Source organism: Micromesistius poutassou (assembly GCF_964030765.1).
Source record: "Micromesistius poutassou genome assembly, chromosome: 16".
Classification (NCBI taxonomy): domain Eukaryota; kingdom Metazoa; phylum Chordata; class Actinopteri; order Gadiformes; family Gadidae; genus Micromesistius; species Micromesistius poutassou.
Window position 1 is genome coordinate 3248594 of NC_140286.1, and position 64088 is coordinate 3312681.

The following is a 64088-nucleotide window of genomic DNA, read 5'->3' on the forward strand; positions in this document are numbered from 1 at the left end:
AGGTATTGAAACTAAACTGCTCGAAATAACCTGCCCGTTGTGAGGTGGAACTAGGTCCTACTGTGGTATTTATGGTCGCCACAGGGTGGCAGTGCAGTCGAGACAGTAATAGTTGACGGGTTATTACCTTACATCCATAAATGGCAGTTTGCGTCAATAATCTATTTTTTGATAAAAGTAAATTCTGTATGTAAAATTGACTGTTAAATGTGTGTGAGTGTGTCTTTACACATTTGATGTGTTAAAATATGTGTGTGTTTGGCATACAAGTGTGCGACTTAACTGTGAAAGGAAAACTTATCTTCAAAACACCTGTGTGACCGCAGGTGTTATGGACCAGAGTGTAAGAAAAACAACACCTCTCACTCTTAGCTCCTAGTTTCTGCAAATTCAAATGGAAACTAAACACATAATGTACCCCCGGGGGCCGTTCTGGGGCCTCAAAATGACGGAATGGATATAGGATATGAAAATAATCTATCTATACATCTCTCTATCTCTATATCTATAAGTGTGTGTGTTCGTGTGCGTGTGTGCGTGCGTGTGTGTGTGTGTGTGTTTTGTGTAGCAGTCGTGTTGTAAACAGTCTGATTTCTGTAACAGGAAGTGGGTTACTGTGTGGTTTTGTCTCCTCCAGGTCTGAGCACACCGCGCCACGCCACAGCTCAGCAGACATGCCACCAGCCACAACAAGTTAACCCTGTGTTGTCTTAGGTAGCCTTTGACCCTAGACCACAGTCTGGACCGTAGAGCTGTGGAGGTAGACTTCCACCCTAGACCACAGTCTGGGCCGTAGACCTCGGCCATAGACCACAGTCTGGACCGTATTCCTCCCCCCTAGACCCCAGTCTGGACCATAGTCCTCCCCCCTAGACCAGTCTGGACCGCAGAGCTCCAGCCCTGCCTTAAGGTCAATTCCACCTTGGGATAAGGATGAATTGTGTTTGTTTTTAAACAAGGCAGTACCATTGAAGAATATGGAATCGTGTCACCTTTTAAAAAAATATTTTAATTTCATATCATCAAACAATTTTTGATGCAACAAAGCTTTGGTTTTGTTTGGCTTGGTGGTGTACAAGCGGCAAGATTCACATATTATGGGATACGTCTTGACACATCCTACATTCATGCGTACATTTACATATTGGAATTTAGCAGACACTTTTATATAATACAGTATATAGACCATTTTATGTTTTCATGTCATATGCATTATTTACACAATGAGCCTAATTCACTCGAGACTCCGAGAACCACAATGAGGTCACAACTAAACCAAGCATGACCAGAGGTTCCTCTATTCATCTGTCCCCAGTTGACCATGTCCAAAGTCACACAAACAACAGTGTCACTGTTAACCTTTACCAGAGAAGCCAGCCCTGTCACTGAATAGAGTCTGTTGGCCTGGAGGTCAAGAGAGAAGGGGGCTGTGCTGGACGGGATTACAGCGACAGAGTGTGGGTGTTGTCCGGGTCCGATAGCATGGATGCCCGCGATAGAGGGGCTTTATTGCTGAGGTTACTGAGTGGACGCGTGGACGGCCAACATCGGTATGCCTGGAGAACCCTCACCATGTCCTTCTGGAACCGCACCCCCACGAAGGCGTAGAGGAAGGGATTGATGCACGCATGCGCGTAGGCCAGGCTCTTCAGCACCTGCCCCGTGATGTCAAGGCGCTTGATCTGGTCGCAGTTGGCCATGGTCACGTTGTTGGCCAGCGTGGCCTCCAGCATCAGGCTGCAGTTGTACGGCAGCTTGGAGAAGATAAACACCGCTACCACCACCAGGATGACACGCATGGCCTTGTGCTTGCCAAAGTTGCGGGCCTTCAGCAGAGTGTAGACGATCATGGAGTAACAGAACACCATGATGAGGAAGGGCAGGCAGAAACCCATAATGATCTGGAGAGCCAGCACCAGGATCTTGGTTCTGTTCCCATTACCTCCAGGGAACACCATCCTGCAGTACTCTGTGTCCTCATCTTTCTTGATGCTTGAGAAGATAAACTCTGGGAGGGCCAGGAGCAGAGCCAGCAGCCACACGGCACCGCAAACCAGCTTGCTGTAGCAGAGCCGCTGGCTCTTGGAGTTCTGGGCACTGGTCGTCTTTACGATCACCACATAGCGGTCTGCGCTGATGCAGGTGAGCAGCATCGTGCTGCTGAACAGGTTGATCTTGTACAGGGCCGAGTTTACCCTGCAGAGGCCCAAACCGAAGGTCCAACCCTGGGCAGCCTCTGTGGCCCAGAGCGGCAGCGTGCCCAGGAAGAGCAGGTCAGCCACTGCCAGGTTCAGCAGGTACACATCTGTCATGGTCTTCAGGCGCTGGCGGAGGTGCAGGAAGGTCCACACGACCATCAGGTTGCCCAGCCCCCCCACCACGGCGATGGTCCAGTAGAGGGGGGGTTCGTACTGGGTTCTAAAGGCTCTGGCGGCGGAGCGGTCACAGTACAACTCTGAGTAATCATAGTCTCCGTCTGTTGGAGTAACCATGGACTCATAGTCCATGGTTGATGTCACCGTGGATGCATAGTCCAGAGTAGAGGGATCCTGAGGAAACAGGAATAACACAGACTGTTGTTTAAAATAATCCGGACAAAGAGATAATATGATGGTAAAGAGTGGAGTACTGGGACAGGTTAGTGTAGTGGCTAGTAACTCCTTGAAGAAAAAAAATACTACTAAGTGCTGGGTTAGATTCCCAAGGCTTGCAATCTATCAATAGTCATCTAGAGCCTAACCCCTCCATTTGAATTTAAAAAGTGACCCCTCTTTGCAAGCATTTACTCAATACTAAGGGGTATCAATAAGAAGTCATATGGTTTCCTACCTGGATCGCCCAATCAGTGCTCATTTCAGCAGTTGATGTCATCTTTGAAGAAAGACGTGAACAAGCTCGGAGTGAGGGGTGATATCCAAAGATATTTTGATTTTTCTGCTTTACAAAACAAATTCAATTAACAGTCACAAAGTGCATCCTCTTAACAATGTCCTTGATTAGGCTTTCATGCAGAGTATGAGTGAATAAGCACATGCATAATGACAGTAAAGTTGGACCAAAACATTAGTATTGCATTATATTGATCTTTATAGCCTATATATATATATATATATATATATATAAAGGGCACACTTACGTTTTAGCTGAGCTGGCATGTGTGATACTCCTGTCGCTGACTTAGAGAAGTCTGAGAGCAGACGGGGGCGGGAACTGAGATGATAAACTCTAGTGACGTCATGGGTGGAAGTCAAAGTAGAAATATCTCACGCTAACTGCCACCCTCCAGACTGTGCAGTTTCACAACTGTGATTTAGGCCCCTAGGGGACTCACAGGGTCTGTAAGCAGCACGGAGGGGGCTAGGCATCTTGCTCAAGGATGCCTGTTAGGTAGAAGGGGTGATTTGGGTTTGAACCCAGACCTTTTCTAGACCATTTTCCATTATCTTCTTATGCTATTCTCCTATTTCTTTTTTCATATTCTCGTCAACATCTTAAAAACATATAATTTATCTTCGACATATTCTATATTCTATCTTGCTCATGCTGATGTCATCTTCAATGATCTATGATCGTTATTCACTTCTGTGTTATTTGATCTATCTTCAACATAGGCCTATTCTGTATCTTCAACATATTCTATTATGTATCTTCAACACATTATATTATGTATCTTCAGCATATTATCTTATCTATCTTGAACATATTCTATTATCTATCTCTAGCATATTATATTATGTATCTCCAGCATATTGTTATATTATGTATCTTCAACATTGACAGTGGACACCGACCAAGCCCAGCTCCACAGGTGCTCTGGGTGAAACTATGTAATTTGGAGGCGGCAGCGTGACCTGGGGTGGATATAAACTTGTAGATGGTGATATTTTAATAACTTCGTGTCTGTGTAGGTATAATCTAGACGTCGCCTTGCCTGGACGGTTGTTATGGTGATAAGGGTGGCGGTTGACTAGTGTGTTTCTATGACGCTCCATCACACCGACACCAAAAAAGGGAAGACTTTGGTCTGCGAGCAGGTCAATGTGGTGTTCCTCAGGGGCAGTGTGTGGCCCTAGGAACACGGTTTGCGCGTCTGTTCGCAAACAATGTCCCTTTTCAACCACTTCCTGTAGGGACCACACGTTCAGCGCGAGTGCATTCGGCCCACGCGCAGTAACCATGAGAAGCGTGTTCCCAGTCAGCTGATTGGCTGGCATTGGGCTGCCCATCATCTGACAGCATCGTTCGGGCCTTAGTGATTTAAATAGTGTGCTAGTATTTTCTGTTTTCTGCTTCTTCTGTTATTTACAACACCCCCTCAATAACGCTATCCTTATGAGGAAGCATTTGGTACGATCATCTTGTAAATATAATATCATGTTTTTCTTTGAGTCTTAGAAAAGCGCTATATAAGTCAATTTTATTATTATTATTATTATTATTATTATTATTAATAATAATAATAAATAAAGGTGAATTTTTTAACTATGAAAAATATCACAATCAACCACATAGTTGTTTATCATTCTTCAACTTCCGCTTTCAACTGTTGTTAGGCGTAGAGTTCACGGATAGCGTGACTAGCCGACTAATGTGGTGGGGAAATAGACACGTCTGTTTCACAGAGACAGCCGTCACGCAACACCTCGTGACTGCATGCAAAGAGTTAGGGAAATTCATCAGATGTTTTCAAACGTTTCACACGTTTTCACTTTTTCTTTTTTCTCTTTCTTATGACCCGCTACTGGATGAGTGCGTCAACCCTTTGTAGACACTTGGGTGCGTGCTACTGTGCTCACACGCACACACGCGCGCGCACACACGCACACGCACACACACACACACACACACACACACACACACACACACACACACACACACACACACACACACACACACACACACGCAATCTGAGTTGATACTTATTATACATACATGCATACATGTGTGTGTGTGTGTGTGTGTGTACACATCTGTGTCTCCATGTGGTGGTGGTGGAGGTACAGAGGGCTGGTATGAAAGAGGCTCTTGGTTCTTCTGCGTCATGGAGCCTTCCTGACAGAGCCTCAGTGCTGAGGCAGCTCTCCCACAACACAAAGGCCCCTGCAGCCGCTAGAAGGCCCAGCACGTCCACCCAGCTCATCAACACCCCCTGCAGAACAAAGAGCAGCCGCTTTCCAGAAGGCCTGGGGACCATAAAGGGCCCGGGGCCACAGCTCTCTGGCTGTTTACAACAAAGGTCGTTGCAGCTTCTTCACCACAACCTCCAGCCTCACCACACCATGCCTCTTCCTCGACGACGATCCTCCTTCCTGGGGCAGCCCTCCTCCCCCGGCGCCCCGACCGGCACTGCCACCACCACCGCCGCCGCTGCCGGCAGGATGGGCTTCGCGGCCGGCGGAACCACGGCCCCCCGGGGGGTGTTTGTCGGCAGCGTGCCCTACATGGGCGTGGCCTCCTCCGGCCTGGGGACCCGAGTCTCGCGCCGCGCCCTGGGCATCAGCAGTGTGTTCCTGCAGGGCATGCGGAGCAGCGCCGTGGCCGTTGTGCCTCGAGCTAGCGAGCGTGCCCACGCCGGGGCCTCGCAGGGCCTCAACGGCTGCCTGATGGAGTACCGGGACAAGGTGCGGGCCCTGGAGCAGCTGAACCAGCAGCTGGAGGAGCAGATCCGACTGGGCCTGGACCGCAAGGCCTCCAGCGCAGGGTCCTGGGGAGCCCTCAGGAGGGACTGGGAGGACGTCTACAGACAGGTAGGAGAGAGAGACGGGTAGGTGAATGAAGGGACAGCGGGCAGAGAGACAGGTAGGAGAGAGACACAGGTAGATAGATGAAGAGACAGGGAGCAGAGAGACAGGTAGGTGAATGAACAGACATGGAGAAGAGTGCAAACAGGGAGCAGAGAGACAGATAGTGGTGAGAGACAGGTAGATAGATGAACAGACCAGGGGCGGAGAGACTCAGGTAGGTAAATGTGCAAACAGGGAGCAGAGAGACAGGTAGGAGAGAGAGACAGGTAGATCGATTTACAGACAGGGAGCAGAGAAACAGGCAGGAGGGAGAGACAAGACAAGAGAGGGAGACATGCTGGAAACAGGTTGATGTTTACAAAAAGGTAAGAGAGACAGACAGGTATACGGAGAAAGGAAGGAAAGAGAAAGCGAGAGACAGGTAGAAAGGACTTTGTGTGTATAAAACATTCCCTTAAAGCTGTCTCTGCAGTGACCTCCGGACTGGAGAGACAGGTGCTGAGCAGGCTCTCTGTCTCCTCAGGTGAGTGAGGCCTTTCTGGACAACGCCAGGCTGATGCTGCAGACGGAGAACGTCCAGGCCAGCGCTGAGGACTTCAAAGACAGGTGAGATGAGCGTCTCATGGAACGGTTCCCCTGTGGACTCGTTACAGAACTTGAACCCACTATTCCACCTCCAACAGTTTTAAGCTATGGGTCCCTCCCAGCACTTCTAACAGACCTCCAGTCTGGTCTTCCTCTGAAACAGAATTGAGGTGTCTCAATCACATCGGTCAGCTGTAACGTCAGTGATGTTGTTATTATTATGGTTGTCCTTTTCCGAGCAAGCAAGATGTTGTACAAGAGGAAATTAAGTCTCCAACTCGATTGGGTAATGTCTGAAAAAGGAAGCGGTTCAAAGTAGATTTAATCAGAAACACAAACAACTCCACTGGTGTCTTTTTCTTTAGACAAAACCTTATTTTCATTTTCACTTATCTTTGTTATGTCTGTCTGTACACACGTGCATGTGTGTGCATGCACATATACCCATGTGCATTTGTGTGTACGTGCCGGGGACGTGCATTCATGTGTGCACATGTGTGCACATGCATGTGTGCACGTGTTTGCGCATGCATGTGTGCCCTTGTGCATGTGTGTGCATGCATGTGTGCCTGTGTGTACCAATACGTGCCCATGTGTATGCATGTGTGTGTGTATGTGTGTGCACTTGCATGTGTGCCCGTGTGTGCATGCATGTGTCCAGGTATGACAACGAGCAGCCCTTCAGGAAGGCTGTGGAGGAGGAGATCAGCTCTCTCTACAAGGTGATGGAGGACGCCCGCGAGACCCAGGCTGACCTGGAGAAGCAGATGGAGAACATGAGAGCCGAGATCCAGGACCTTGAGCAGAACCACGAGGAGGTGCGTCCACAACCCCCCGGGGAAGCGGGACGGTTGACGACATCGACCCAGGGTTGTATGCTGCGAGTTAAGTCATTTGTTTAAGGATTTTTCCTTGGACGACGAGTTGATGTCGCAGTACTAGAAGATTCTTTCCCAACACGCGTTTGAAGCGCCACTCTCTTATAGTAACCGACACCTAGTTAGTTGATTAACTACAGTAGGTGTTGGTTGGAAGCAACTGACAAATGATTGTCAGTTCAATGTAACTGCAAGAATTACAACCACTATATCATATATATGCATATAATATGTATAGCATAGCCATACAAACAGGATCTTAGAGGAGAAGGGTAGTCTAGTGGTTAGGGGGTTTGAATCCCAGCTAAAAGGTTCTTGGTTCGAGTACTGCTGTATGCAGACTACCTGTAGACATCCTCGACTACAGGTGGTCAAGGAGGCGCCTTCGTGCCATGTGTCAGTCTGGATGACCCCACGTGCTCCCTGATCCAGTCCTCTGATCCCGTGTCTGCAGGACGTCAGGGTTCTGTACCACCAGATGGCCGGCCTCGATGTGGACGAGTCAGAGGCACCGATCCAGACCAACCTGGACCAGATCCTGGCCTACATCAGGTCCCACTGGGAGAAGGTCATCGAGAGGAACCGTGCTGAGACCGACAACTACCTGGAATACAAGGTACAGACTACTTCCTAGAATACAGGATACAGACTATTACCTGGAATACAAGGTACAGACTACTTCATAGAATACAGGATACAGACTATTACCTGGAATACGAGGTACAGACTACTTCCTAGAATACAGGATACAGACTATTACCTGGAATACGAGGTACAGACTACTACCTAGAATACAGGATACAGACTATTACCTGGAATACGAGGTACAGACTACTACCTAGAATACAGGATACAGACTATTACCTGGAATACGAGGTACAGACTACTCCCTAGAAAAAAGGATACATTACAGACTAATACCTAGAATACAGGATACAGACTACTACCTAGAATACATACAGACCACAACATAGAATACAGACTAGTAATTTACAAGGTACAGATTACTAGCTAGTATATAGGGTACAGACTACTAATACAGGATACAGACGAGTCACTATTATGCTATAACAGAAGAGTAGTTAGACCTACCATAATATAATATTTTTTTCAGCAGGAAGACGGTCTGGGCGGTAAGATGAGTCGCGGACAGGAAGAGATGGAGGGCCTGAAGACCCAGTGTTCAGAGTCGGGCTGCAAGATCCAGTCTCTCCAGGCCGAGACTGAGTCCATCAGAGCCCTGGTGAGTACAGCACACCCGGACACACTCCCGAGAACTTACATTCACTGTACAAACAATAAACAAGGGCTACCCATGCCATGACCCACCTGTGGAGGTGATGCTGGCCCAGGATACACCAAATGTTTTTGGTTTACGATGTAAAAAATAGATTATCAACATTTATATGAATTATTAACGTGGAAATGATGGGTTCTTGGCTCTGCCTGATGGAGCTGTCCCTGAGGAGAGACTCAATTTATTAGTTCATGCATTGAGGAATTGAACTGACAAAACACATAACACAGTGTTTGTCTCTCTAGCCAACAAGTGCAATGTATTTGGTTTAAATTAGATGTATATAATTAAAAAGAAAACACAAAACAATGAATCAACATATAACCTACATTTAGGCCAAGGCATCGTTCAGCAAAATGCTCTTCATACCTTATTGCAAGTCTATTTGGATAAAAGCGACAGCTAAATGAATGCAATGTAATGACATTAGTTTGGAGCTCTTGAAGTCTGAATCTGTGTTTTCTACAGAAACGAGGACTGGAGAACTCGCTGAGCGACGCCAGGCACTGGCACGACATCGAGCTGCAGAACCTGGGCTCCGTGGTCACCAAGCTGGAGGCGGAGCTGAATGAGGTGCGCGGCGACATCGACCAGCAGCGCCGCGACTACGATACGCTGATGAGCAACAAGACTCGCCTGGAGCAGGAGATCGGCGCCTACCACGGCATCCTGGACTGGGAGGAGAGACGCTACCAGCCCTGCCACGCCACGTGAGACATGCAGTTAGCTAGAACGGTGGTTAGCTTGACCGACGGTAAGCTGGCCCTACAGAACTTAGCCAGAGTGGCGGTTCTGTAAAATAAAGTTTGTACATTTTATTTCTTACATCTGTTTTTCTGTAATATTGTAACGTAGCCTAAAACCACAGATGGGGCCGAGGTTTTGGTCTGTTTGTGACAAAACTGGATTTTATATTTTGAAAAAAATAAAATAAATGTGTGAATGAGGTTAGGTTCCCTGTACCTGGGTACAGGGAATCTGTAATGAATAACAAAAACCTCCCGACAGGACCTCAGCCACTCCCTGTGAGACCCAAGACGCAACAAAAACAACCCACATCTCCAAGGCCAGCCCAGCACAGTAGAGACCCCCCCAGACATCAAGACGAGAACCACCACCTGGTATACAAGTTCTGCTGTGAAATCCAGAAACCAACAGCCCCAGCATCTTGATTAAATAGTGGACCGTTATCCGACAGAATATCCCAGCAGTTCTGGTTGGGACCTTGTGTTAAGTGGACCTCGTGTTAAGTGGCATGTACCAACATCTAAAATGTACTTGCTATATTTAAAAAAAAATGTACAGGTTTACCGTTTCATTTTTACCTTATGACCTTTGAACTCTGAAATACATGGTTTATATTTTTTCCTTTGATGGAATAATAACCGAATGCACTGTTCCTTTCCTTATAATTAGGTTAAGAATGAAAATTGTAAATGCAATGAAAAATAAATAGAAAGTTCAAAATACCAAATTGTACTGTAATTGCACTTTGGGTCGTCTGAAATGACTGAGATGAAACTATTATGGGATGTCAGAACAAATGCTGAAATAAAAATTATAACTTTTTTAACTACCATTTAGCCGTTACAAAATGCTTCTTTCGAAAGTGAGTGAATTATTTTCAGATATATCAACTGATCGCTGAAGCAGGGTGTAAACAGTTTAAATATTGTAACTTTTATGCGCGGTTTAAGAGGCACATGACAGGAAGGAGCTCAGCACAGGCCCGCTGTCCTATTGGACATCCACAGTGCAGTGGGCGTTTCTAAAAACACAGCTCAACAGAGGTGAGATCGATCCCTTGGTTCTGTGTTGACAAGTGTGGAGAGATTAAATAAATAGATTCAGAGGCAGGTTTCCAATAAGGACGTGACTGTTTAAAAACGGATTCAAAGCAGTTCACCCTATTCAAGTCTCCTTTCATTTCCCAAAAAACAGTCTCTTACTATTCCGGTCAATACAGTCAAAATGTAAAATCAATAATTACAGTCAAACATATGCAGAACACCAACTAGTCCCACAAAAGGCCACTAAAGATCTTAACAAGAATCCCACAGTTCTACCCAACTGCTTCCTAACCAGGAAGGTCTCTGAAGGGCTGGCGTTGTGCCCTCAGCGAGGGCATCGACCGGCCAGCGAGTACCTACTCAGATCGCCATGGAGACATTACATGTTTGTGGATCGACAGTTTGTACACGTCTCCGCCGGCTCTCCGTGTGCCAGTGGCTGAGATGATGAGTGAGTGGGGGGGGGGGGGGGGGGGGAGATGGGAGGTCTAGTCGTCGTCGGAGACGGAGGAGAAAGGGAGGGGAAGGGCGGAGCTAGGCAGGGTGAAGTGGCACGCATCCCACGCCGACTCCGCCCTCGTGCCACGCCATGGGCGCCAGGAAGGCCCAGTGGTTGGTGTCTGCGTTGAACGTCTCCACCGAGTTCAGGTTGGACTGACCGTCGTAGCCGCCCACGGCGTACAGGCGGCCGCATGTGGCCACCAGCGACACCCGGCTGCGCCGCGTGTTCATGGCCACCAGGTGGCTCCACTGGCCGGCGGCAGCGCTGTACACCTCCGCCCCGCTGAGGAAGCCCGAGCCGTCGTAACCGCCGGCGACGTACATGTGGCTGCCCAGGGCGGCGGCGCCGTGGCGACAGCGCTTGTTGATCATGGCCGATACCGGGTGCCAGCAGTCCGTGTGGTGGTTGTAGAACTCCACCTGCAGACGGGCAGAAGGAACCGCAGCTCATTGAAACTGGAGGGGACACCGGGAGACAAAACAGCGACAGGCTTCCATTCATTTTGAATGGAGCCGGGAAAGAGGAGCTAAGCTATGGGTGCGGCTGCACTGGGAAGAGGACAATGCAAATGAACAGCGATGCAAATGACCTGCCGGGCATCAAACCTGAACGACACTGCCCTGGTCTGTGATCTCAAATTGGAGAACTGTGCATCTTAACAAATAGCAGCTTTTTGGACGTAATAATAACACACAGTTGGTTGTGTTAACATAATGCTGGTGCTATGGTGTTAGCACTGCAGTATTGTAGCAGCACTGTCTGTCTGTATCAAAACATTCACATCATCCAAACAGACCGTGTTGAAGATCTGCAGTCCGTCATGGCCGCCTGAGACGAATATCCGCCCGTCGAACACGGTGACGCCCGCAGCGCTCCGACAAGCGCTCATCTCCGTGACGACCGTCCACCTGACAGACAACAACAACAAAACATCTCCAATGACATGGTTGTCATGGTTACAGTGTAAAAGGTCACAGTTCAGGTGAATGAAGAGATCTCTAGAACGTGAAGGCTGCGTGTGACGGTTTTCTACAGCGGTGTCATGTTCATTGCGTTCTCATTTATGTACTTAAATACTCTCACGTGTTTGTTCAAGGGACATTGCCTGGGCTTCTTCTTCATCGCTTTCGAAACGGTTCCCTGGTATTTCCCCGTTTGGTGACTTATCTCGGACTACCCGTGCTGAGTCAAAAGGTTTGTCCTGGGAGAGTGTCGCCGGTAAGTGGTACTTACCGGTCTGTTTCTGGAGAGTAGCACTCCACTGAGTTCAGGGAAGACTTGCCGTCGTAGCCCCCGCACACGTAAATGTGTCCGTCAATCACCACGGTTCCCATGGCACTGGAGAGAGAAAGAGAGAGTGAGTGGGGGGAAACCACAAGTACCTCTTGCTTTACAACGCATGGTCTGTATGAGGCATGTTTTTTGTCCTCGTGTTCACGCTCAACTGTACTCTTTCTTGGAATGAACAGACATTGTGACCTTTTGAGTCAATTCAAACTCAACTGCTAGTTAGAAACTAGCAGTTAAAGTCGAGTTGACTCAAACGGAATGACTGCTTGACTTCAACTGCTAGTAACCAAGATAACAAATAGAAGTTGACTCAAAAGGTCTTCAGATACATCTTGATATATCAAATTCAAATCAGAAAACAAGGCCTATCTATATTTTTCACCAGATGGACAACACGAGTGTGCAGGAAAAAAGGAACAGCCCAACTCTTGCCCATTTCTTTGAACCCGTCGACAGTATCTAGCACCCTGACTGAAGTTCTCCCTGAGGCGTGTTTCTACCGACCTGCGCTGGCTGTTCATACTGGACACCCGCGCCCATGTGTCCGTCTCCGGGTTATAGACCTCCACCGTGCTGAGCCGTGATTGGCCATCGAATCCCCCAATGGCGTACAGCAGCCCGTTGACAACAGCCACGCCCACTCGGCTCCGCGACGTTTTCATTGGCTGGCATCGCTCCCAGAAGTTTCCAATAGGGTCAAAGACCTCAGCGATGTTTAACGAGTCCCCTGAACGAAGAGGAGCCACAGAACTCATCATGTCTTCAGCTTAAGTGATTTATTGATTTGAAATAGTTGAGGCAATTCACTCATTATTGGCTGATATGTTAAATGTGTAGTTTAAACTCCCAATTTAGTTCAATTAAAGATTAACTGTTTAACTGATAAACAAAATTACATTTAATAGAAAACACTGGTTTCTTAATCCCATAAGGGAAATGCATGTGTTTAAGAGCAAGAACTACAGACAATCTGTTGGTCATGTACATAGAATATCTATGTACATGACCAACAGATAGTCTGTCATCCATCAATATACCATGTGAGGATAAAACAGCCATGTTCTATAACAGTTTGTCCATGATCCATCAATATACTGCATTGAAAGCTTTACACTAGATCAAACAGCTGTGTTTTATAACAGATGGTTTACTGATGGATCAAAGACACACCACTACATGTGAGGCTTCACGGACGACAGGGCAGTGCTGCGGCCAGCAAAGGCCGGGTCGTACCAGAGCTGTTGAGGCCTCCCACGGCGTAGATGAGGCCCGTGATGGAGGTGCAGCAGCGCGGGCGCGTCTTGAAGGCCGGCAGATGGGGCCGGCGATTGGGCATGAGATGAAAGTCTTTGGCTTCGTCCACCAGGTCTCTGGAGGAAACAGGAAGCACAGCGCCGGACGAACACCGTCAGTCCCACGTTAACACACGTCAGACGGGTTCTTATCAAAACCTAAGATCTCAAAAGCCGATAACAGTTAGACATTTTTTACCAAATCGCAGAAAATCTAGACGCCATTTGACCTACTATTCTGTAATGACGCTTTTTCCAAAACTATCGATGTTTGCCGTCTTGCTCGAGGATTCCTACAGGTAGTCAGGGGGGGATAGGGTAGGGTATATGGACCTATAGGGACATGTGAATCGAACCCAATCACTTTGGTCTGGGAGCTGAAACACCCTGGCCACGACACCATCCTTTCACCAGGAAATTACCTGCATTTAGAACTTATATGCAGATGATCACATGAACTCTAATCCTATTTGGTACGGGGAAGTGAATCCTCACACGGCGACGTCACTCACCGACATTTATGACAGCATCGCACCAGCTCCTCCTGCTGGACGCGGTCTGCTAGGAACTGCGGTCGGCACAGTGGAAGACGGATCTTCGACAGGAGCTCTGGCAGCAGCACCTCCCGTTCCTTTGGGTCATGCCGGACCCAGGCCAGGACCGCCTCAAACACCTGGGGGGGGCAGGGCGGGTACACACACACACACACACACACACACACACACACACACACACACACACACACACACACACACACACACACACACACACACACACACACACACACACACACACACACACACACACACACACACACACACACACACGTTAAGTTCGGACCCAAATGAGAGCTAAAGATATTTCATATATTTTTCTGACCTTTGACCCCTGACCCCACCTGCTCCTCCGCCTTGATGTTAAGCTCATCGCAGCCCACCAGCTCCACCAGCTCTTCCCCCCGCAGGCTCAGGAACTCCTCCGACAGGGACACCTCCACAAAGTGCTGGTGGACGAAGCAGTTGGCCGAGTCGTACAGCGTTGTGCACATCATGGTCTCGGCAAACTGCCGCACCCCCAGGCAGTTCTTGGGGTGGAGCCTTCGGAAGCAAAGGAGGAGAAGGTGAAGGTGGATCACAGCTGAGGACTGAAGGCTTCTCTGTTAAAGCTGATAAAAAACATTGGTCGGGCAGTATGGAATGATAGTATTGTAATTTTAGTATTGTGTAACAGTGACCATACGGACAATGTAGAGAATACCATCAACGTATCTGTCCTAATGAGAGTCCTTTACATCAGAAAATTTAATACATGGTATGTTAGAATTTTTGCAGCGGTAGTGTCATAGCCACAGCTGTTATGCTGTGTTCTCCTCCAGTGTCAGCCACACCCCTGTCTGTCTCCGGGCTTTGCCTGCCACTCAACTGCTCACACCGGGCCTGCATCAACTCCCCTTCAAATACACCTGGTTTCCCTGCAGTCGTCGCCAGATCGTACTTCAATATACCGTGGTAGATATTCGTACCTGGCTCTAGTATCCACACTTCCTAGCCTATATTTCTCCTGCTGATCTTGTGCCTCACCTTTGTTCTCTTTTGCTTGTAGTTTTTGGATCAACACCACCCGCCTGCCTGCTGCACTCACTCCAGCCTGATGCGCACCACTGTCCAACCTGCCTCACTCCTGATTACAACAAATAAACCTGTTCACCTTCACTCCAACTCCTGTCCTGCCTCTGTGTTCTGCTCTTGGGTCCAGCAGCTATCGCTCCCCCCATAACAGGTAGCTCTTAATCTGAGTACGTTTTTCCTCATACAAGGAGACAAGTGGAATTTGACTCAGCAAAGGTGCAGACATTAAAACACCCCAAAGTTGCTGTTCAGATATTGTGTACTATCCCGTGAATCCTAAACTAAAGCGGAATTTCCTTCAACAAAACTGTTCAAAAGACACTTGGAAACTCATGTTGTATGGTATGCATGAAAACGGAGGGCATTTGAAAACAATGACAGATGATTGTGATGTGAAACCGGATGTCGAACGCAGGCTAAAGTAGCCTGCTTTACCTGCTCACCTCTCCTGGAGGAAGGAGCAGCAGGCGTCCTTCACGTTCTGGAGCTGCAGGAAGCTGGCACCTATCAGCAGGCACTGGACGTTCTGCTGGTCGATGGCCACGTGGCCGTTGTATGCAAAGTTTATAAGAGACTCTAGTGCACTGGGGAGAGAATAGCAACGTTTATAATTCAACCAGTACGTTTTCTACTGGTGGACATTGGGAGCTGGCCAGTAAAACCACAGACTTATTCTAACGGTGGACCGAGGGAGCTGGCCAGTACAACCACAGTCTTCTACTAATGTAAAATGGGAGATGCCTAGTACAACAACAGTCTTCTCCTGCGGGACACTGGGAGCTACCCAGTACAATCACAGGCTTCTACTGGTGGACACTGGGAGCTACCCAGTACAATCACAGGCTTTTACTGGTGGACACTGGCAAGCTGCCAAGTCCAACCACAGTCTTCTACAGGTGGACAATGGGAGCTGCCCAGTACAACCAGTCTTCTTCTGGTGGGCACTGGGAGCTGCCTACAGTACATGAGCATACAGTGAGTGTATAGTGTGCCTGGGCTCACCTGGGGTCCATGCCCTGCATGACGATCTCGTCCTGTTTGCACTCCACCATGTCGTTGGTGAACATGGCGTGGAAGTAGGGTATGGACGCCGCCAGGACGATCCGGTGGGCACTGAACTTGTGATCCCCAACCTGCCGGAGGACAGACTGACGTCAGTTCCATGCCGTCTGCCTAGTGCGGATGGCATGGAAATGGCCGACCGCCGGTACAAAGCATGGACTACTCAATGTAGTTAATGCAGAACCGGATGTACTAATGCCCATGCAAGGGCTGCAATGGAAAAAATGACAACCAATGTAGTTGTCTGCCGATATTTGTTGTATTGCATCATTAGATCTCATCAAAATTGAATGGAGAAATTGACACTTTTCATGAGTCAATAACATAATTCCCTCCCATGCTGTATTTATATGAGGAAAAGAATATCAGTGGACACCTAACTTTATGGATAAAACCACACATCCATATTGGTTGGTTGACATTGATTATGTGACACACGGTAGAGCTGCTTGATGTTAAATCCCCCCCTCCCCCCAGATAAACCATTGATTTAATCTAGCATAATCCTGATTATAATAATATGTAGGTCAGCAGTAGAGCTTTCCATTCCAGGCAGGTAACACCCAACTATCAGAGAGGTATTCCACCTGTGTTTCCTCATGACGTCTTCTTTTGACGAATGATAATATACTGTGTCAACAATGTCAATTAATAAAGCGAATTGTGTGCTCAATAATTTGCCAATGTGTGTACGAACGTACTGCTGTTGACCAATAATGGTCCAGTGAAAGTGAACCCAGTGCATCCTGTTCGGGTCATCTTTAGGGAAGTTAACGTTACTAGGTTAGAGTTTGGTCACCACTGCCCATCTTTAGTGAAGTAACCAGGGAAGAGTGGGTGTCGTCTTGCTCAACACGAGCTCCACAATAAGTGTTGAAAGGGTACTTTGTCCACTCAGCTGACAGGAAATTTAGACTCATTCATTTATACAAATTACATTCCAGTCGTTTCCGTTTCCTGGTTATTATGAATAGCCCGGTTCCTGTAAAATGACAATTTAATAATAAATTACCGTGCGTAATGACAGTGAATAATTAACGCATAGGTGGAACTGAGGGATGTGCTGGCTACCCACTACAATGTGACCAGTTTGACACTTATCCCCTTCAGGTTGATCTCATACTTTATCTTCCACATGACAAGCCCCCTGGTTACCGTGGTAACCCCGTAACACCTTAGCGTTAATTCAATGAAAAGCCTGCACGACTGGTGATTATGTACGAGCTGGTGAGTCCGCGTCATTAGCTTGTGTGTTAGACAGGGTGTAAACTGGTGGCTAGCTAACTAGCCTTCAGGTTCTACTAGTTCTTCTATCTGTGGTTACCTTGAGCGTCACGTCACACAGCTTCCCCTGCCGTCGGATCTCCTCCATGACGGCATATCCGCGACCGGGCAAATCGTGGACCGAGAAGTGTACTAGATCCTCCAATTCTTCACATATAACGTCTCCCATCGTCATGAGGGTAACAGGTTCAGCGGATCTCGTACGCGCATAGCAAGGGGCAGAGTGGCCGCGACGCTACACCGTAGGAAGACAGGAAGCGCCGCGGCCAGCTGACAGGGGTTTTCAAAGTAAAGGCACAGACGACACTATAACAAAACTCGTTTCCCAGTCGTTCATAGTTCTAACCATGGCTTTTCACTTATTGATATATTGTCGATACACAAATCATTGAGCCTTATATGTATTACTGTATTATACTATTGATGTGAGGATAATCACTTTTATTTTTAATGATCTAGATTACTGAGCACGTGAGCAAGATTACTGAACAACCGGATCAAATCCAAAGAATGTAACCTGTCCATTCAGCTTTACTCTGAGTTACGGCCTCCAAATATAATCGTAACGCTGCTTGACAAGCCCAGTGACATTCCATAACAACCTTTCAAACTCCTAATACACACGTGTGCGTTTGGAGAACGAACCTCTCAGCATGATTGGAATGCGTTTTACTCCAATCGAAGCCCGTTCTCATTAGTGGTGGGCGTTGTTTCGAGGGCTGACCCAATCAACGCTTCCAACAGCCGCCAGGTGCCGGCTCAGGTCCGAATGAGTCAGCAGAGATAGCGAAGGTTGGGAGTTGTAATCTTTTAAGACCTAAAGATTTCCATCAATCTGTTTAATCGTTTTGTCAAAACCTTTGGGTTGGGTATTGTACCTCTCTAGTGTTTCTTACAATACCAGCAACGCACATTGATGACTTTGCCTGGAAAAAAAGACATAGAAACATCACAGGGTGCATCGATGTCTATGTAAACCTCACATATATAGTGAGTATTAGTGCCATTTAGAATAAGAGTTGTTAGGCAAATGTCAGTGTTTTCAGCAGTTTATTGCAAGAACAGACGCGGCTGTCATATGAGTGTTTTTATGGCGGTACCAGAGCAACCCAGGTAGGAAACATTTAAAGGTTACTGCAAGCCCCAGCTTTCACATGAACCACACACCACCCATGAGCTTGATCAATCTTTTTTGTGGCGATTCCTCCATTTACCTTAGACCACATACAACACAAAGACAACCATGTAACCGCCAGGAGACTGGTTTACATTATTTTTGCATTTACGACACTTTTTTAAATATGAATTTGATGACATATTGGTTTGACGTTAGACAGCCAATAATTCAACAAGTTGGTACACTTGAAAAATTGACTTCAAGATACAACCAGCCTTCCCTAGATTTCATTGGTCAAGAGTTAACATCCATGTCCTCGAGAATCTTCTTAAAAGCCTCCTCCTCCACCAGAGAAGAGGAGGAGGAGAAGTATTTCATGTGTCAGAGCATCATTCTCACTAATTCATAGTATTCATGGTATCATCTGAAACAGTAACTCTGGTACAAACCCTAGCTGAGCCCAGGTGGTGGAGGTGGTGTTTGGGGGGGGGGGGGGGGCTTGACTCTCTCTCTCCCCCAGTCGCTCTCTCTCTGGGCAGCAGGCGAGAGCACTCGGCCAGTCCTTCCTGGAGCTCCCAGTCCGTGCGGCCCCGGCCTCATGAAAAAGGTGTCCCGTGATGTCAGCGCCCTCCTGATTGGTGGAGGAGCGTAAGGAGGAGGCTCCTTAAAAGGGCATGTCCTTGGAGATCTGCCGCGTCACCTGCTCCTCCTGGCTCTCCGCCGGCTCCTCCTTCCTCTCCCTGTTCCAGTCCTTCAGGCCCTCCGGGAGGGAGGTGTCCTCCTCTGAGCCCCCCGTCCCCTCCACAAAGTCCTCGTAGGTGGACTTCTCTGCGAAGGGCCGCGGGCCCAGCAGCTCCACCATGTCCTCCTTGTTCAGCACCTCCTTCTCCAGCAGCCGCAGCGCCACCTGGTGGAGGGGAGGCACAACTACGTCAGCGTGCACAGCGGGAGGGGGAACAGAACTTGGCTGGCTGGGTGGGTGGGTGGAGGGCTGAAGGTGGGCCTAATTTGGGCGTTCCTCTTTTGGAAAGATTTGAATAGAGGTCAGCTGGCCAGGCATCGTTTCATTGTTTGGTTTAGATAGAGAGGGGCTCAACAAGCGCCGATGGTTGAAGGGGCTCAGATTCACTTTTAAATAGAGGTTGATTGTAAGATGATGAGTTAGTTTGTACAGGCTAGGCTAACTGAGTGCTGAATGCCCCTTTACCTGCTAGCACCCTGCTACATAAGCTAACCTGCATGACCTTTGCTTGGTTCAGTTATTTTTACCCTGATCCTTGTCCATGTCCAATACGACTAAAATAAATACAATTTAAGCCTACCAGCCTCAATCCAGTTTAAGTTGCTTGGCCTGTTAAACAACTTAATCATAATACATTTATACAAATTTATTGCATTTATATAGCACTTCTTTAGGGTACTGCGTGCAGGGTATGAGGAACACCTCATCCACAAACAGTGCAACCAGAAGAAGATGCCCTCACCTTCTCCACATCCGGCTTCTTGTCCATCAGCAGCGCCTGCGTGCGCAGGTAGGCGTCGTTGATGAGGCCGCGCACCTCTGAGTCGATCAGCCGGGCGGTGGCCTCGCTGTAGGGCTTCTCCAGCACCATCTCCCCCTGCCGCGGCAGTTCAAACGACACCTGGCCCACCTTGGAGTTCATCCCGAACTGGACGATCTGGAGAAAGACCACACACACACACACACACACACACACACACACACACACACACACACACACACACACACACACACACACACACACACACACACACACACACACACACACACACACACACACACACACACACACACACACACAATTAGTTACCTGCAGTATTCCTCTGACAGTAGTTATGAAGCCAGGGCATCAAACCTGCACCGTAACCGTTTCAACATGCACATCGGCACCAGGCACCGTAACGCCCTTAACGCCCACTCCTTTACTATATCCCAAGCATAAGTATGTACACCGAACAAAAAAAGATCTCCTCTACACCTTGACTGCATCTACACCCCCACATGTCCATAGTGCATCAGCATGGGACTCTTCATAACATCACAGACAGAGCAGATCCTGAAGAATGCCAACCCTACATATGATATATATTATAATGTACTCATTCTAATGACCTTGGAGTAGGCACTCTTGGGGACCATATAATATACGATTAGAAACGTATAATAGCACTACTGACCTGGGCGTATGCGCTCTGGGTAACCATATAGTATCAGATAATACACAGTATAATGGTAAAGTATATATTAGTACTAGATACCTGGGCGTAGGCACTCTGCGTGACCTTGCGGAGGTCATCCTGCGCCCCGGTGGTGATTCGTCCGAAGAAGATCTCCTCGGCCACGCGGCCCCCCAGCGTCATGCACATCCTGTCCAGCAGCTGCTCCGCCGTGTACAGGTACTGCTCCTTGGGCAGGTACTGGGCATAGCCCAGACCCTTCCCCCGCGGGATGATGGACACCTGCACGCACACGCACACACACACACACACACACACACACACACACACACACACACACACACACACACACACACACACACACACACGGTCAGAACAGTTCATCCGTCAGCCAGAGAGTCCGTCGGAAACACAGTCAGTGTTTCCCGCCGCAAGCGATATCTACTGACCTTACTCATGCTCATGGTGTGTGGCGTGTTGAGGCGTGTTGTTGCTCAAGGTTTGTGTAATTTATGTGTGTAGAAGAATTGTGCACAGTAGTGATTTGCAATAATGTGTGGCGCGATACAGCAATGTGTAGAAGGGTAATGTAGCATCAAGTGTGTTGATGAAGTGTGGTAGAGTTGTGCAGTGGTATCGCTCTGTATGTTAGAGCATTGTGAGTGCGGGAGTGAGTGTGGGAGTGAGTGAGTGTGGGAGTGTGTGAGTGAGTAGTTAAGTGTGTACTTTGAGCAGCGGGTCGGCGTGCTCCAGGTACCAGCCTGCCACGGCGTGTCCCGCCTCGTGATAGGCCACCGTCTTCTTCTCCTCGGGCTGCAGGACCTGGGTCTTCTTCTCCAGACCTGCACAACCAGGACCGAGAGGAACCATCAGGAACCAGTACCCACCAGAACCATCAGGAACCAGTACAACCCAAAACCATCAGGAAACAGTACAAACCAGAACCATCAGGAACCAGTACAAACCAAAACCATCAGGAACCCGTACCAACCAGAACCATCAGGAACCCGTACAAACCACAACCATCAGAAACCATTACACAACCAGAACCAGTACAAACCACAACCATCAGGAATGTGTGTGTGTGTGTGTGTGTGTGTGTGTGTGTGTGTGTGTGTGTGTGTGTGTGTGTGTGTGTGTGTGTGTGTGTGTGTGTGTGTCTCTCCATGTGTGCGTCACCTCCGATCACTCTCTCGATGGCCTGCTCAAAGTGCTTCTGGTCGATGGAGTCCGCCAGATGGCGTGCAGCGATCAGCGCCGCCTCATTGCACACGTTGGCGATGTCAGCGCCTGCACACACACACACACACACACACACACACACACACACACACACACACACACACACACACACACACACACACACACACACACACACACACACACACACACACACACACACACAAGCAAATTTAAAAAGATTCTAGATCAAAGACCTCCCAAGACGAAGCACCAACTCCACCTCTCATCAACGGTGATTACCTGAGAACCCAGGTGTGAGGGCGGCCATCTTCCTGGCCAGAGCGTCCTTGTCCATTTTCAGGTCCAGCTTCAGAGGCCGGAGGTGGACCTTAAAGATGGACGAGCGGCCCTTGATGTCAGGATGGCCTGAAGAACAGAGGAGACAGATCAGAGTCCAGCCACAGAGTTTGTTATGGGTCTTCTTGTTTTGTCCTTACTGCTGACCACAAACAATTAAGAGTTTGCACGTATTGGCAACGACGCAGGGGCCTCTGGCCTTTCTCTACCTCCTTTCATGTAGGGATAAGTGCACTGTGGGGAGGGGGCGAACCTGTACTCACATTCTGTGAGACTGTACTCTGAGATCTGCTCAAGAGGAGACTGGTGTATGCATACATTAAATAAGTTCATTTCTGCAACTATTTTGTGCTCTTTTGCATTTACAACCCTCATCTGTCCTAGATGCAATGTCTCATCTATGTATCTATGTCTAGACGCCCCCTTGTTTCTCACCGATGTAGATCTGCCGGTCAAAGCGTCCGGGCCGCATCAGCGCAGGGTCCAGGATGTCGGGTCGGTTGGTCCCGGCCAGGACCACCACGTTGGTGGCCGTGTTGAAGCCTGAGCAGAACACGAGGAGAATACGAGTCTCTTTAGCTCTGCCTTTATCGTTGTATCCATGCATAAAATGGTTCGTTCTTTATCACACACACACACACACACACACACACACACACACACACACACACACACACACACACACACACACACACACACACACACACACAGTGGGGGTCCGTCCTACCGTCCATCTCCACCAGCAGCTGGTTCAGAGTGTTCTCCTGCTCGCTCTGGCCCCCGAAGTTCCCTCTCCCCCTCTTCCGGCCCACCGCGTCGATCTCGTCGATGAAGAGGATGCACGGCGCGTTCTTCCTCGCCAGGACAAACAGATCTCTGACCTGACGGAAGGAAATGGTGAAGAGAGAAGCATATTGATTGGGTATGTGGTACTTATAATACAGTGTGTTTGTGTGTGTGGTGGTTTGTTATAATACAGTGTGTATGTATGTGGTGGTGTGTTATAATACAGTGTGTGTGTTGAATAATAATAGTGTGTGTGTTGTATAATAATACAGTGTGTGTGTGTGTGTATGTGGTGGTGTGTTATAATACTGTGTGTGTGTGTGTTATATAATAATACAGTGTGTGTGTGTGTATTGTATAATAATACAGTGTGTGTTTATGTGGTGGTGAGTTATAATGCAGTGTATATGTATGTGGTGGTGTGTTATAATACAGTGTGTGTGTTGAATAATAATAGTGTGTGTGTTGTATAATAATACAGTGTGTGTGTGTGTGTATGTGGTGGTGTGTTATAATACTGTGTGTGTGTGTGTGTGTGTGTTATATAATAATACAGTGTGTGTGTGTGTATTATATTATAATACAGTGTGTGTGTGGTCTCCTCACTCGGGCGGGGCCGACGCCCACAAACATCTCCAGGAACTCTGAGCCGTTGACGGTGATGAACGGGACGTCTGCCTCCCCCGCCGTGGCCTTGGCCAGGAGGGTCTTCCCCGTGCCGGGGGGCCCCGTCAGAATGGCCCCCTGAAGAAAGAAAGAAAGAAAGAAAGAAAGAAAGAAAGAGCTTGTCAGTCGAGAGTAACAAGGGTTAAGTCCAAAGAACACAGTGACTTTTAATTGACATGGGCTCACTCTGTCTGAGCGCTCATCACACATGACTGAGGTCTTCCACAAGGCGAGGCAGACCTGTTGCTAAAGCTAGTGCTCTGTCTGGTCCGTGTTTTGGGGGGAAAGGATTTGGAAGGATGCTGGATATGAGGTGCTGGATTTTTTTTGGATTGGAAAAATTACACTTACTCTCCAGCTGGTCTCTTCATATGCCTACCCTGGCTTTAACCCCCCCCCCCACCCCCAACATGCTCTAAACAAGGGTGAGGTGGGTGGGGCCCGGACTGACCTTGGGGATCTTGGCCCCCAGGTCCTGGTACTGCTTGGGGTTCTTCAGGAAGTTGACAAACTCCATGATCTCCAGCTTGGCCTCCTCGCAGCCCGCCACGTCCTTGAACTTCACCTCGATCTCCTCCCGCAGCACCTTGGCCGTGGTTTCGCTCACGCTGAACAGCCCACCCATCCCCCCCCGGCCCGGACGCCCGGCCCCGCCCGGCCCCCGCCGCACCATGAAGAGCAGGAAGCCGATGATCAGCACTGTGGGCAGCATGCTCAGTAGGAATGTTCTGGAGAGGGACGGAGAGACGGAGAGCGTGGAGCGCACACTGCTGTTAGATCATTGAGTCCAGTTTGATCAGTCGGACCAGTACAAATGACAGGAAAAAGGTTTACAGAAATGGATGGTACTGTATGTGCGGCAGGACAGCGTGGTGGCTAGGGTAGGTTCAATCTCTCGGCCATAAGGTACTGGAATCAAACCCCAATGTCTACCTGCTTTATGACGGAGATGAGGATGAATCCAAATTTACTGTAAGTGAGTTTTGGACAAACATGTCTCATACCTTTTAAGATTAAATGATAGTGGGTGTACGGGGGCAGGGTGGTGTAGTGGCAGATTGGTTCTGGGTTCGATCCCCCATGTCTACACTTGAGCGATACACCCTAACCCCTACCGGCTCCTGAATGAGGTGTATGTGTCTATCTGTGAGTGGCTTTGGATAAAAGCGACTGCTGAACAGGTAGAAGGTAGTGAGCAGTAAGTGCCGTGTGTATGGTACGGGCCTCCTCACCCGTCACTCTCCGTGGAGTAGACCACGGGCAAGCGCTTCTCCCCCTCGATGCCCAGCTCGTACTGGGCCGTCTCCAGGTTCCTCTCGAACGTGTCCACGCTGCCGATGTTGAACCACACATACTGGACCCACAACACACCAACACAGGAAAGGTCTATCAGAGGGACATGCACCCTGGCTCTGGGACCCTCCCACACACACACATCTCCATCAATGACTGACTACTTAAAAAAATAAATCTCTAGTAAAAGCCAATTTGTACAAGTCATTTAACTCAGTTTAACTCTTGGAGAGGGAGAGGGAGAGGGAGAGAGAGAGAGAGAGAGAGAGAGAGAGAGAGAGAGAGAGAGAGAGAGAGAGAGAGAGAGATGCGATGTGGAAAAAAGGAGCCTTCGGAAAATGTATGCAATAATGTATAATAATGCATTATTATAATCATCATCTTCTCATTTTGAAACCTTCACTTACCCCATCGACGGGCGTCCCTGGAGTGTACACCACCTTGACGTAGCGCTTGTTCACCACTTCCAGCCGCTCCACCTGTGGAGACGCCACACCAGTTACTCACCGGAAACAAACTGGCTCAAACCTGCCCGGCAACACAGATCCCATCACCTTAGAGACGGTCCAAAATGAACCAATCAAACTGCTCCAACGTGACAGAGGGGCTGGCTCATGAGGGGTTCGGGTGGCTCCACTCCCAGCCCACCGCTAAATTGTACTAACGAGTTAAAACGTGATGAAACACTGCGTGAGGAAAAAGCCTCCGGCGAGACAGAGCGGGGTTTTGAAGGGCCGTTGGAGCCTTACCGTTCCTTTGGCGAGACAGTTGTTGACAAAGTCCTTCCAGGTGACCTCGCGGCCTCCGTCGCGAAGCAGGTAGGTGACGGTGCCACCAAACGCGACCGCGCTCAGGAGGACCAGTCGGAACTCCTTGTCGTCCCACGGCACATCGCCCTGGCAACGACAGTGTTTTGTCGTCAATGCCACAATATCGCCCCAAAGCTTCGGCACACTAATAAACAGGTAATCGCCCCTCGAGCCTTCGTGGTGTCATCATTACATTCTTAATGACATAATGCTTATGTTTGAGGGTCAGGGTCATCGCCCCTCGAGCCTTCGTGGCGTCATCATTACATTCTTAATGACATCATCCCACCCCTTACTCTGGCCCTAGTGACGTCATCAATCTCAGAAGTCTCACCTTCTGCAGGCGACTTTGCCAAGTGGAGTCCTCTTTCCGGGCTCCTCTCTTTCCTCCTCCACCTCCTCCTCCTCCTCCCGAGGCTCCTCCCCCTCCTCCTCCTCCTCCCGATCTCCCAGAGCTTTTCTGCCCATTGCTTGGCTTGGCCTCTGAGGGGAGGGGGCGGGGCAGAGGGGTATGTGTCAGTATGTCATTGAGCAGTATTCAGAGTGGAGAGAAGCAGTCTTTAGCAAGACCAAAAAAAAAAAAAGGCTGGATGAGGAGGAGGTGGGGTACCTTTGGCCGCTTCAGCGCTGGACGGTGTCTTCTTGCCCTCAGGGAAGTACTTCTCAAACCCTGGGACAGGAAGAGACCCAGCGTTACCTCAGTAGAGACAACAATGTCGACTCGTGTAGTCATGGCAACAGCCATGGGTAGGCAGGCGGACACACAGGTATTGGTCAAACCGCCACCTGTCGTCGGGGTCGTACCTTTCGGAGGTTTGGCGCAGAAACGTCTCACAGCTCCTAGTACCGCCGCTAGCACGGTACCTCCCTCTGCTACGGTCTGGCTCCCGGCAGGACTAGACACCTATGGGGCCGCACCGCAAGACAGCCGTTATCTTCTGTAGTTAGCCATAATAAACAGTCTGCTTCTAGGTTACCGACTGGTCAATTAATATGGTCCAAAACATTAACACATGCGACAGGTGTCGACAATTAACCGTGCCGCGTGTTTCGACGTGCCGCCCCGGTGATACACCGAATTCTGCGACCCACCGAAAAGTGTGACCCCATCGCACTGTTGCACATTTTCTGCAAGATGCATCACCGTTGCTTCTTTCCCCATAAAAAGCTACAGTCAGTCTTTAGTTACGTTGATTTACCTTTAAGCATTTCCTATTATAGGCTACTGTGTAAAAGGCTGTTTAGAATTAACATTTGTATCAAGCAAAGAAAGACCCGCCCCCTGGGGTCACACTTTTCGGTGGGTCGCAGAATTCGGTGTAACGCCGGCACTGCTGATGTGCAGACTGCAGACGGAGTCTGCACACCTGACAATACAACTGTTATACAACTGTCATTATGTGAAAATGAATGACCTCACACTCTGAGCACTGGTCTGTGGTGAAAACACACGCACTGCGTTTACCTTGGAGCAACCAAACGACCCCATGAACCTAATGTTAATGTCCTCCCAACATTTCAGAGATCAGGTATTACAGGTGTAATTTAACAGAGGTCATGATGTTAATTGAGCAGACTAGACGTCTGGGATAGCAAATAGGCCGTTTTGTCTGCTGACAGTGAAAAAAGGGCAGTATTACACATCTCAGGTCTAGTGTGGCCATTTGTTGTGCGACCCAGCTTCACTTGTCAGAGCAAAACAACAGCATCAATGTCAATGCGGGGCCTCTGGTCCACAGCGGCAGCACGCTGCGAGATAACACAAAGTCACGGACACCCCAAGTCCTGTTTCGTCCACACACAGACCTCTGCAAAGGCTGTAACCGTTATACGGACACATGGTATGGGGTCATTAGATTCACGGGACACTTGATCCCTTGAACGGATCATTCAAAACGTGCGAGCAAGCGAGCGAGAGACACATACCAGGCGCGCAGTGCTCGGAGCCGCTGCGACTTGGGACGGCTGCAGGCGTCTCAGCAGGTGCCTGCACCCCTCCGATAGCCGGAGGTACCGGTGGGCCATCGTGGACCCTCGAGATTGTTTAATTTGAGTGGGACGTTTTGATAACAGGAGCAATACTGTCGCGGTCAAACACCAAGGAAAAGTCCCTTTCCATGGCCCAACTCCTGCGCCATCTTTACTGTTATCGAATGGAGACGTGAGCTGCGCGATGACGTTTGCAATGTGACGTAAACCAATTGTACCCAACAATAGGGGTGAATTACCTTCTTACCTTGTTATACATCTTATATGCCACTTTTGTGAGACAATTGTGAAGAGTGGGAATCAAGTAGAGTAGAAAAAAGCAAACATATTACTCTTAATACATTTGCGGAAACCTTATTGTCAATATATATATATTTTTTATTATCATCATTATGATATTTATTTTACACAGACCACTGCATTCACTCATGTACACAGTGCTTCCCATTTAAAACAATGTGTGTATTTTATATAAAAATGTATGGTTTTAGAGCGCCTTCTGGTGGTGGAAGTATTCAGATATGTCACATTTGTCAACTGTGCCAGTTCGTCCATTGGCCAGCAGGGGGCGACATGCGGCGGTGTGGAATTACAAGTGACAGCAGCCGAAGAAGTTCACTGTTGCACTCCGGGAAGGAAAAGATGGCGTTCGCCGGGGCTGCTCGCCAGAAGTGAAGCTGCTGTCATCGGGGCTATTCTGTCCGTTCATACCTCATATAGCAAGCAACCAGACTATCGTACTTCAACATTTTACGAGTGCGGATGTTTGCAAACTATGAGGTAATCTGTTCAAAATACACACACTGTCATTACTCTACCGACACCCAGCGACCTATGTCCGACCGCTGGAAGTCCATTAGCCACTCCAACCCAAAGTCAGTTCGTGTATTTTTAGCCCGTGTAACCAGTAATAAAACCAAACTCGTTTTGCCACACAATTGATCATGACTACACGGCTGTGGACACAGGTTGGAGGGTGGACCAGGAAACGTACTAATGCGAAAAGCTGCTCATGGCTGCATGACCAAGCAGCCAACGTAGAAAAAAAAGTTTAAAAAAAAAGGCCATCAATGGAATTGTGTCTGTGGGTGCCACTTGCAAAGAAACTCGAGTTCACACTTGGACCGACTAACAATCTGATGAAACTTGACGTTTCAGAGCGAATGGCCCAGGGCTAGCAGGGAGCTAGCGGTAGCTGCACTCAGGCTTCGTTTCTCTAGTTGAACACCTCAGATTGCCTTAGAGAAAAATGTAAGTATGTTCATTACATGCGCACTATGCATCGCTTTACTCTTTACCTTTGCACATATGGCTTTAACTGAAATGTCAAGCTCGCCTTCTTGACTTGTGTGTTTAAGTCCCCTAGCTCACTGCTAACGTTCACTTGCAGTAGCCAACGCCTAGATTGTCAGCGTGAATCATTTCACATACATCCGATTTTAAATTGACCCTGTATGTGACCCTGCTATGGTTGGGGTCTAGGGGATCCGTCCGATGGAAACGATGGAGTGTTTCATTGCAGTGCATGACGTCAGCTTTAGTCCAGCAAGAATTAAGACCTGCGCCCTTGGCTCTATTACGAATAATGAGTTGTATGAACGATAATAATGTGTAGTAAGCCAAATTGTTAGTTATTACTTTGCACAGCCCGTTGATGTTTGCGTTTTGAATGGACTTTGTTTAACATTGATTGCAGATCTATACATGCATACGTGTTGAAACATGTTGCTAGATTGTGAATGCATACCGGTTGGTTTGGAGGAATATGCTTAGGAAGGGTACATGAGAAGCTACAACCCTGAATGCATAGACAAGTAGGCACTCGTTTACTATAAGTGTATTTCGTTAAATGTTCATTTTTGGTGGCCATGATGCTGTTGCCATGGTGGGTGTTGGACCCTTCTTTCCATCTCCAGATTCAGTAAACGGGAGGATACTTTAATATACTTTGTTGGCAACTGATCTTAACAGCATTATCAGATCCTTAACCAGTAACACGGCTGATTAGGATTCATGGTAGAGATTAAACTCTAGATCAACTCTAATCCTATAACTCAAATGATTTGACATACAAATGCAGAACAACCTATAATACAATGTAACACTAGAGCCAATACAGGATATATTTGCATAATAAGTGTTTGAATCTTCTGGTGAAATGTGGACTGCTTTCAAAGAATGGATTACTTCTGCCAGGTTACCGCCTGTTTCTATTGTACTCGACTTGTTGTCCTGCTGCGTGGCTATTGTTTTGTGTCTCTCACCCTCTCACTCTATCACAATGCCTCTCGCCACCTGTAATACCTCCTGACTGTCAGGATGTAATGTCTCTCAACCATTTATCCCCTCTTCTCTTGACTGTTTGTCTGTCTCAATGTCTTATTACCATATTACCACCTCCTCCTGTTAGTCTAAATGTCTGTCAATGTTTCTCTTTGAATTCAATGCAACAGGTCATTTAGCATGGGCCAAAGTATAAAAAAGTAAATTAGGCTTCAAATATGTAAATGATCAAACCACAACAGAATAACCCTCTCTCTCTCTGTCTCTGTTTCTGTCTCTGTCTCTGTTTGTCCGCGTGCAGGTGTAGTGAGTGCTGCTGCCCGTCTGGGCCAGCTTCTGGACTATGCTGCGTCTCCTCTCTGGCTGGAAGCTCCTGAGCTCCGGCAGCCTCCACCTCCCCTTCTCCCCCTCCTCCCTCCGCACCCTCCCCCGTGTCCCCCGCCTCGGGCCCCTCCCCCTGGCCGCCATGTACACCACACGGCTCTACAGCTCAGCCGGCGCCGGTGGGGGTGGTGGGCCAGCCGGGGGTAAGCCGGCCCGCAGGACTCAGCTCTCAGCGGGTGGAGGAGGAGCTATGACCATGATGGAGAACCACCACCACCACCACCATCACCACCCCTCGGCCCAGAGCCCCGCCTACCCCCTCTACCAGGGCCGCGCAGAGCCTCACCGCGGGCCCCACTTCCACGGCCATCACCCACCCCACCACTACCACCCCCACCCTCACCACGCCCCGCCCCCTGCACACCTGGCCCCGCCCACACACCTGGCTCCTCCACTAGTCCCACCCCCACACCTCCACCACTTCCAGCAGCAGCATGCCCATCTGCACCACCACCACTACAGCCACGGCAACGGCGGGCCCGCCCTGGGTGGCGGTGGTCTGGCCTCGGGGCGCAAGAAGACGTGGAACTTCATCCAGGAGAAGATGAGCTACGACACGTTCTTCACCCTCAAGCGGCTTATCGAGCGCTCGCGCCGGCCTGACGAGGTGCTGCGCTGGGTCACCCAGAACCCGGGCAAGATCTCCCACAACCACTACCCCATTGCCCTGCACAAGATCAGCCAGCTGCTGCAGGGCGGCGGCGCACTAGCGGCAGGGACGGGAACCTCCACCGCCACCGCAACTGCCGCCGCCTCCGAAGGAGGGGCTCCGGCAGGGGCGGCGTCTTGCCCGCCCGGAGGGGGAGGAGCAGAGGAGAGCGAGGGGCGGGACATCCTGGAGAAGCAGGACTTCCAGACGCTCTGCGATGACATCATCGGTGACTGCGCCAAGTTCGACAACTTCAGCGTGGTCAACTGTCTGTACGCCGTGGCGGCCCTCGGTGAGTCCTCCTTCCCTCCCTCACTTCACTGGGATTTAAAATCACACGACATAGGGACGAGAGATATACAAGTCTGTTACTCTTATCTCAACACTTACTCAACAAGTCTTAACTCAAGGAAGGACAGTGCAGGGTTTAGTGTATTTGACTTCAAAACCCCAATGAGCACAAATTGCACAGCCTACTTGAAGGCGATTGCTGTTTTGGAAGCAGATCACAAGATCTGGCCTGAGATGTATTGCAGTTCCCATCGCTGACCAGATCTCTCTAGATCTGGCCTGAGATGTATTACGGTTCCCATTTCATATGCAAGGATAAGTAAAGTTAAGATGTCCCTTATCAATCCCTGTACCTTCTCTACTGGAATGCACTGGTCTGTATTTGTCTGTCTCAGGCATGTACTGGTCTCTCTGGTACCATACTGGTCTATGTCGGTGTGTACGTTATACGCTGTGTGGTGGTGCACTCCCCAGGCCTGCCCAGCGACTGCAGGGTGGTGGAGGTGCTGGAGGCCGAGTGCCAGGCCCGGCTGGGCCAGTTCAACCAGAAGGACGTGTCCATGGTGTTCAGCTCCAGCATGAAGCTCCACCTGGGCTGCCAACACCCGCTGACGGAGGCCTGCCTGGCGGCGCTGGAGAAGAACCTGGAGCGGGAGCGCCACCCCCAGACCCTCTTCCTGCTGCTATCCTACTACCGGCTGAAGCTACGCACGCTGCAGCCACCAGAGGGCGCCAACGGCCCCGCCGCCTCCAGCCCAGAGCTGCTGCTGGCCAACAGGTGAGAAGAGGAGTACGCTGGGCACGCTGGTGATGTGGTCTGGAACTCTGTTTCAGCGCCTTGTGTGCGTGTGTGTCACATGTAGTACTCTGTTACTGTGTGTCGTGTGTGTGTCAGTATGTAGTACTCTGCTACTGTATGTGTTCAACACACAACACACGTGTGTGTGTGTGTGTGTGTGTGTGTGTGTGTCAGTACATAGTCCACCGGTTCATTGGTTCACGACCTCCCTCCCCTCGCAGGAAGATCCTGCGTCTGGTGAAGCACACGCTGGCGAGCGTGAGCGGCGTGAGGGAGCAGGAGATGGCGCTGCTGGACGAGATGCTGGCGGCGTGCGTCCGCGAGGCGAGCAACAAGAGTCTGGAGCTCATCTTCAGCTCCCACCTCTTCTACCAGAACCGGCAGGAGAGGTTCATCTCCAGCCTGGCCGGTACGGAGAGAGAACACACACACGCACGCGCACACGCACACACGCACACACCATAGCTAGGAAGTGGTGCAGAAGGCGAGTAGGGTTGAATCATAGCATTGTCATAGGGTTTGCTTAATCCCAGGCATCTCAAACTCTTTCCTGCCGTGTCCGTCCCTGTAAGGTGGGTACCGTTGACCCACAAAGAAGAGTTTGCTGTAAAGGGAGGCATTACTGACACATCATTTCTCATTACCAAAGCACAAAAGTGAGATCAAAACGAGATTCTTCAAACATAGACATGGTGAAATATGTATGAGGCAACAATGTTAATCAAATCGTTGTGTAAAGCCATCCTTTCAACTGCTTTGACCTACTTAACGGGTGACCCGCGGTTTGAAACCCACCGACCTGGCCGGTTCAGAACGAGGAACACTTGAGAACGTACCGCCGACGCGATGAGGCGTACAGGAGCGAGCCTCGGTTAAGGTGCAGAGACATGGAACCGGGTGCGAGCGTTCTGAGGTGACGCTGTGGTCTGCTGCCCTTCCCTGCAGCGGAGCTTCCTAAGAAGGTGGACAGCATCACGCCCTACACCATGGCCCTCATCGCCAAGTACGTGGCCCGCCACCGCCTGCGGGAGACCCAGCTGCTGGACACCATTGCCGACTTCCTGGTCAAGAAGGCGGAGTACCTGGACAGCAAGGTAACAGCTCTGTTCCCTCTCTGATTGGCTGTCGATTCCTCTCTCTGATCGGCTGTTGAACCCCCTCTCTGATTGGCTGTTGAACCCCCTCTGATTGGCTGGGGATTCCTCTCTCTGATCGGCTGTTGAACCCCCTCTCTGATTGGCTGTTGATTCCTCTCTCTGATGGGCTGTGGATTCCCCTCTCCGATTGGTCCCCAGGTGATCCAGAAGCTGGTGTTCCCCTTCAGCAGAATGAGCTACCGGCCGGCCAACGAGCAGCAGCTCTTCTCCAAGCTGGAGGTGGTGCTGGAGTTGAAGGCGCTGAGCTCGCCACTGGCCACCGTCAACATCCTCATGTCCCTGTTCCAGCTGGGCCACTTCCCCTCCCTGGTGCTGCACCGCGTCTTCTCCCCCACCTTCATCAGCAACGTCACCAGTCAGTACACCACCACACTGGATGCACCACCACACACACACAGATACACACAACACAGACCAACACAGAAGATACACACACAAACAGTACACATACCAGTCAACACATACATACACCGATCCCAAAGTGTTGAGGTCTCCCTGAGCCAGACACCTTACCTGCTCCCGACCTGCTGCCTTGCATGGCTGAAAACCCCGTCGGTGTATGACTGGGTGAATGAATCGGTGTCAGAATGCGAGTATGAATGTGCGTATGAATGGGTGAACGTGAGGCACTCGCAGTAAAGCGCTCTGAGTGGTCACAGGGTTAGAGAAGCCCCTTATATAACTGCGGCCATTAACACCGCCCCCCTGCAGACAGCCCGTACGCGCTGATCGTGCGGCGCTACCTGTCCCTGCTGGACGCCACGGTGCAGCTGGAGTACCGGGATTACACGGGCCCCCGCCTGCAGGACACCCACAAGGTGCTCATGTTTGACCACGCCCTCACCGCCGACGAGGTCAACCGCAAGTACAGGTGAGCCGGGGTCATGAGGTCACAGGTACACTAGGGGAGGTCCGACACACAGGTACGATAAGGGGGCGTTAAATGCAATAATGTTGTGTCTGCTCTCTGATTGGCTGTTTTGTCTGCTCTCTGATTGGCTGTTGTGCGTGGGTTCTGATTGGTTGCTGCGGGTGCCAGTTATAAGGGTCTGGTGGCTGAAGCTCTGAGGCAGCTGGTGGGAGAACAGAGCTACAAGCAGGACGAGGTGCTGGCTCCAGGATACTACACAGGTAGGCTACCAATACTGCTGGTAGTACTACTAACAGTACTGTGGATACTACAGATAGTACTGGGAATACTACGGATAGTACTGGGAATACTAGCGTTTGTACTATGAATACTAGCGTTAGTACTATGAATACCACCGTTAATACTCAGGTTGTTAATAGTGGTGATTGTTCATGCCAGTTTAATTGTAAAGCTCTTTGGATACATTTATATTTCAATGTTGCCTACATTTGTGTGCAAAGGTGCATATTTGTTCTGTATTTCATATATTTTACTTTATTCAATTGTATATTCTCCAATATTTTTCAATATCTTCAGCATTGAATAACGTCCTTGTAGTGTTACATAACGTGTTTCTGAACAGATCTGAACCTCTGTCACAGAGACGTTCTCGGCCCCCCCCCCCTTCAGTTCACTCATGTGCGGTGATGTCACTTCCTGCAGACTTCCTGCTCTTGATGGACGCGTCGGGGCGGATCCTCCCCGTCCGGCCCGGCGCCGGCGTGGCCCCGCCCGCCTGCATCGCCGTGGCCACGCCCAAGCCCGACGGTGCGGTTTCCATGACGACGCTCACCTCGGACTTCCAGAAGTTCTCCCCGTTCAGCCCGCTGAAAGGGGAGGGGCCGGACCCGGAGGGGGCCGTCCCGGAGCCCTTCCTCCCGCTGCACCTGCGCGGCTCCCCGGGGCCCAACGGCGCCGGGGGCCTGGCGGAGTACGGCTCCTACTACGCCGCGGGGCCCGACTACTACTCCGGCCTGGCCAAGGACGCCTCCCTGGAGAGCCAGGACAGCTCCACGCTGAGCAGCCCCCCCTCCGACTGCCTGGCCCCCCCGCCGCCGCCGCCGCCGGGGGCCGGGGGGCCCGACTCCCTCTTCCAGTTCTCCATTGGTCAGATCCTGGAGGAGGAGGAGTCAGGGGGCAGTCATGGCGGGGTGGCGGCTCCTCCCCCCGGGCAAGAGGCGGACTGTGAGCTGCAGGGGTTCTATGAGGGCGTGGCCTATTCTGAGAGCTCCGCCACCGACGGGCCGGCGACAGCCCCCCTCTCCGGGGGGCACCCGGCGGAGAGGAGCGATGCGGACGTCACCGCCGGTGACCTACGGGCCATCCGCAGGTGAGAGGGAACGTGTCCGTGTCACCCACGTGGGTCTCATGGTGCTTTTTGTGGACCGTTTCCCACAATGCATCTGGTGTGTGCAGGGTGGTGATGTCTGTGAACGACAAGTGGCACTACTGTCACAACTCAGTGGTGCTGGTGGGCTCCCGGGCCATGAGGGACAGGCACCTGCAGCTCCTGGGCTACATCATCCTACAGGTAACACACACACACAAACTTGGTAGCCAGTACACAAGGCACTGAAACATCACAGAATGTGGTTCTAGAAGCAGCAGATCATTCTAGAACCGTGTTAACCGATTGCAGCAAAGAAGGTCCCAGTGACAAGATCCGTCCCTCTGTCTCCCTCTCTGCAGCTGCCCTACCAGGAGCTGGAGAAGCTCAACGGCATTGAAGAGGTGAAGCAGTACCTCCACAAGAAGCTGCTCTCGGTGCCCTTATGACAGCAGACCGGCCGGGGGGGGGGGGGGGGGTATAGGTGAGGGTGCTGCTGGTGGTAGTTTGAACTTGAGGTTAAAGGAGGTTTATAGAATCATACTCTTAAATCAGAAGAGTATATCATTTTTCTAGATAGTTGACAACTATCTTGTGTTCACCCGAGTAGAAATGTTATTTTTGGGGGGGGAGACAGAGACAGTGGTTCCGAGATGGATTAGCACTGCGGCGGCGGTTAGCGTAGCACAAACCGTTCTCGTCTGTTCGAGTTTTTAAAGTGAGAGGTGAACCATTTTCACAGTCCTGTGACATTAAAAAACAAACATGTATTTGGTATTCTAGGGACAGAAAACAAAACTGTGGGTTGCTTGGGGAAAAAAAAACATGAGGAATTTTCACATGGGGAAAACCAAATAGGTTTTTTGACTAATCATGCTCGCTAACTAGCACTGCGCTGATGCATGTCCGGGGTTGGGGGGGGGGGGTAATGGTAATCTTTGGATGGGGAAGAGGGTTTCCAATGGGACACTAATCTGTCAATGTGGGGGGTTTATATGCAGAGTTTAACTGTGGCTCATTTATGTGTGTGTGTGGAGATGAATCTTGTAAATCATGCAGTGACCCTTGCGGTCCACTGTTGTTGGGGATGGATGATGTTACTATGGTAACGACACTGTCTCACCAGGGGGGGGAAATCTATTTATTTGTGGTACCGGGCCAGGGTGGGTGGGGGGGGGGGGGCGGGTGGTGGCCCAGATGTGGGAAAGCTTGTTTATATTCTATATATAAATCTATCGACCTCAAATGTCTATATAAAATATAAAAATCTAACCCTGGTGTCTTGTCATTCCTTGAGGCGTGATGTTGCTTTTAAATGTTTGGATTAAAAAAACCTCCGAGACCGGATGAGAAAAAAGTGCATTTTAATTAACGTTTTGTCCAAAATCGTTGAGTGGGAACTGAAGAACTTCCTCCCAACCCTGGACAACCAGTCAGCAACCGGGACCTCAAAAGTCCCCTTCCTGTTCAACTGTACAAATCCCAGTCTTAAAAAAAAAAAAAAAAAACTAAATCAAAAAGCTTAAACGCGCTTGTTAAAGTTTATATTCATGATAAAAAATAGTGACACATCAAGGTTAAAGGCCATTTTTTTTTCTTAAAATGTAAACCAAACAAACGGTAACGCCCAACAAACACTTGGGGAAACACATGTAACAACCCCCACGAGAGGCGCCGAGCGTCCGTCAGAAACGTGTACGTTTGCGTAACGTAGGTCCTTCGCTCGCCCTTGTCCGCTATGGGCGGGGCCAGGATGACGGCAGTCTGGTGTCGACGCTGCCCATTGGTCCGCCGGAAAAACCAAAACAAAAAATGGCTTGTGAGGAGGCGTGGCCTGCACAACTTCTCCTGTCCTGTGCTGCTAGTCCGTGTCCGAGTCGCTGCTCTCCTCTGAGGAGCTGCTGTCCCCCGACTGGTCCTCATCATCGTCGTCATCGTTCTGCGGGCGGGAGGAAGACGGGGAGAGGTTACTAGACCTGGTAGGTTTAGCACCGGTGACCGGCCGTCGGCTTGGCCTACTCTGCCCCGGTTTGATCTGGCTACAGTGGTTCTAGTCTGACTGAGAGCTTCACGGTCAATTCCCAGAACACACAGCGGTGGACATATGGGAGAGCTTCAGGTTATCACGAGACACACACGCTCACTACTGCGGGTGTCACTGAACGGCTGTGGAGCACAACCATTACAAAATGGGGCCCCTTTAAACCGGTGGCGACGGGAGGAGGAGGAACCCACCTCGTCGTCGTCGTCGCTGTCGCTGCTCCCTGACGACTCGTCGTCGTCGTCCTCCGAGTCCGAGGAGTCACTCTTCTCGTCGTCCTCATCCGACTCAGACGTGTCCTGCTGGAGAACACATAGAAGAACACACACACCTGTAGGAGAGCCTTCTGTTTAATCAGCTCACCACACACACACACACCTGTAGGAGAGCCTTCTGTTTAATCAGCTCACCACACACACACACACACCTGTAGGAGAGCCTTCTGTTTAATCAGCTCAACACACACACCTGTAGGAGAGCCTTCTGTTTAATCAGCTCAACACACACACCTGTAGGAGACCCTTCTGTTTAATCAGCTCAACACACACCTGTAGGAGACCCTTCTGTTTAATCAGCTCACCACACACACACACACGCACACACGTAGGAGACCCTTCTGTTTCATCAGCGCAACACACACACACACACCTGTAGGAGAGCCTTCTGTTTAATCAGCTCAACAATGAGCAGATTGGCTTTTAATAAACACACACACACACACACCTGTAGGAGACCCTTCTGTTATGACACCTTACTAGACAGACACACATGGCTGGTGAGTGAGGTGTGCATGTTGAACATTAGTATTTTGAGTGTGTGTGGGTTCCTGTCACTCTGAAAGTCTTTGGGAAAAAGTGTGTGTGCGTGTGTGTAGGTGTTTTACCTTGGCCCGGTACGCCATGGAGCGTTTACCCACGGCGACCCCCGGGGCCGGACCCCTGGCCGTGACCCGTACCTTGGCCCCGGGCCCCTGGACCCTGGTGCTGCTTCTCCGCTTCTGTAACACACACACACACACACACAGTGAGTGAGACATGTATGGCCGACGTCAGAGGCTGCGTGGTCAACGCCACCCGGTGTCAGAGAGGACGGTTGGCTGGAGGAGGACGGGCGCGTGTCCTACTCACCGTGGACGAGAACTCTTTGTAGAGTGCCCGCTCCTGGGGGGAGAGAGACTGGTGGAGAGAGAGAGAGAGAGAGAGGCAGGAGAGTCAGTTAACACACAATAACAGGCTTTGGAAGTGATAAAGTCGTGCAGGACGAAGCATTGATCCATGGTTCAAATCCTTTTCTTTAAATGCTCAAATATGAAGAACAACAATACAGAATAAAGGAAGCTTACGTTTAGGTTCATAGGTTGTTTTGGTTAAGTCAGAGAATATGCCCTGATTGGTTAGAAATGAGTTGCCTGAACTCTAAATGGTCTCAGACAGGCGCAGCCAAACCAATCAGATATTCTCACATTCTCTGCCGGCTACAGCACTTCTAACAAATTACACTTGAATAAAGGCTCTTAAATCTTACATTCAACACCGTTATTATTATTATTATTTTTTATTGTTTGGTGTGTTTAAGGTGTGCGTGTACGTGAGCGTCTTCGTGTGCGTGTATGTGGGCATACCTTGACCCAGGAGTCCAGCTCGGCCTTGTACTCCACCTGCTGCTCCTCCACCATCTTCTTGTACTTGTCCTTGTGGGCCAGGCTGAGCTTGTGCCAGCGCTTCCCGATCTCCACCATGCGCTCCTTCAGGCTGAGCCGGTTCAGCTCCCCGTTGGTCAGCAGCTCCTGGCTGAACATCTGGTAGCCGCTCCTGCAGAGCCACCGCGTTATACACACACACACACACACACACACACAGATATGAGATACATATACACAGCCCACAAGTTGTATATATAAACAGTGCAAGTTTCTCACACACACACACACACACACACTTTATCAGAGGCGTCCCACTTACACGGGAGGCTTCTTGGGCTCCCCCTCAAACTTGGGCTTCCTGTTGGTTTGTCCCCCAGCAGGCGTCCTGTTCTCCAGCAGCTCCCTCTGCAGGAAGGGAGGACTCATTACAGCCGAGACCACTTTATACACACACAGCTCAACTAGAACCCCAGCACCCATCAGCATCACAATGTGGACGGATTACACTGGGGGTTCCACACCTAGGTAAATGTATTACTACATTTTAAGAACTATTTAAAGAGAGGTCCAGGGTGACTTTGAAAGTCCCACCGAAATGACGAGTGCTACAACGGCGCAGAGAGAGGGGAGGATTTGGACAGGTGGGGGGGGGGGGGGGGAGAGTCGGGTGGAGGAGGGAGGAGAGGGGAGGGGGGTCACTGACCACAGCTTGATACTGAACCTCGTATCTCTTCTGGTCCTCGGCAGCCTTCTTGATCCAGGGGATCTTCTCCTTCTTCTCCATGGACCTCCAGGCCCCCTCCATGGCGCTCTGGGCCTTCTTCCGGTCGCTCTGCAGCAGGACACACAGCACCACTGTTCTACTATTGTGTTGAAGCTTGAGTGGTGAACGTAGGGTCACTATAGTGTCACAGTACTAGCAGTGGGGGAGCAGGAGGCGGTGGAGGAGGAGGAGGAGGAGATAGTGGTGGAGGTGGGAGGAAGAACTGAAAAGGTGGAGGAGCTGAGTAATCTGCTGGAATAGGAGGAGGATATGATGGAGGAAAAGGAGGAGGTGATAATGTTGGTGGAGAAGGAGGTACTAGGTGCTAGTCTAGTGGGGGAGCTGAGAAGTCTGGTGGAGGAGGTGATTGTGGTGGAGGTGGCAGAAGGAAGAGAAAAAGGTGGAGGAGCTTATAAGGAGGAGGTGATAGTAGTGATGGTGGAGGAGGTGAGGGTGGTAGAGGAGGCGGTGGAGGGGGCGAAAGAGGGGGGAGGGGGAGGAGGAGGAGGTGGAGGTGCTGATAGAGGGAGGAGGAGCTGATGTAGCTGTGGGAAGAGGGGGGGGGGGGGAGAGCTGATGGAGCTGCAGGAAGAGGAGGAGGGGGCTCACCCGGTACTTGGCCAGGTAGTCTCCGATCACGCTCTGCTGCCACAGGTCCTCGGCGGTGCGTGGTGTCTCCGGGAGCTTGGTCCTCTTCCGGGCCTCCCGGCGCTCCTTGGCCGTGGCCCCCTGGACCCAGTTCTCTGGCTCGGGCTCCCGGCTGCGCTCCTGGAACCGTCAGAACCATCAGGGCTGGCCCTCACTAGACGCTCTATAAAGGGGTCAATCTGAGCCGAAGCGGGAGGAGGCATACCTTGGCAGTGAGGGCTTTGGTTCGGTGGGGGCTGCCGGCCACGCCCATACCCAATTTGGACCCGCCCAGTTTCTCCTCTGTCAGGATGCGGTCCCGCTCTCCTTCTGGAAGACTCTGGAGAGGCAACACACACACACACACACACACACACACACACACACACACACACACACACACACACACACACACACACACACACACACACACACACACACACACACACACACACACACACACACACACACACACGTCAGCCATCGCTGTGCTAGCTATTAAATGAACCATTGTAGTGATAGTGTGTGTGACTCAGAGATGAAGACATTTAGTTATGGGTTTGAACGATACTATCTGCAGGCTACCTGAAGACCAACATGAGCAGGATTATCAATCACTATCTGCTCATTAATGAAGTGTATCTTTCCAATTGAATGTAAATCACTTGTGATACAATGGTGATCAAATTAAATCACTAGATGTCGCTAGACAGAGCCAACTTGTCAGGCTTCTTCCTGATCGACTCCAGTGGGTTATTTTCCTACTCTACACTACACTATGTAGAAAGAGTTGCTCTCTTAGTTGAACCAGGAAGCCAAGGTCCGATAGTGTGTGGCCAGAGGCTAGCACTCACCTCTAGAAACCGCTGCAGGTCCACGTCGTACTGCTTCTTTCTCTGGGGGGAGGGAGAGGGAGAGGGGGACGGGACATCAGAAACCAGAGATAGCAGCAGGATGGTCTGGTGGTGAGGGGGTTTGACTCCCAGTGAAAGGTTCTGGGTTTAAAGGCCCAATGTTCCCAGTCTACCCGATCCTTAACGACATGCATCATTCTCAAATACCTTCACATAAAAAGTACAGATGTCTTCAACAAATGAACTGAATATTTTACAGTAATGACAAAACTTGCGTAATTATAATAATATAATAAACAATAATGGAGAGAGAGGGTCTCCTTGTTTTGCGCCTCTAGATATATTGAAAAAACCTCATTGGTCAACACTGATGCCTTTGGTTCTGCATATATGAGCTGAATCCACTTAATGAATCCCTGTCCAAACCCAAAGGTCTCCAGAACATGAATCAGAAACCTCCACTCCACCCTATCAAAGGCCTTCTCTGCGTCTAAAGAGAAGGCCGCAATAGGTTCATAAGACTCTCTGTTTTGCCACATAAGGTGGAGTAGGCGTCTCAAATTGTCAGAAGAAGACCTGCCCTTCACAAATCTAATTATAATAATAAATAACAATAACTATAACTCGTATATGTCACCTTTCAAAAGCCAATATAAAACAACTTAATTAAACAGAAAAATACTAAATACGGATAGATGTACCATTAGGATAAAGCATCAGACGGTATAAGGTATTTCGTAAAAATAAAAAACATTGTTTAAAGCCATTGGGCAAAAATGAGTCTTACGGAGGTGGCCGTCAGTGGCTGGTTGTTTTTGGGGCGGGTTGGCCGTCAGTGGCTGGTTGTTTTTGGGGCGGGTTGGTTGGTAGTTAGTTAGTTAGTGTTCCCTGACCTGTTCGCAGCGTTTCTGGAACATGTCCTTCTCCTTCTGGGTCATCATCTTCCACTGCTTGCTGCACAGCACCATGCGCTCCGTGCTCGGGACGTCCTTCATGTTCACCATCAGCTCAGCGCAGTAAAGGGAGTAGCCGTTCCTGATGGACCCACATAGAACCGTCTCAACTACAGAACACATCCAGAACCTTCAACTACAGAACACATCCAGAACCGTCTCAACTACAGAACACATCCAGGACAGAACCACATCTAGGACAGAACCTTCAACTACAGAACACAACCAGGTCAGAACCTTCAACTACAGAACACATCCAGGACAGAACCTTAAACTACAGAACACATCCAGAATCTTCTCAACTACAGAACACATCCAGGACAGAACCTTAAACTACAGAACACATCCAGAATCTTCTCAACTACAGAACACATCCAGGACAGAACCTTAAACTACAGAACACATCCAGAACCTTAAACTACAGAACACATCCAGAACCGTCTCAACTACAGAACACATCCAGAACCTTAAACTACAGAACACATCCAGAACCGTCTCAACTACAGAACACATCCAGAGCCTTCAACTACAGAACACATCCAGGACAGAACCTTCAACTACAGACCACATCCAGGACAGAACCTTCTCACCTACAGAACACATCCAGAACCTTCTCACCTACAGAACACATCCAGGACAGAACCTTCTCACCTACAGAACTCATCCAGAACCTTCTCACCTACAGAACACATCCAGAACCTTCTCACCTACAGAACACATCCAGGACCATCTCACCTACAGAACACATCCAGGACAGAACATTCTCAACTACAGAACACATCCAGGACAGAACCTTCTCAACTACAGAACACATACAGTAAGTCAAGGCTCCAGACGAAGGATCAGACAGAGCTCTAGCAGTGTCTGAAATGTAGGCCCATAATCTACTGTTACAACCCTTAGAAAAAGGTGCTATAGGCAAGATTTAAGAGCTATAATTTGAGTGTAATTTTGTAAGACCATAGCCATCTGTCAGCTGTTAGTGAGTGAAATGCACTGTGATGATATCCGTTTCTAGTTGACTGCGCCTGCCTCTGTGTGAGACAATCATTTAGACGTTAGACCGCTCCTGGCTCATTTCTTACGCATCAGGGCATCTCTTCCCTGATTTGTTTGCGTAATCTATAATTCCTGTCCATCAGGCGCCTGAATGCAACACGTATAAATAGAGGAGAAACGTACGAGGCAGGGAGCAGAGAAGGGGGGAATTTTTTTTTCAACATCTTGCTGTTTCTACTTTAATAAAATGCTAAATTAAAACAACAACAAAAACGGACGGCCACAGGTCAGAGCATGTAATGAGCCGTGAGACAAGGCTCTGGCTTCAAAACACAACTGGGGCATCGAACTAGTGACCCTGTCCGGTTGCTAGAACCTCCTGGCCTGCTGGGGCAGAAGGCCGAGTAGAGTGTGGGTGGAAGGTCACAGTGGAGGTCGTACCCAGGGGAAAGCAATAAAGCTGGGGCAGGAGGACTGGTAGAGTGGGGGGTCACACAGTGGAGGTCGTACCCAGGGGAAAGCAATAAAGCTGGGGCAGGAGGACTGGTAGAGTGGGGGGTCACACAGTGGAGGTCGTACCCAGGGGAAAGCAATAAAGCTGGGGCAGGAGGACTAGTAGAGTGGGGGGGGGGGGCACAGTGGAGGTCATACCCAGGGGAAAGCAATAAAGCTGGGACTGGAGGACTAGTAGAGTGGGGGGTCACAGTGGAGGTCTTACCCAGGGGAAAGCATTAAAGGTGGGGACTTACGGTGGAGGTTTGGTGGGCCGGCCGTCAAACTTGTCTTTGAGCTGCCTCTCTGCCTTGGTGAGGACGGACTTGACGTGTTCCTCCGAGGTCAGGTCTGGGTGGGCCTCATGGTACACTCTCATACTGTCCTGGAACACAAACACAGTTAGACCATCCCACTTTCTCCCTCTCAATCAGTCCGTCTCACTGTCTCTCTCTCTTTCAGACCATATGTTTTTGGTTTAATTTAATTTCAAATTCTCCCTCACTCACACGCATTCTCTCTTGCCCATACTCTCTCTCTCCATGTGATGCTCTCTTGCCCATGCTCTCTCTTCATGGGATTCCCTCTCTCTCTCTGCGTGTCATGCTCTCTCACCCCATAGTCCTTCTGTAGCTCCAGAGCCTTGCTGATCCACTTGAGTCTCTTCTTGTCCAGCAGTTGAGACCACTGTCTCCTCAGGGCCTCCTTCAGCTCCTTCTGACTCACCTGGAACACACACATTATATATCACACACACACACACACACACACACACACACACACACACACACACACACACACACACACACACACACACACACACACACACACACACACACACACACACACACACACACACACACAATGCAGCTGTGGTACACACATGTGTGTGTGTGTGTGTGTGTGGGAGTGTGTGTACCTCCGGGTGGAGCTTCATGTAGGTCTTCTTCTCGTGGTTGTACCACAGCTGCTGGGGGGTCTTAGGTTTCTCCGGGAGGTCTGACTTCTTCTTCTCCTCTATTAGCTCGGGGTGGTCCTCCCTACACACATGCACCCCATTTAACATAGGATGGCCCCCTCCCCGATTGGACTGGCCCTAATCAGGCAGCCATCGTGTTACTCATCAAACAGTCAATCAGGTGAGAGTATTAGCCTTCGTGTGAACCAGACTTACTTGAAGCGCGCCATGTTCTTCTCAAACGACTCCTTCTCTCTCTGGAACTCTGTGATGTACTTTTGCTGTAGAAAGGATAACTACGGAGTTTAGTTTATCCTTCAGATGAGCAGACAGACAGACAAACAGACATACACACAGGATATACCATGCAACAAGGCAGACAGAAAGGACAGACCATACAAACAGACAAACATACAGACAGGCAGACAGACAGACAGGACAGTGCATGGAGCCAGAAAGACAGACAGACAGACCTTCTTCTTTTCGGGCAGCTCCTTGTACTTCTTGGACAGGATCTTGGTGAGGTCCAGGTTGCTCATCTCTGGGTGGATCTTGGCGTACTTGGCTCGTTTCTCCATGAAGAAGCGGAAGTATGGTGTCAAGGGCTTCTTGGGGAATTCTGGGTGGGTCTGGGAGGAAGTCAACACAGAATAATAATCACAAATGCAGGAAGTATCTGGGTGTCACAGAGCAACAGCTCAAAGATCAGACTGAAGGACAGCGAGGCCGTCCCCATCGGCGAAGTGTAGCACCTCTATCTCCGAGTCAGAATTATCTCTCCCCACTAAATGGTTGTGTCTGAATTGATGGAATTAGGTCATCTTCTGTGGTTTCCTTTTCGGACTTAAGTGTCTGTGCTGCTTGGAACATTTGGTTTTCCACATTCAACCACCATGTGTTCAAGCTCATCATGAGAGCTGGTCCCATGTGTCCAAGAAGCCGCTGCACTTCTTCCCAAACGGAGTGGTGCTACGCTTCGTAACCTCGGAGCCAATAATGAGTCAAGCTCCAGGCAGCGATCTGATCTAAAGCGCCCAGATTTGTGTTGCCTCTGCGTGGGCCTAACCGTGGACAGTCAGCCCCCCCAGCGCCATGAGGGGTCACGTCTTGAGGTGAGGAGGTCAGTCTGACCTTTAGCTTCTTGCCCTTGTAGGGGTTCTTCACAAACTCCATGGCATCCACCAGGAGCTCCGTCATGGTACGGTACTTCCGCACCTGCACACAGAAACACCACCTTCATCATCGTCCTCCATCACCATGATTTGAGTCATATCCAACCGAGTATGACGAGTGTGACACGGTGTGTGAACTACTAGTGCTAGATTATACATACAGCAAGTGTGTCAGGAGAAATACACAATACATTCTTCACACTTTTAGATACAAACGCTTCTTTGGACATCGTCTAAGCGGGCGAGATGTAGCAGCACACTTATATCATAACAAGCCAACTGTAGATGGAGCATTTTAAACAAGAAGTTTAAGAAATACCAAAAGTACCCTTGATTTATTACGACAATAGCATGTGGAAGAAGACATAAGACAGAATAAAGGAGGAGGAGAAAGAAAAGGATGAGTGGAAGAGTATGTGTCTTTGTGTGTGTTAGAAGACCTCATACCTCTGTGGAGACCTTGTGCCACTTCTGTTTGCACATGTCGCTGGTGTAGCTCCCAAAGCACACCTTCTCCCAGTCAAAGTGGGACTCCGTGGTCTTGTACTTCATGGAGTCTGCGTCAGGGAGGATACCCCTGATCCTCTCCAATAGGGCCACACAGTCCTCCTTGCTCCACCCATCTGATACACAAACACAGTTGGCTATAAACAAAACACACCCTCATACTGAAATCCTCCCACACTACTGAAACGCTTTGAAATTGGACCAATATTGTGCGGATACCTTCTTGGTTTTTGAGCCGTGAGTTGTGCGAAGCGGTGGAAACTCCGCTGCCGTTCATGCTGACGACCGGTTACAGCACCCGCCGTCCGCTGTCACTATGGGAGCACAAACGAACCGTTATCGTAATTTGCGATACGGAGAGTCCATCTGTTGCGTTTCCTCCTGGCCGCGTTCCAAAACATGCCATGAGACTTTCATTCAAAAGCTGTAATTGATCCGAGGTATTCACGGCATGTACAGAGATAATAGACTAGAGTAACGCTTTTTTTTTTTTTTTTTTTTTTTACAAAATTGTCTTTTGTAAAAACTGTCTATACTAACAGCTTTGTTTTAAATTAGAAATGGTCAGTCCCGAGGCTTACACGAGTATTTCAGGGATTCGTTCTTGTTATTGTTAAAAAATACTGGTTTTAATGCAGCCGTCAAAAAAATGCATCAAGAATCGTTATCAGCTGTCACGACAAACAAGCGACAAGAAGTGTTCTCATACAAAGCGGCTCTAGTGTTTCGGAACCGCTTAAATGCATTCCAGTGAGGCTGAGCTACCCGCTCAGAGCCGCCGGTGTCTCCGCCCGCCTAGGCAGCGGAGGGAAGTGCAGCTGCGTAGCCGGCCAAGGCAACGTTTCCCTGGTGTGCACAGTCATCGCTGCCCGAAGGTCAAACGAAGGGCTGTTTGTTTACATTTAACGTCCCCTTTCTGTTGTAAATGTAAACTTTAATGCAAATTCAAGTTGAGATGGAATAGTATATTCCAAGAAAGACTCGGTTGACCAGCCAGCTGGTTAAAAGTTGGAGCCGTTTTAATAGGGAACAGACAGACATGCAGTGGCCGGGTTCGACGCCACAGACATCTGCCGAGCAGCCCAGCATTAGCTGCCCCAGTAATGGCGCCCGTACTCCGGCAGTAGTCCCGACGCAGCTTCCGTTGGCAAGCTACTCAAGGGCTTCAGCAAGACCCAGCCACTTCTCGAAAACACGCGAAAAATACGACGTTGCATTGAACGAGACACCATAAAACACACCTATCCACACGACCACTTAAACAGTAGCCAGCCGTCATGCTCTATTTGACACGTGCGAATGACCAATAATCGCATTATATCAAAACTGATTAAACGCGTAAAATTATTGATGCTTTGCTCAAAGCTGCTCAAATATATATGCACAGGGAATAAAGTAGATAGTGGCCAAAATGACAATGTAAAAAATCATTGATTAATTCAACTAGTAAGCCAGCTGGCGCCTTGGCTAACTTGCTGTCGCCCCAAAGCCCTCACTGCAAAGCCGCCATGAATTTTGTGAACACTCGGGGACGGACAACTAGAAAACCGTCTATATCGGTTTAAAATCACGCCTCAGTACTCACCCTTCGCTTCAAATATGAACCAGAAGTATTTCTGCAAACCTATGGAATTGTTTTTATTATTTAGGGGTTTTAGTGGGGATATTTGTCAGTCGTAAACCCCGGGGAGCCAGCTCGAAACGGATCCGACAAAAGGAGCGTCTAGTTCGGTATGAAACTCCGCCCAACGCCGCAGGGGGAGGAACTCAGAGGGAAAACATGCGAGTGAGAGCACAGAGGCGGAGGTTGAAACGAGAGACAGCGGGACAAGACCAACCAAACCCGGCTAAAAAAAAAGCCCATTGGGGTTTAAGGGGTTTCCAACTATTTACTTGAATAACACTATCGTTTTTAAATAGTTACGCTACATAAGTTCCATGAATGTCTATTATAACCTTTGTCGATTCCAGATGCGGAACAGGCGAGGGAACATCCACACCGGGCGACAGAAGCAGCCGCGGGATGGGCTGTCAGCGGGCACGAGAAATCAGGTGATGCGGCGTTCGACACTCCGTTGCATCCGTGGGCTCCTGCTGTCCCTATCCGGGTCCACTGGAGAATTTTCAACGAATCATTAAGCATGTCGGCTTCAACGAGAGGTTTCCCCGTCACGGATTTCATCTTGAGAGGCGATATTCTCGCGTGGGAGTGGGATGAGATGTTTATCAAGGTGGTACGAGTGACAGCTACACGCTGCTCAGAGAGGGTGGAGGCTGAACTGCCGCTGATGTTCCCGGGGAATCCGAGCCAAGGGAACCGGGGGAGGGCCATCATTCCGCACACACCTTCTTCCACACCACGACCAACCCACCACGCGTGGACAAGCCTTCCACACAATCAATCAATAAAACCTTGACATATTTCATTCGTCTGTAGATGCTCCACAGACAAATGGGACAGATTAACCTAAAAAAAGTACATTTCTTCATTGATCAGCCGATCGGCTCGCTGAATAGACCAAACCGACTTCTTCCTGTGCCTGGTTCCTTGTCTCGCTCCATCTGTCACACACACACACACACACACACACACACACACACACACACACACACACACACACACACACACACACACATTGGATATAGGCTGCACCCATTGTGGTTGTATTTGTATGGATTAATTGCGAAAGAAAGCAAAATGTTTACATTTTCGAGACCCCGTTTTTAGTATTTATTTTATTATCGAAAAGCTTCCCACACAGTCAATCAATAAAAATTAAATATTTAATTTGTCTGTGGATATCTCCAGTCCACACTTTCAAATAGCAAAACAAAGGAAAATATGATTCTAAAAGTAGAAGTCCATTTCTTCATTGACGATCAGCAGATCCGGCCCGCTGAATATACCAAACTTCCTGTGATTGCGTCTGGTCCCTTGTCTAGCTCCCTGTCACACACACACACACACACACACACACACACACACACACACACACACACACACACACACACACACACACACACACACACACACACACACACACACACACACTATCCTCTACTCTTTCTACCAACTCTGTTCTCAAAATCCCGGTTCATAAGAACAAAATATATATATAAAAAATGTGTCTTTCTTGGGCTTTAGGCCTACTTTACATCGCTAATTTCAACCGATAGAAAACGACTGGAACGACAGTGCCATCTCTGAAAATAGGTTAGGGGCAGCTCCAGAATGAATGAAACTAGCTGAAGTTTACCTGCTGTAAATTATTTTGGAAGTCGTTGACAGAGAACGACACCATTAAACCGTAGTGACTCATCAGCTAGTATTTATATGAAAATGTCTTGAATGTCTTTCTGATGAAGATGTAGAATACTAATCAGGAAGATAATCCCAACTATTTTGCCCCATGTGAAGCCATATTTGGCAGGAATCATTATTTTTGCTGTGATGAGGAAAACACTCACAATTCACACAGGAAATTTGTTTTTTTAATATTATCTGTAGTACATATTACAACAAGGGTAGTTATCAAACAGAATATATCCTCAAGGTAAGGTAATTCTCTAACAAAAAATAGCATATATATATATACGCGGTTCCACTAAATGTAAAATTCTTCTAAATAAAAATAAAATGCCCAGTGCAGGGTGGAGCTGGGCTGGATCTGTGACGAAGAGAGCCTCTGGTCTGTCAGCCGCCCTCAGTCCCCACAACGCAGTCCCCAATAAGTGGTCCTCACCAGACAAGGTGTGTAACCAATCCACAGTGAGCAGCAGCAGCAGGTGTAGGGGGTTCAAGGTCACACAGGCATCTGCATCTGTGTGTATTCGTCCTGAACCTGCAGGTCGTCCAGACGAGGCTCAGCGTCGTCTGCATCAAGCTAGAATACAGAGGACCAGCAGGTCAAGGGTCAATATCAGACAGCATTGTGGTAGGGAACAGCAAGTGTGTGTGTTTGTGAGTGTGTAACTCACACAGTGTATCTCAAGGGGGCTGAAGATATATCTAATATCTAATATCTAACCCTTATATTTCAAGCATTTGGAAGGCGCCTTTGTCCCAAAACGGCTTACGATTCATACACACATTCACAAACTGCTGGCGGAGCGACAGACAGCTCGACATGAGCAGTTAGGGTGAGGCATCTTGCTCAGGGACACCTTGACACTAGGAAGATTCAGGGATCGAACTAGCCACCTTCCGTGTAAGTCAAACACTATCCCCGGGGGGTGAAGATGCGTGCGTGTGTGTGTGTGTGTGTGTGTGTGTGTGTGTGTGTGTGTGTGTGTGTGTGTGCGTGTGTGTCACTCACACACTGAATCTCGCGGTGGGTGAAGATGCGGGGCAGCAGCAGCCTCTTCACAGGGATGGTGAGGAGGAGGACGAAGGGGAAGGCCAGTGCGGCGGCCGTCGACATGACAACCCACAGCAGAGACAGACACAGCAGCTGCACACAGGTGAACAGGTGCATCCGCACTGTCCGCACCTACACACACACACACACACACACACACACACACGTATATACACGTACATAATCACACAGGGCATGCACAGACTCACACACACATATATTGTATATAGATGAAGAACTACCTAAACATAAACATACACACATACAGGTCACAAGCAAGCACACGCACGCCAACACACACACACGCCAATACAAACACACACAATGCATATGTAACACACTGACACATTCACATACACACACACACACACTGCAGTATATATATACTCTCTACTGTATACACACTGACTAGACTGTACTATACTACCACAAAAGTCTGGTGGGGGGGCTGACCTTGGTGACGTAGCTGAGGTCAGGGTGGTACTTGGCCGGCATCATGAGCAGCAGCAAGCGGTCAGTCAGCTGGATGCCGTTCAGCGACATGACCCCCATGTAGAGGAAGATCCCGAACAGGACGGGCAGAGGAATCTGTCTCAGGACCTCCCCCATGACGATGGACAGGCCTGCGCATGCACGCACACACACACACACACACACACACACACACACATGCTCACAAACACACATACACACACACACACACACACACACACACACACACACACACACACACACACACACACACACACACACACCTCTTAAACTACAAACACGACGACAAACACAGCTTTTTAACAACCACATTCTGGTTTTGGTGGCGCTTTTATTGTATGCACTGTCCTGCATTGCATTGTTTTGTATTCTACTACACTATATTGTACTGTATTCTATTGCACTGCACTGTATTGGGTTTTACTGTATTGTACTGTACAGGTTTGTACTGTACTGTACTGCATTGTCCTGTACTCTATTGCAGTGTACTGTATGTGTTGTATTGTATTGTATTGTACAGTTTTGTACTGTACTGAATTGTACTGTACTCTATTGCACTGTACTGTAAGTGTTGGAGCATCTTCAGCTAACGGCGGTCAGCATGTATTACTCATGACTGTTAGATATGTATTACAACCACAGAACACAGCTCTAATTGCTAACTCTCGTTAGCGACGGCATCGCAGACCCACCGACCAGCACGGCCACCAAGAACCCGGTCACCCTCTGCTCCTTGACCTCCTGGACGCGGGGCTTGTCTCCCGGGGCGACGGCCTTGCTCATCACGGTGAGGGCGTTAGTGTGTGTGACGGAGCGCACAGTGGCGGCCGACAGCCAGGGCAGGCCGAACATGGCGGATATCCCGCCCACCGCCACGATGATGAGCAGGTCCAAGTGGAAGCCCGTGCCCTTGGTTAGCATGCGCTCCTTCTTGCTACAAATCAGCCTGGGAGGACATGGTCAGGTCAGCAGTTTGGTTAGCAGTTTTTTCCAAATATACAAAGTAGGATAATGTGTGCATCCAAATGCATACGTACACACACACACACACACGTGTGTGTGTGTGTGTGTGTGTGTGTGTGTGTGTGTGTGTGTGTGTGCTTGTGTGTGTGTGTGTGTGTGTGTGTTCGTATGTGTGGCTGTATGAGTGTTTAAGTGTCTGTTTGTATGTTTGTGTATTCATGAGTGTATAATTATGTGTGTGTGTGTGTGTGTGTGTGTGTGTGTAGATCTATAGGTGTGTGTGTGTGGTCCTACGCGGTGATCTGGGACTCCATGAAGACGAGGATGAAGACGAGGATGGCTGGCAGGACGCTGGCGCACATCATCCACACAGGAAACTGTCCATCGGAGCCCAGCGGCGAGATGAACCAATCACGCTTCTCCGGCGTGGACACCGAGAAGCCACTGGGCACACTCAGTTTCTGGGAACACGAAACAGGAAGCCACAGGGAAAATACTGTCAAACTGCCCTCACTTATTCACATAGCGGCCATATTGGTTCTAGAAACCATGGCAACCTCGATGCATTAGAAGTTCAATTGCAGTTGAAGTTCTACATTCCATTTCCCCACCCAGGTAGCATTGAAAAGCATTTTCATTGAGTAGTCATGGTTCCCACCAGGATTCAAGAAGGTTTTGGTGGAGTATCTATATCAAGAGTGAGGAGGGAGACCCCTTCAGCATGTTGATGACGTTGTGGACTGTGGTTCAACTTCAAACACTCACCTGGGTGTAGGCGTCGGCAATACTCCAGTCCACCAGCACCATGATGAGGATAGCAATGGGGACGCCAAAGTCTCCGATGATCCGCCGTAGCTGAAGAACAACAAAACAATAATATATATTTAGTACTCAGGTTACCATGGGACTGAATCCTATGAGCCTCCATCCTTAAAGCTCCCTTTTACGACATAAAATGATAACAAACTCATCATTACAACAGTAAAACAATATCCACACTCAATAATACTTTGGAATTTTTTTTTTCATTGAGTAAACGTCATTAAAGAAAGGGGGTTAGGGCGTCTTTCTCCAGGATTCATACAGGTCCATTGAAGATAGGCTGGGAGGGAAACACTTCAGCCACTACTGCACTGTCCTCCCCCCGTTATAACACAACGTCGCAGAACACACACCTACTGGGCCCAACCCCTCACTCACCCTGCCGGGGAAGAAGACGCTGTTTTTGAACTTGCGGAGGTAGAAGGCCATGAGGAAGGTTCCAGACATAAGCACCAGGGACAGGAGGGCGGTGTTGGGCTCTCCCACAACCTTCCCAGCAGGGCTCACATCCAGGGTGGAGTTGAACAGGGACAAGGTCTCGTTGAGGGGGGCGGAGCAGTTGCTCTTCAGGGGGTGCTCTTGGAAGATCTGGGGAACAGATCCAGGCCAGCACACACTGAAGATACGAGGAGTTTGAACAAGGCACTGGCTGCACTATGGCTAAGGGTTAGTGGTTTCAATCCCTGTGTGGCAGAAAGATATAATTATAAAGGCAGTGGAAATTGTGGAAAAGGTTACAAATGATGGACAAGTCAAACTGCTGACATGTTTGGTGTCTTTCTACTAAGGTACCTGGCGTAGTGTCTGCGTGAGAACCATCAAACCCCACCTTGACCAGCTTGGAGAAGGTCTCGTAGATAAAGATGAAGGAGATGAGGAAGGAGAAGATCTCCTGGGTGAAGCGGGAGACGAAGCGGACCAGGAAGCTGCCCTCGAAGGCCACAGTGAGAACTACGATGAGGACTAACCAGAACCCGATCCACACCCGTGCCGTCAGGTACTCCATCTCAGTCTGCTTGCAGAACTGGACACAAAATGAGAAGATTAATTCACACGTGGAAGTGTGAACACACGGCGGAGATCGTTGTATTTTTGTTATTGTTGTGTTAATATCAGCTACTAGTGCATACCCAGGGTTTAACAACATTTGGTGCCGACCAACACATAACTTGGATTGGGGTTAGAAATGGGTGTGTCCTTGAAAGATGGACACGCTCAGTTTTTGTAGTGAGGAATATGTATTTTGCATTCAAATTGTAAAAACTATTTGCAACAACTACCGGAATATTCTTTTTCTATAATATTGATAATATTTTAAAATACAATTCTTTGGAAGTTCTTCTAAGTAAGTTGTTGAAACAAACAAACTCCGGTACAAACAGTACGACGGTTTGAGGTCAGCACCCCCTCGCTTCACCTTCAGGCCACATAGAGTACTGCACCCACCGAGTAGAAGGCTTCTTCAAACACCAGCAGGGGTCCTGAGAAGCCCACTATGAGCAGCGGCTGGGCTCCCAGGATGCTGAACACCAGGCCATGTAGCGCCGTGGCAACGATCAACTCAGACACGCCGATCAGCCCTTCAGTCTTCTCACCTGTGACGATGACCGAATTCTATTAATACAATATTATATATATAATATGCATACTTATTTTAACCTTGTCTTGGTTATGTGTGTCTCCCTGGGTCATGCTTGTTGTCTATGTCATGCGTATGTGAGAATATCTTTGTTTAATAAAGTCTATTGTAACATATGGCCCGTGATTGGTCTACAAGGGTTTGAAATCAACAAGCCACTCCCACATACTCTACACCTGGATTGTGATTGGATAACTGCTAAAGCTGCTGCTCGGACCAGGTGATATTTACTACATGAAAGACAGAGGAGTGACATAAAGAGGAATACTCCTTTGCAATCCTTTGGGCTCAAATCAACCCTAATGAGCAGATAAAGAGTTTCATGACTGCATGGACTGAATGTGGACCGGGACAGTCCCAGGGCCTCCGGGTACCAGCCCTGGGACTGAATGTTGACCGGGACACTCCCACGGCCGGTCCACGCGTACCCAGGAGGCCTCCGAAGGTGATGGCCGGCGACAGGGCGGCAAAGTATATGAAGATGACGGCGGCCATGCACTGGGGGTTCATGGCGTCCCGGATGTCGGTGAGGTACTGGGGGTACCGCCGCGCCACGTCCTTCACCAGCCCGCCGAACAGACGGCCCGTCCGCCTCAGGGGGTCGTCGCTGGGCTTGGACGGGTCCGGGGTGCCTGGGGACGGGAGGGTAGACCGTGATGGGTGCACTCTGGAGACAGAGTTTGTCTGAAAACAACGTTACTGTACCTGAGACTAACTAGACCACTGGACCTAGACCACATCCAGTCGATTTCTAAGTCCACATCGAGAAGACTTCTAGAGCACATTCTCTCTGAGCTTGGACCGTAAGGCTTTTACTTGATAAAGTATTATTATCTGAAACCTGTTTGCTGAGCAGAATTTGATCTCTGCATCTAGAAGACACCTAGACCATATGTAAACACATCTTAAAGTAATTTCGACCACATCAAGACCACATCTAGAAGACCACGTCTGGGCCTGGATGGGTCCTGTATATCTAAAGATTAGTAGACTAGTAAACTGTGAGATCTTTACTTTCTTGGCATTTATCGGAGTCCTGTACTAATCTAGGACTAGGACACTCAAGTCTAAATCTCCTCTGATACCTGGCCCTGAGAACTGGATCTCTGTATCCGAGGGCGGGAAGTCTCTTCTCACCCACGTCCTTGAAGCCGTCGGGCTCCTTGGTGGCCTCGCCGTCGTCCTGCTGGTCTCTCTTGCGGAGCATGTCTCTCTGGAAGTGGGAGACGGAGCGCAGCATGTCGTCCCCCTCCATCTCCGACGGCGGGAGGACCACGCTGCTGTCCAGGAAGCAGTTGATGGCCGTCAGCAGGTCCTGCCGTTCGTCTGCCATGTAGGCCGCCTCGTGGAACTTCTGCAAAAGAAACGGGGAAAACAGGGTTTTTAACTGACGATAAATAAAAGTGGTCGATTTTGTGCCAATTCGCAAAGCAGTTAAAACCACTTTTTTGAAGGAAGCCATCCTCTCTCCATCTCGTGTCTTGGGCGAGAGAGGTACTTGAGATGTGGAGCCTATGTGATACCAATGGACACGTTTCCAAATATGGAGACGCATTGCTGTGTATTTCAACTCCATTCCATTCCCTGATGCACGCCATTTAGTTTAAAAGCAACATGGATGAACGAGGTTGTTTCCTCTTCGGGGTCTTATTGTCCTCCATGAAGGTTACAACCTTTGCATTGGCTATGCTGATCAACACAATTGTATTGACTATATATCCACATATCCACACAGCTTGAATTCTGTGAGATTGACGACTCTGACCTTGTCGGACATGAGTGTGGAGATTGAACGTCCAATCTGGTGGTAGTCGATGTTGGCGGTGGGCGGGCCCAGAAGAAGGAAGAGGAACCGGACAGGAACCGGAACCTCCAGAACCGACTCCAGCGGGACCGCCTCCTGGAGCCGCACGAAGGCCATGGAGGGCTGGTCCAGAAAGCCCACGCTGCCTGGAGAGACACAGAGCACGATCAGACATCTCCGGACCCCAGCGAAATAACATTGCGTGGTCGTACGGTTCAGCTCCCGTTGTCTCCCAGTGGCAGATTGTGGTTACGTACCCACTAGGACCACGGTGGCTTCGGCCTTCTCAGGGATCTTCTCCAGTAACTTCAGCTCCTGTTTGGACCTGGAGCGACGCAACGGGTGGAACTCTCTCTGGAGGAGACAGACGGACACGTACACACACAACCACACACACACAATACGGCATACACACACACACACACACACACACACACACACACACATGCACAAAGGTCAAAGTTAAGTATCAAACTACAACATCATCCTTGACCCTTCCCCCCCTGCCCCATCGACGGCCATCAGACACCTCGTTCCTGTCCGGCTCCAGCTCTGTGTCTCCGTGGTAACCGTCTCCCCCAGACCCCCCCATCTGTGAGTGGGAGGGGTCGGGTTGGGTGACCACGCCCCCTTTCAGGGGGGTCATGCTGGCCGCCGGGACATTCCTGCTGTAGGAGCTGAACTCCTTCTCACGGCTCGGATGACTGGGGGAGCACACACACACACACACACACACACACACGCACGCATGCACGCATGCACACATAGACACATGTATGAAACCATGCTGAGAGATGCTGAGTTTAACCAGGTAGTGGTAACCATGGCAACGGATGCTGCGTGTACCTGTGTTTGAGCAGCAGGGCTCTCAGGACGTTGCCGCGGTCCTCTGCTCTGATCTGGTCCGAGATCACCATCTGCTCCACCACCTGCTGGGCGATGCCTGGGAGGGTCTTCTGGTCCAGGTCCAGCAGGACCGCGCCTGCGCACAGATGATCATTGTTCTGTCAATAAATCTCTCAGTGATCAGAGGAAGTGGATGAGAAACAAACAGGAACTCATATATACGATAAACACACTTTATACATTATTAAATATAGATATGTACATCATCTCATTACATATAAGAGAAAATATTTTGCCCTTGTAGCTGCATTTGGGATCGTAGTTTTTACCACCACACATAACCCCCCCCAACCACCCACCACCCCCGCCTGCCGAAACCCAACCCTTCCCCGCCCCAACCTAAGCCTGCCCGACCCACTGCCCCAGTGCACCATGAGAGAGGGTCCTGCGTAGCTCCAGCAGGGAGCGGAAGGAGAGCGAGGCGACGTGGGGACGCCCCCACCTCTCCGTCTCCTCCTCCACGTCCTCCTCAAACTTGATCCAGCGCGCCGTCTCTCGCCACTGGACCTGCTGGTTCTGGTCCACCACCAGCTCATTCAGCTCCACAAACACCTGGGTACACACATGAACATGTACTATATATACTGTATATATGTGTACACTATATATACACAAACACCTGGGTACACACATGAACATATACTATATATATATATATATATATATATATATATATATATACATACAAACACCTGGGAAACACAGTACACATATATATATATGCACACATAAAGGAGATATACACATGCACAAAGATATACACATGCACATTTACATCCAGATAAACAGACAAACACACACAAACGCACACACACACAAACACACAGGAAGATAATAATTTCAATTTCATTCATGAAACAACTTGAAAACTTGAAAAGCTTTAAAAGCTCAGAATCCCTCATCTTAGACCCAGCTAACTCCTAACCCACTAACTCCTACAAAATAATTATTTACACAACTAAAACACTCAAAACAAGCATCCCCCCACCAACCAATATCACACCGTTAATATCCCAGACACTGTCTGAGTTCTATGTGGTTCTACTGGGTTCCAGCGGGCCTACCTTGCTGTCCTGGGCCTGCTGCCGGAGCTGATCCACTTGGACCATCTTAGTCCGACCAGATACCTGCAGGGTCTGAGGGTTTGGACCCCAACAAGACCCCAATCCCTCCCCTCTAGCCTCTCTCTCCCCCTTTATCTCCCCCTCTCCTCTCTCTCGCTCTCTCTCTCTCTCTCGAACCCCACCCTCATCATCTCAACCCGACACTCACCACCCAGACTTCCCATTCAGCCACTTAAGACCCGGGATTACACTTGATCCTGCTCCTCACAGACCCCCCCTGTTCACACCTGTAAACAAGCGCCCCATCAGGTGGGAACAGGAGGGGGAACACAGGTGGGAAGGGTTCAACATCACACCCAAAACACGTCAGGGTAAATCTCTGTTTTGTAGGTGGTGTTATCAGAATAGGAAACATTGGGCTGGCTTTGGGACAATGCAATCTTTCACACGGCAATGTGTTGTAATAAAGGAACAGTCTGTGTGAATATGCTAGGATATTCAAACTGATTTGGAATCTGCCTGATTTGTAATGTAACTGACTTGGAATCTACCTAATTTTGACGTTACAATGTAACAGATTTTGATTGGAACTGATTGGGAATCCCACATCAGACCACTCTATTTGGCCGATCAGGTTCCAGATCCCAGAACATTCTGGAGGTGCAGCGGGTGGCTGGGCGGCTGGGGCTGGAGGACTGACCTCGTGCGGAGAACGGTCCGGTTTGCGGCTGTAACTGGCGGTCTCGGAGTGGGGGTCCCTGGAGACGTGGACCAGCGGCCCCCTGGTGGTCTTGCTGACCAGGTGACGTCGCATGGCCGAGACATCATCCAATCGGTGACCTGGGCGGGATGAGGTCAACCGGGATAATGTTGGTGGGAAGGTATGAGAAAGGACCACACACACACTCACACACACACACACACACACACACACACACACACACACACTCACAAATACACACTGCACACATACACTCGTGTACGTACATGTGCACACACACACACACACACACACACACACACACACAAACACACATACAGCAACAAACAAACACACACACCCTTCATGGGAAGGTGGTATGAGACAGGTGCGTGGTTCTCAGGCTTGGCTGAGCATCATTGAGCATTGAGCCACGATGACGCAGGTCTTCTAATCTGTCCTTTCACACTCATCTCTCCGGACACAAAGGCCTGGCCTGGACCTTCAAGCCTCAGACAACACATTCCCACATCGCCAGGGACAAGGTTGGGATATAAACTCTCTTCCCTCTCTAATCCGCGGGGTCGGAACGCCACGCAGGGAATGCTCCAGAAAGAGCAGAAGAGACCTATCCAACCAAAACAAGAGCAAGTCTCCAACCAAAACATGTTTAATGCAAAAAGCATGCAATTAGAGAGATTTAGATACACAGGCAGGTAGGAAAGTAGCTCAACATTTCTTACAAAATCACAAGAAACAAGGAGCATGAACTCACCTTTGAGTGAATCCCTTCTCACAAACGTAGAGTTTTTACTACAGACTGTCGAATATTCCGAATTGACCATATGGTATTTTATATATATCAGTGGTATCCCGTTTACTAAGCCATGAATACAACAGAAACACGCCTCATTGTTCCAGCAGAACTTCCAGCCTTATTCTGGTACTAACAGTATTAGCTGTCCCTCTGGACAAAAACTTGTTCTTACAAATCTCTTTAATGTCTGAAAGATCATCACATGTTTTCATCTCTGGCGGAGCTGAGTCACCACTTAATCATAATCAGAAAGACCGCCCTAGTCCCTAGTACAAATACACACACACACAGACAGGCGCACACATGCACACGCAGGCACACACACACTAACACACTCTCACTCATGCACACGTAGGCACACACAACACTAACACACTCTCACTCATGCACACGTAGGCACACACACACACACACACACACACACACACACACACACACACACACACACTCATGAACACACACACACACACACACACACACACACACACACACACACACACACACTCACACTCATGAACGCACACACACACACACACACACACACACACACACACACACACACACACACGCACATGCACACATGCACACACACACACACACACACACACACACACACACACACACACACACTAGTACATACACTTACACAAACAGAATCAGGCATGAGAGAGGTCCTTGTGATGGAGTGTGTAGGATGATCATTGTTTCTCAACAAGGGATCATATGACAAACATCTGACACACAAAACAAAACACACAAATACACATACACAAACAACACACAAACCACTCAACAAAACGCCTAAAGCTTAGCAGCAAATGAGAGCATTCCGTCACATTCACCTGTTAGCTAGTTTACCTTTTAACCGCTAGCTACTGGTTTAGCCGCTCTGGCCATGTCTGTTCCAAGAACACCTGTTACCTGCTAGCTAGAAATTGATTTGTTGCCGGCGAGCTACAAGTTTAGCACTTAACAGCTAACTACAAGTTCACCTGTAACCTACAAGGTAGAAGGTCACCTACTACCTGCTAGCTACAAGTTCACCTACTACCTGCTAGAAACAAGTTCACCTCCTTACTGCCAGCCAAAAGTTCAGCCGTAACCGGCTGGTTAAAAGTTATCCTGTTACCTACTAGCTACAAGTTCAGCCACTACCGGTGAGCTACAAGTTTACCTGCATGCTACGAGTTGACCTGTTAGCTAGACGTTAAGACTCACTCTTGATCCCATCCAGGTCAATGGAGGCGAGGGTCTCACTCTCATCTGGAAGGCCCCAGGTCTCTCCACCCTGCAGCGTGTAGCTGCCACACCGGCCATTAGGGGGCGCCGCCCTGGAGGACACGATAACATAATAACAATAACATCCTTACCAGTACAACAGGCACTGTGCTGTGTCACTGCTCGTCTACTGTACATAAAACAGACTCCATCTGGAAGTCCTGTCCTATGCTAAATCAGCATGCTTGTGGGGTTATGTATACCATACATACTAGTACCTTGGATTGTTTTATAGCACTAGAACAGGTATTATGGGATGTTTTTGAGTGTCCGACTCACTCAGTTTGGCTGTTGTTCAATGGCTGATGGTCACCTGGTGCCCTCGCTGTTGCCACGGCGACCGGGTGGGATGGAGACGTACTGCTGGCCTGGGGAAAAACACATTGTCATCTGTGTGTGTGGGTGTGTGTGCGCATGTGTGTTAACTGCACACACACATATTATTTGTCAATTGTTTTCATGTTTGTATGAGTGTGTGTGTGTGTGTGTGTATGTGTGTGTGTTTATGTGTTTGTGTGTGTGTGTGTGTCTGTGTGTGTGTGTGTGTGTGTGTGTGTTTGTGCGTGTCTAGGTGCGTATGCGTGTTTGTGTGCAGAAGAATGTGTGTGCCCACGGTTGCATCTGTGTGTGTGTGTGTGTGTGTGTGTTTGCATGTGTGTATGTTTGTGTGTATGTGTGTGTGTCACCTGCTCCTCCTCCTCTTCCTCTATGGTGGGGGCCGTGGTGCTGGAGGCGGAGCCTCTGCGTGACCCTGCCCCCTCCCTGCCACGTGCCTTCTTCTGCTCAGGAGGCCTGGCGATTGGCTGGTGCACATGGAGCACACTGTGGCGATGCTCTGGGGACACAAGACACCTTCATCATCATCACATCATCATCATCATCATTATCATCATCATCACCTTCCACATCATCATCGTCACATCATCATCATCCACATATATCAGGATAATCATCTTCATTCTCTTTATCAACTTCACATTCAACCCCATTCTACACACCATATCAACCACAGTAAAACTCAAACTAAATGATGGAATTAAATTAAATTTATATTTTTCTGTGGCGCTTTGAGCACATTGTTTTTGCGTTGTAAAGGAAACATCTCGTCTGTACTTTTTACTTGACCTTGGTTTTCAATGTTGAATTTGTAGCGAATTGATTTGTAACGGATAAATGCGGAGGTATCCTGTGTTGATGGATCAATCAGAATCAAGTATTCAACCGTGCTGTGGAGTAATGCCAATGGTAATGAGAACACAGGCCATCCTACCCTCTATGTCATGGGGGTGAACAGCTCTGTATCTCTCGGGGGCACCGCTGGTCTGGAGTATCTGATGGAAGCATGGAAGGCCCAGCGTCTTATCCAGCTCCTGCTCTTCATCATCCTCATCATCACAAACAGCAGAGTGTGGGGGGGTTGGGAACGGCTGTCAGAGAGGAGGAGGAGGAGGAGGAGAGGAAGAGGAGGGAGGACAAGAGGAGGTGGAGGAGGAGAAGGAGGAGAGGAAGAGGAGAAGAGGAGGAGGAGGAGAGGAGGAGGGGGAGGAGTAGAAGGGAGGAGTGGAGGAGTGAAGAGGAGAGGGAAGAGGAGGGAAGGAGGAGGAGAGGGAGGAGAAGATGAGGAGAGGAGATGAGGAGAGAAGGAAATAGGACGAGAGAGGAGAGGAGAGAGGAGGGGGGAGGAGGATGGGGAGGAGAGGATGAGAGAAGATGAGAGAGGAGAGAGGACAGAAGGGGGGAGGAGAGTGGATGAGAAGAGATAGAAGAGCAATCATGAGCCAGACAGAGCTACAGAGGGTAACAGGTTGATGTTACCCTCTGTGTCACTCTGTCCCCAGTATGGGTTAATCTGTGTTTAAATGTTCCCGTCACCATGGTGATGCCCCGGGGGGCTGCGGAGCCGGTGGAGGTGGGGTCGTTCTGGCTCATCGCTCTCGTTAAGGTCGGAGGTCAGCAGGTTGCGGTGGATTACCCCTGAGGATTCGATTGTGACCCCTGAAAGGAAAGAGATTGGGGAGTCCATCATTCCATTGTTCTGGGATAAGTTTTCCATTGACAGTCTATAGTTCACCATGAGTCTAGTTCACATTGAGTGAGTCCTATGGCACAGTTCTCAAGAAAGGGGACATGTGTTTTTCTCACTGCAAAATATGGATCTGGCTGTTAAAGAACATCATTTATATGTTATGTGTTGTTAGAACATGTTTGGGTTTGCATTTCCATTTCTCTGTTCATGCATTATGGGCTGGATTTGACCGAATCCGTCGTTCCCAACCTTGTGTTTGCAGGGATTGCTCACTTATATGCTACCGATATTTGGTGATGCATCTCTCTTGATAATTTTTTTTATGTATTATAAAGGCGCTGTGTATATGGACACACTGCCTGATGATTTGTTCCCGCCACGAGCAAACTGTTCTGCTGTTGTAGCTACTTCCAGTCAGGTTGAGACTTGGTCTTCTGGTGTAAAGGTCTGGAGAGGGCTATTTCTGGATCTGCTAGGGACCACGGCTGATGTCTGCGTTCCAGCACCCTGACTTTGTAGATTGTAAATACGTGAATCCCAGATTGGTGTGGATGCTGTCCCTGAAGCAGAGATGCTGTTACATCCTCTTTGTCCAGACTGTAACACACAACGGGTCCTTTACCAGATCAGTGCAAATCTACTGCACAGAGACTAGAGGAAA

General features: G+C 49.3%; 7 protein-coding genes across 11 annotated transcripts; 2 read left to right on the forward strand and 5 right to left on the reverse strand.

Moving 5' to 3' along the window:
- Positions 1-1063: 1063 nt before the first annotated feature.
- Positions 1064-3169, reverse strand: ccr9a (chemokine (C-C motif) receptor 9a). 2 transcript variants are annotated; one of them, XM_084480417.1, is made up of 3 exons: positions 3137-3169; positions 2830-2934; positions 1064-2549 (listed from the first exon to the last, which is right to left on the reverse strand). In XM_084480417.1, exons 2-3 carry the CDS (start codon positions 2869-2871, stop codon positions 1443-1445), a joined length of 1149 nt encoding a protein of 382 aa, XP_084336543.1. In that variant the 5' UTR covers positions 2872-2934; positions 3137-3169; the 3' UTR covers positions 1064-1442. The 2 variants fall into 2 exon arrangements, with proteins under 2 accessions (XP_084336543.1, XP_084336544.1); XM_084480418.1 differs by having other exon boundaries at positions 2830-2937; positions 3137-3167.
- Positions 3170-5227: 2058 nt separating this feature from the next.
- Positions 5228-9676, forward strand: bfsp2 (beaded filament structural protein 2, phakinin). The gene is made up of 7 exons (XM_084480430.1): positions 5228-5747; positions 6268-6350; positions 6991-7147; positions 7662-7823; positions 8322-8450; positions 8973-9214; positions 9513-9676. Exons 1-7 carry the CDS (start codon positions 5280-5282, stop codon positions 9586-9588), a joined length of 1317 nt encoding a protein of 438 aa, XP_084336556.1. The 5' UTR covers positions 5228-5279; the 3' UTR covers positions 9589-9676.
- A 526-nt stretch (positions 9677-10202) lies between these two features.
- Positions 10203-17548, reverse strand: klhl18 (kelch-like family member 18). The gene is made up of 10 exons (XM_084481538.1): positions 17393-17548; positions 16009-16139; positions 15450-15590; positions 14277-14475; positions 13891-14051; positions 13320-13456; positions 12591-12813; positions 12030-12134; positions 11593-11704; positions 10203-11215 (listed from the first exon to the last, which is right to left on the reverse strand). Exons 1-10 carry the CDS (start codon positions 17525-17527, stop codon positions 10829-10831), a joined length of 1731 nt encoding a protein of 576 aa, XP_084337664.1. The 5' UTR covers positions 17528-17548; the 3' UTR covers positions 10203-10828.
- Positions 17549-18396: 848 nt separating this feature from the next.
- afg3l2 (AFG3-like AAA ATPase 2) lies at positions 18397-27899 on the reverse strand. The gene is made up of 17 exons (XM_084480845.1): positions 27688-27899; positions 26566-26665; positions 26372-26431; positions 26096-26244; positions 25702-25848; positions 25360-25431; positions 24892-25013; positions 24111-24387; positions 23600-23737; positions 22935-23088; positions 22643-22750; positions 22151-22276; positions 21848-21958; positions 21395-21510; positions 20750-20950; positions 19954-20148; positions 18397-19376 (listed from the first exon to the last, which is right to left on the reverse strand). The coding sequence occupies exons 1-17, from the start codon at positions 27784-27786 to the stop codon at positions 19134-19136; spliced, it is 2418 nt and encodes an 805-aa protein (XP_084336971.1). The 5' UTR covers positions 27787-27899; the 3' UTR covers positions 18397-19133.
- A 485-nt stretch (positions 27900-28384) lies between these two features.
- Positions 28385-36722, forward strand: fastk (Fas-activated serine/threonine kinase). 2 transcript variants are annotated; one of them, XM_084480637.1, is made up of 12 exons: positions 28385-28530; positions 28909-29001; positions 30335-31358; positions 31832-32135; positions 32378-32565; positions 33102-33250; positions 33452-33668; positions 34025-34184; positions 34353-34444; positions 34887-35553; positions 35640-35754; positions 35913-36722. In XM_084480637.1, the coding sequence occupies exons 3-12, from the start codon at positions 30377-30379 to the stop codon at positions 35997-35999; spliced, it is 2961 nt and encodes a 986-aa protein (XP_084336763.1). In that variant the 5' UTR covers positions 28385-28530; positions 28909-29001; positions 30335-30376; the 3' UTR covers positions 36000-36722. The 2 variants fall into 2 exon arrangements, with proteins under 2 accessions (XP_084336763.1, XP_084336764.1); XM_084480638.1 differs by lacking the exon at positions 28909-29001.
- A 175-nt stretch (positions 36723-36897) lies between these two features.
- On the reverse strand, positions 36898-48283 carry ubtfl (upstream binding transcription factor, like). 3 transcript variants are annotated; one of them, XM_084481200.1, is made up of 20 exons: positions 48144-48283; positions 46778-46872; positions 46499-46674; positions 46011-46094; positions 45353-45508; positions 45096-45160; positions 44841-44961; positions 44537-44647; positions 44179-44306; positions 42371-42512; positions 41478-41519; positions 40850-40963; positions 40606-40764; positions 39955-40065; positions 39553-39638; positions 39213-39402; positions 38719-38766; positions 38475-38588; positions 37786-37893; positions 36898-37489 (listed from the first exon to the last, which is right to left on the reverse strand). In XM_084481200.1, the coding sequence occupies exons 2-20, from the start codon at positions 46833-46835 to the stop codon at positions 37412-37414; spliced, it is 2091 nt and encodes a 696-aa protein (XP_084337326.1). In that variant the 5' UTR covers positions 46836-46872; positions 48144-48283; the 3' UTR covers positions 36898-37411. The 3 variants fall into 3 exon arrangements, with proteins under 3 accessions (XP_084337326.1, XP_084337325.1, XP_084337324.1); XM_084481199.1 differs by having other exon boundaries at positions 37786-37890; positions 39937-40065; XM_084481198.1 differs by having other exon boundaries at positions 39937-40065.
- Positions 48284-50361: 2078 nt separating this feature from the next.
- Positions 50362-63330, reverse strand: slc4a2a (solute carrier family 4 member 2a; the record flags this gene model as incomplete). Its single annotated transcript, XM_084481430.1, has 21 exons — positions 50362-50442; positions 50875-51048; positions 51370-51539; positions 52101-52354; positions 52666-52832; positions 53137-53226; positions 53572-53781; positions 54023-54217; positions 54640-54788; positions 55261-55464; positions 55970-56186; positions 56598-56778; positions 56890-56990; positions 57166-57340; positions 57483-57618; positions 57914-58094; positions 59307-59446; positions 61342-61454; positions 62152-62236; positions 62672-62786; positions 63274-63330. 21 exons carry the CDS (start codon positions 63328-63330, stop codon positions 50362-50364), a joined length of 3195 nt encoding a protein of 1064 aa, XP_084337556.1.
- Positions 63331-64088: the final 758 nt, after the last annotated feature.

Coding starts and splice junctions, on each gene's coding strand:
- fastk (XM_084480637.1), top strand. CDS start 30,377: ATGCTGCGTCTCCTCTCTGGCTGGAAGCTCCTGAGCTCCGGCAGCCTC. Junction 33,669..34,024: donor CTTCATCAGCAACGTCACCA/GTCAGTACACCA, acceptor GCCCCCCTGCAG/ACAGCCCGTACGCGCTGATC. Junction 34,445..34,886: donor GGCTCCAGGATACTACACAG/GTAGGCTACCAA, acceptor CACTTCCTGCAG/ACTTCCTGCTCTTGATGGAC.
- klhl18 (XM_084481538.1), bottom strand. CDS start 17,527: ATGACGATGGGAGACGTTATATGTGAAGAATTGGAGGATCTAGTACAC. Junction 16,140..17,392: donor TGTGTGACGTGACGCTCAAG/GTAACCACAGAT, acceptor GTCCTCCGGCAG/GTTGGGGATCACAAGTTCAG. Junction 14,052..14,276: donor ACATCAAGGCGGAGGAGCAG/GTGGGGTCAGGG, acceptor TGCCCCCCCCAG/GTGTTTGAGGCGGTCCTGGC.
- ubtfl (XM_084481198.1), bottom strand. CDS start 46,835: ATGAACGGCAGCGGAGTTTCCACCGCTTCGCACAACTCACGGCTCAAA. Junction 44,962..45,095: donor AAGAACATGGCGCGCTTCAA/GTAAGTCTGGTT, acceptor GCATGTGTGTAG/GGAGGACCACCCCGAGCTAA. Junction 39,639..39,936: donor AGGTTCAGTATCAAGCTGTG/GTCAGTGACCCC, acceptor CCCTTCCTGCAG/AGGGAGCTGCTGGAGAACAG.
- bfsp2 (XM_084480430.1), top strand. CDS start 5,280: ATGCCTCTTCCTCGACGACGATCCTCCTTCCTGGGGCAGCCCTCCTCC. Junction 7,148..7,661: donor TTGAGCAGAACCACGAGGAG/GTGCGTCCACAA, acceptor CCGTGTCTGCAG/GACGTCAGGGTTCTGTACCA. Junction 8,451..8,972: donor CTGAGTCCATCAGAGCCCTG/GTGAGTACAGCA, acceptor TGTTTTCTACAG/AAACGAGGACTGGAGAACTC.
- ccr9a (XM_084480417.1), bottom strand. CDS start 2,871: ATGACATCAACTGCTGAAATGAGCACTGATTGGGCGATCCAG. Junction 2,550..2,829: donor GCACTGATTGGGCGATCCAG/GTAGGAAACCAT, acceptor CTGTTTCCTCAG/GATCCCTCTACTCTGGACTA.
- afg3l2 (XM_084480845.1), bottom strand. CDS start 27,786: ATGGCCCACCGGTACCTCCGGCTATCGGAGGGGTGCAGGCACCTGCTG. Junction 26,666..27,687: donor CTCCGAGCACTGCGCGCCTG/GTATGTGTCTCT, acceptor GCGGCCCCATAG/GTGTCTAGTCCTGCCGGGAG. Junction 20,951..21,394: donor ACGCCGACCCGCTGCTCAAA/GTACACACTTAA, acceptor GTGTGCGTGCAG/GTGTCCATCATCCCGCGGGG.